The 72,089-nt window shown below is 37.2% G+C and overlaps 6 protein-coding genes across 7 annotated transcripts; 1 reads left to right on the top strand and 5 right to left on the bottom strand.

The window, feature by feature from the left end:
* Positions 1-12,025: 12,025 nt before the first annotated feature.
* LOC134792441 (cuticle protein CP14.6-like) lies at positions 12,026-13,913 on the bottom strand. The gene is made up of 3 exons (XM_063763729.1): positions 13,876-13,913; positions 12,484-12,614; positions 12,026-12,213 (listed from the first exon to the last, which is right to left on the bottom strand). The coding sequence occupies exons 1-3, from the start codon at positions 13,882-13,884 to the stop codon at positions 12,027-12,029; spliced, it is 327 nt and encodes a 108-aa protein (XP_063619799.1). The 5' UTR covers positions 13,885-13,913; the 3' UTR covers position 12,026.
* A 5,285-nt stretch (positions 13,914-19,198) lies between these two features.
* Positions 19,199-21,486, top strand: LOC134792442 (flexible cuticle protein 12-like). Its single transcript, XM_063763730.1, has 3 exons — positions 19,199-19,207; positions 20,611-20,732; positions 21,294-21,486. The coding sequence occupies exons 1-3, from the start codon at positions 19,199-19,201 to the stop codon at positions 21,484-21,486; spliced, it is 324 nt and encodes a 107-aa protein (XP_063619800.1).
* A 4,008-nt stretch (positions 21,487-25,494) lies between these two features.
* On the bottom strand, positions 25,495-26,561 carry LOC134792443 (flexible cuticle protein 12-like). The gene is made up of 2 exons (XM_063763731.1): positions 26,444-26,561; positions 25,495-25,745 (listed from the first exon to the last, which is right to left on the bottom strand). The coding sequence occupies exons 1-2, from the start codon at positions 26,545-26,547 to the stop codon at positions 25,553-25,555; spliced, it is 297 nt and encodes a 98-aa protein (XP_063619801.1). The 5' UTR covers positions 26,548-26,561; the 3' UTR covers positions 25,495-25,552.
* A 6,977-nt stretch (positions 26,562-33,538) lies between these two features.
* Positions 33,539-41,308, bottom strand: LOC134792026 (flexible cuticle protein 12-like). Of its 2 annotated transcripts, none has more exons than XM_063763147.1 (3): positions 41,209-41,308; positions 34,520-34,641; positions 33,539-33,793 (listed from the first exon to the last, which is right to left on the bottom strand). In XM_063763147.1, the coding sequence occupies exons 1-3, from the start codon at positions 41,215-41,217 to the stop codon at positions 33,601-33,603; spliced, it is 324 nt and encodes a 107-aa protein (XP_063619217.1). In that variant the 5' UTR covers positions 41,218-41,308; the 3' UTR covers positions 33,539-33,600. The 2 variants fall into 2 exon arrangements, with proteins under 2 accessions (XP_063619217.1, XP_063619218.1); XM_063763148.1 differs by lacking the exon at positions 41,209-41,308 and adding an exon at positions 35,641-35,805.
* Positions 38,767-41,270, bottom strand: LOC134792028 (flexible cuticle protein 12-like). Its single transcript, XM_063763149.1, has 3 exons — positions 41,209-41,270; positions 40,045-40,166; positions 38,767-39,021 (listed from the first exon to the last, which is right to left on the bottom strand). Exons 1-3 carry the CDS (start codon positions 41,215-41,217, stop codon positions 38,829-38,831), a joined length of 324 nt encoding a protein of 107 aa, XP_063619219.1. The 5' UTR covers positions 41,218-41,270; the 3' UTR covers positions 38,767-38,828.
* Positions 41,309-53,928: 12,620 nt separating the features above from the next.
* Positions 53,929-55,292, bottom strand: LOC134792025 (cuticle protein CP14.6-like). The gene is made up of 3 exons (XM_063763146.1): positions 55,201-55,292; positions 54,626-54,747; positions 53,929-54,197 (listed from the first exon to the last, which is right to left on the bottom strand). The coding sequence occupies exons 1-3, from the start codon at positions 55,207-55,209 to the stop codon at positions 54,005-54,007; spliced, it is 324 nt and encodes a 107-aa protein (XP_063619216.1). The 5' UTR covers positions 55,210-55,292; the 3' UTR covers positions 53,929-54,004.
* Positions 55,293-72,089: the final 16,797 nt, after the last annotated feature.

The raw sequence follows: 72,089 nt of genomic DNA on the forward strand, positions 1-72,089 counted from the left end.
TGCTATGTGGTTATACACAGCGGTAGTGAGGCCAATTGTCACCTACGCCTCCGCAGTCTGGTGTAACAAAACCAGCCAAAAGACAGCAATAGACACTCTAAACAGCCTGCAACGCACGGCTTGTTTAACAGTAACAGGCGCCTACTCCTCGATACCGGGAGCGGCCCTAGATGCACTGCTGGACATCATACCACTCCACTTTCAGGTGCAAAAGGAGGCCAAGCAGTGCGTCTACAGAATATGCACGCTAAACAGGCCAAAATGGCGCTCTCAGGCTTTAACCGATCTAAAGGCCTGGGTTTTTGCGAATAGAACTCTTAGCATACCCACTGATGACACGCACACCGAATGTCACCTCACCAAACTGTACACAGTAGAAATATCTCCTAGAGACAAATGGATCAACAACCAAATGTACGTCGAAAAGGGAAGCCACATCTGGTATACAGATGGTTCCAAGAAAGGCAATGATGTAGGATGTGGGATCTATGGTGAGAGATCTAAGCTCAGAGCGCTAGCTAGCATGGGCACAATGGCCTCAATCTTGCAGGCAGAAGTCTTCGCCATCAACAAATGTGCGGAGATCAATCTGGATAGAAACCTAAGACACCAGCATTTCTACATCAACTCAGACAGCCAGGCTGCTCCGCTGGCACTAGAATCCCTTGAGTCAAACTCAAAACTAGTCCAGAACTGTAAAACAAACCTAAATGCACTGGCTTACTCCAACAAAGTTACACTTAGATGGGTACCAGGGCACTCCGACATTAACGGAAACGAAGAAGCGGACGAACTTGCTAGAAAGGGCGCAGACACACCCCTGGTCGGCCCAGAACCGTTCTGTGGAAGCACAAAACGAGATGCATATTCTCTGCTCAGCAACTTAGAAAAAACGAGAGCAATCGATTGGTGGAAGTTCGTTAAAGGACAAGAACACTCGAAAGCTCTGATCAAAGGGTTCAACAGCAAAACTGCTAAGGAGCTTTTAGGACTCAAAAGGCACAAAACCTGCGCGGTGACCAGAATACTGACTGGACACTGCAAGTTGAACAAACATGTTTCAAATTGGCAAGAAACAAGATGCGACATGCAGGTTCTGTCAGGAGTCAGAGGAGACTGCAATGCACATTCTCTGTTCTTGTGGACCACTAATGTCAAAAAGAAGTACCTACATAGGGCGACACGTAGTGCAACCCTATGAGGTACAAAACATTACGGCCCAAAGAATCTGGAACTTTCTAAATGCAACGGGCATTAGTAATGAACTTAAAGGGCCGTCACAATAGATCAATGCTGGTCAATGCATCACTCAAAGGCCCACAACACCACAATAATAATAATAATGTCCCGCGGGGGCAGCTTGTGGCGAGCTGACGGTGAGTGGCGACACCGCGGACCCCTATTCCAGAGGGCCCTGTCATCTGGCCCTCGTCTCTGTGCTTGCCTTGATTGGCCGGCCAGAATGGAGTCGCAAGAGCGGGACCTATGCTCCAGGTTGGAAGTGTAAAATGTCATAACGCCGGCGGCCTGCTGAACGGATTACCGGGATCTGGCTACCGCAGACTCACATCTCGACAACCTCACAGCCACTCCAAAGTGTTGCCCTGTTGTCGCATTGTGCGTGCGGCCATTGCGGGGCCCACTCAAGGAGTTGGCGAGTCACCACCTGTCATTTACAATTTTGAGACTGATTGTCACGGCAGGTGTCCGCTAGTCTCTCCCATAGCCCATTATCCAGTCCATCCAACTTTCAAATCTATAGCCCATGACCTTAGTTCCCATCGCAGCACAAAATTGCTGCACTGCAATAGTTTGCAGTTTTGCACCTGGCGGGGACCATCTCCGGATGTATCACATTGTGCGTTCGGGGATAGTATTCACCACATGTATCCCTTGCTTTTAGATTAAAGTGCCTTAAAGGGCCTCTGCGCTGTTGGCTTCGGCACCACGTACGCCTCCCAAAGGTCCGGGACCCCATGGTCCCGAGATATGGAAAAGACATACAAATAATAATGTTAATTTTATCACATTTATAATACTTAACTCTGTTGGCGAAGGTTTTCCCAACATCTATATTTATATATTTAATTTATATTTGTATATATATCACGTCCAGAAGTAATTTATTAATGCAATCTACAACCAGAAGAATAACAACTTATCAGAAATCATCTAAACATACTTAAAAATCCTAAACGCTGCATACCGTTCTTACAATGCAGGTACGCCGCGCGACACAAAACATTTTTTTTTAACAGAGTTAAGAAAAAAAATGTTGGACAAGTTTACTATTCTGTATAGTAGGATAACTGGGCTATTCACAGGTATTTTTTTTTCTAGAGCAAATCCTCATAGTTTAAATTTTTTAGAGGATTTACGAAAAAAAAATTAAAAGATTTTTTTTTAATTTTGAATTTCTCGAATTTTTTGTATGGGTGAGTGAAAATTTAGTCACAGAAATGAATTCTTCATCCTCGAATTACACGAAAAAGACACCAAACTTGATATAGTTGCGAGATGTATGCAGATATAAAGCTTAGAGTGAGGCGCGCCGGAGGCACTTTTTCCCCCCCTCCCCTGCCCACCTGCTGGGGGGAACCTCTTGGCAACCGGGCTTAATCAGCTCAGATCACCCCCAGGAACACCTGTTCCAAGCGGTTTGCTTTGTCTCCAAAATGCAAGGTGGTGGACCTTAGATCTCCTGCTAAATAACTTGACAATTTTCAAGACGCTATTATAAAAAAATTGCGTCGTTAATAACACTAATCGCTGAGATCGCAGGAAGTTATGACTGCTATATTTTCATGTTTTGAGAGACTTTTCTATGGAAGCTACTTTACTGTAAAAAAATATGCCTGCAAAAAAGCTTAAAAAAACATCAAACTAAATGAACTAAAACTTCTTGCAGTTTCACGTAGCGTAAGAAATAAAGCTTAAATACGACATCGGCACTAGGGCAGTTTATTAGCAAAACATTATAACCAAATAAAAAGACCTCTAGTTTTGTAGAAAGATTAGGCCTTCGAAGGTCAGAGTAAGCTGGTCTAGGAACAAGTTGGTTGTGAATGAAGAGGCAGTAAACGCGTAGTAACGTCGGTGTGAAGCAAACGGCCAAGGTGGACAAACTCTGCGAGGAAGCGATAACGGCTAGGGATGGGGTGTGTATCGGTATTGGTACCAATAAAATGATGGTATTTATTGGTATTAATGTTGTATAACTTACAATAACCAGGCTAAACACTTCTGGCTTATTTCGGTATGTAACGAGTTTATATAGCTTTCGCTTTTCTCCTTCGACGAAGTACAGCATCATTAGTAGCTTGTCAACCTGTTATACAGTCTTAACTTAGTAGGTTTGAAACCTAAATACCTACTGGTTAATGCATGTAATGATATTTACCGTTTATTTAAGTAGGTATACACGCTGATTTTAAATCTCGTATAGGTATAAGTCACCTTATCACTTTTTTCGACTCATCAAGTTGAAGTTTGGGGTAAACCAGTTCAAGTGACTATAAGTCCTTAATGCTTAATCCAAGAAGATAACACGATTAGGGAATAAAATTCATTATTCACTTGCACTCTAGCCAATTCATTGATATCCCTGGCACAGTGTCAAAAGTAACAGTGGACCGACGCCTTTGATGCTTGCATAAAATAAATGCAGACACCGCACAAGAACACAGTAGGGTTGTCACAGAATTTTACACACCAACACAAACATACCAAACATTTCAAATAAGACCCACTAGCCCTGTTGTATGCAGCTTGGGTGCGCGCGACCCACCCCTCGCACCGCGCACAATTGTCCTGTCCGGTCGGATGACTGTATTGTTTTATAGACTGTATCTCTGGTATCAATATTGGTATAAGCACCGCACTCGCCCATCACTACCGATAAGAAGGGAAGCGAGCGAAGTGAATTTCTTTCACCTGATAGCTCAGTTATTAGCCAATTCCCGGCGTTCGATGCCCGGCCGGTGCCTAATAGACCCCTAATAAAAGGGTCCTCTCTATTTTTTCTCCTTTATTTGTTCGAGGTAAAAATTTTCTTATTCAATTTCACTTTGTACCTGTTTTTATTCGAGTTTTATTTTCGTCTTAACGTGTTTATCTATCGGAAGGAAGTTTGTCTATCTATCTATCGCTTTTCGATTACTTCGTTCTAATTCTGGCTTTCCTTTTGAAATGATCAATTTGTATTTCTGGACAATGGTTTCTATCTATGGTTACTCGCGCGCAGCATTCGCGACCGCGGGCGACGCGGCCGGCCTGGCGTCGGTCTTCTCCGGGTCCGCGGAGTGTGTTCCCATTGCCGTCAAATATAATGATGACATAGTTTATATTATTTCAATTTACAGACCACCGAATAGTAATTTATCTCAATTTTTAAATGATTTATATACGTTATTGAAGAGATTGCCGCCTGCTTCTAAAATTTTACTTTGCGGGGATATTAATATTAATATTTTAAACAGTCAGGATAACCACGCAACAGCCTATGAGAGTTTATTAGCCGAGTTTGGATTCACAAAATGTATATTTGACGTTACACGTAGGGAAATTCTTAATGGTAATTTATTGGAGTCTTGTTTAGATCATATTTACATACGTGGCCATACTAATAGTATTCATTCCTCAGTTATAAATCACAAAATTTCGGACCATTATTGTATCTCCGCGGCGGTGCAATGGAAACGCACTCCGACAGCGCCAGCGCCGGACCCGCGCGCGCCCGCCACTCCGCGCCAAGTGCTAGATAACCGACTCGTAAGGGAGAGATTACTAGAGACTAACTTTGAGCATTTATTATCCATTGAATGTCCTCAGAAATTATATGTAGCATTTAGAGACATATTTAATAACATATATAATAGCTGTTACAAGACTGTTACGAATAGTAAAGTTAATAGAAATAACAAGAGTTGGATTAATAATAATATAAAAATAATGATTGAAGAAAGGGATAGATTATTTGTGATATGGAGCAACGATCCAAAGAATATGATTAAGCGCTTAGCGTATACTAGGTATAGAAATAAATGTACAAAAGCTATAGCTAAAAAAAGGAATGACTTTGATAAGCAAAGTATTCTAGATTGCAATAATAACATAAAGAGGATGTGGGATAAAATTAATAGTTTATTAGGTAAACAGAAGACGTCTTTAGATATGCAAATTCTTAACAATATGGTAGGACAAGGTGACGTTAGTACAGTGTGTAACAATTTCGCTAATAATTTTTCTAATGAGATAAGTCATATTAAACATGTATGTAATGAAAAATGGTTATGCCGTGACGAGTATGTAAGTAACTCTGAGGTGTGTATGAGATGGCAACCTGTGACAGCTAAAGGGGTTATGAATATACTTAATAAGATTTGTACTAAAAAGGCACCAGGCTGTGATCTCATACGCATGTCAGATCTGAAACCAATTCCTGACAAAGTCAGTCCTGTATTGGCTAAGCTAATTAATCTGTCTGTATGTACTGGGAAGTTCCCAGACGGTCTTAAACAGGCCTTAATCCGTCCAATCTATAAAAAAGGATCTCTAAAACTGTTATCTAATTATAGACCTATTGCCATTCTCTCTAGTGTAGATAAGGTTATAGAGAAATGTATTGTACAGCAACTTAGTAATTACCTCAATAAAAATTTAATAATAAATAACTGCCAGCATGGGTTCCAGAAGGGCAAAAGTACTGACACGCTACTAGCGAGCTTCACAGATGAAATTAACACTTACTTGTCTAATAAAAAAGTAGTTGTGGCAGTATTTTTCGATTTCAGTAAAGCATTTGACACTTTAGAGACCTGCACGCTGTTACAGGCCATGAGTGAGTGCGGGGTGGGGGAGCCGCTGAACCAATGGTTCCGGGACTACCTCACTGGGCGCTCGTACCGTGTGCGGGTGGGTTCTGCGCTTAGCGACGAGCGACAGGTGTCTTGTGGCGTGCCGCAGGGCTCTTGTACTGGACCCGTGAGCTATCTGATGCACGTGAACAGCCTGTGCGGCGTGCTGCGGCACTGCTCGGCGCACATGTTCGCAGACGACCTGTGTATATTGTGCGCCGGCAGTGCGAGCGAGCTGCCCGACAACTGCCGCTTGGTGCAGCAAGATGTCGATGCAGTAGTCCGCTGGTCGCATGATAATGGCATTGTGCTTAATGCTGATAAAACTAAGCTATTATTCATTCGATCTCCCTACTTAGAAGTGTCTAACCTGTCAACTCCTATTATAACCCATGATTTTTCTTGTATGCATAATGATATATTAGACTGCCAATGTAACCCCATATCTCGTGTTAACTGTGTAACGTATTTAGGTCTCAAAGTTGATGAGCATTTTTCCTGGACGCACCATGTCGATTTTATTTATGGCAAACTTAAAGTATTACTAGGAAAATTTTATTATGTAAGTTTCAAAGTACCTCTGCATATTCTAAAATATTTATATGTATCTTTATTTGAATCGATAATTGTTTATGCACTTGACTGTTACGGATTAACAACTAAAACTAATTTAAACAAGTTAGAATGTATGCAAGTTAGATTCCTAAAACTGTTAGTTAATAATAAAACTAGAGATAAAAATAAAAAAGACTATAGAAATTTGTTTAAAGTATGTAATATTCTTCCGGTGAGCCTTAAGCATAAATATTTAATTTTGTACAACAATCATGGCAGTCGAGAGCATACCCAGTTATACCGTAACGATGTTTGTGGAACCAGGTCGGTGTCTGCGGGCAAGTTTGTTGTGCCGAGGGTTACTAATTACTACGGCGATAGATGTCTTCATAAAAGCCTTCCCTACATACTCAACAGCCTGCCCTCTGACATCAGACAGGAAGCCAATAAAGTAAAATTTGGTAAAAAGCTGCGTAGTTACCTCGTAAATCGCGTTTAGTAATTATTAGTAATGACAGATGTAAACTTTAATGTAATATAAGAGAGTAGAGACTGCAAGATCCCACAGTCAAACCGTGTAAACTGTTTTGTGGGACATTGTATTTGTATAAGCTGTATACTTTTATGTTAATAAATAAATAAAATAAAAAAAATTCTTGCATTAGAAATTTAAAATCTTACATAAATTTGTACTTCTGCTTTCAAAACTATGTTGTGTCATGATCATGCGTGTAGCTACTCCCAACATTGCAATATTTATATGTCTAATACCTACATACCTAATATATTATTATGTATTTGTGTCAACATATTTTGCCCTTATGAAAATTGCAGGCGTTTCTTGCTTGATTGTTTTAGGAATGAAACCTTCTAGGATATAATTAACTTCGAGATGTCTTATACTAAAATTTGCTAAAATTGACACGAAATAGATTAATTCTTTATAAATTCAATTGACAAATACAAAAAATAATAATTTTAATTTAATTTTAATCCGACTACAAGAAATAGTGGGCTAATATTCGAAACGTGACTTCAATACGTTTATTAAAATGTCTATAAATGTGCACATATAATTCAGTAATTCTCAAAAATAAGTATAATAAACAAATAGGTGATGATAATTAGGCATCACACACATTTATTTCAGTATTAGATCCCCGAAAGATAGACCTGAGTGGATATCTCAACAAAATGCCACAAAGTACCTTAGACACTTAACTAATCTTCAGATGAATATCTAACGCAGCAAATCTACACTCTTCACAAGACCACTTTATTCTCAAAAGCTACCTGCCCTAAAAACTTGAAACATTAAGCCCCACTCCAGTTTAAGGGTGGAATCACCCCTCAATCAAAGAAAACGTATTTTTGATTGTCCCCCGCATTTTTTATGAGAACTCTAATGACAGGAGAATTGAAACTTAACGCGTCGCAAAAACTTCGAGGGATCTAATGGAGGAAAAATATCGGTGTTAATGACAGCTTTTGAAGGTAGGAGATTGTCATTATCATCAGTGGTAAGGCAGTGGTATTGTGGGGTAAAAGAAACATAGTTTATTTTACTCGGGGCAAGAGAAACAGTATGTTTCCCTACAAGTGTTTGTCTTGCCCCAATGGTCTTCTTACCCCATCTAACCTTATAGCTATTGTATCAGAAGGCCTGCAAAAAGTTTGTAAAAGTTGTAACAATGGTAGGTACAGTCAGCAATGCTATTCGCTTAGCACTTTTGCATACAAACTTCTATGCAGGGGGGTGGGGTCACTTTAACCTATTTTTTATACCACATCGGTGGCAAACAAGCATATGTCCCGCCTAATGGTAAGAAGTCAACGTAGCTTATGGACGCCTGCAACTCCAGAGGTGCTACATGCGCGTTGCCGACCTTTTTTTTAAGAATACTTAAGTAATTTGCTCTCTGATGAATATGACATGAAAATTACGATACTATCTCAAAAATCTAAACCAAACATCAACTCCGAGGTGTAAACATTAGGCTCGACACGGTTATTTTGACAAATACTTTTTGTTCTGCGCCATCTGGCGGCGATGGGCGTTAATATTACAGGTGTCGGTGATCTATTGCCTAAACGTGCGTGCGCGCGAGTTACTAGCGAATAGCCGAGACAAGAGCGGAGTGTATAGCGGGAAAGTAAGCAGTGAGAGCGATAAGGGTGATAGCGTCGCGTCGGAAAATCTGATAATCTGAAATTAAACATATTTCAACGGGTCATTCGTGCATTTTAAGTCGATATTGCAATGATAATAATCCCGGAAACGAGGGTAGTTTCTCGTCTCCCTTGCCGCTACCGTCGCCCGCACCGGGCAATCGTCGGAAAAGCTGCAGCCTGCAGCGTTCCGTTGCGTTATTACGTAAAATTTGTTACATTATGATTTTTTATTTCTCTTCTACCTAAAGGTTGTCTGGAAGAGATTGCTCGTAAGCCGCCGCTTGTTATTTACTTCTGTCTTTATGTAATATGTGTATTTCCTTTTAAATTTAATTGGTTGTGCAATAAAGAGGATTTGTATTATATTGTTGTAGCTCCTCGTTAAGGAGTGAAACATATCGAGCAATCTTCGACTTAAAATATGTACGTGAGTAGCCCGTTTTTAGGGTTCCGTACCCAAAGGGTAAAACGGGACCCTATTACTAAGACTCCGCTGTCCGTCCGTCCGTCCATCCGTCCGTCTGTTACCAGGCTGTATCTCACGAACCGTGATAGCCAGACATTTGAAATTTTCACGGATGATGTATTTCTGTTGCCGCTATAACAACAAATACTAAAAAGTACGAAACCCTCGGTGGGCGAGTCCAACTCGCACTTGTCCGGTTTTTTTTAAATATTTAATGGGTATATCTGTGTCTCAATAAAGTTTTGTTATTATAAAATCAATCAGTCAATGCCTTGCACCACACACCACACACGTGTTAGAAAGAACAAGCGAAAGATTTGTAAAACAACTCGAACGCGTTATGTCGTGTTATTGCACGGCGAGTGATATACGACTTCCAATATCGTAGTGACGCTGCAGGTACATGTATTTTTAATGTGGAGTGTAAAGGGGGTAATATCTGGGGTATCGATATAATGTTTTTAATTTATTTAATGTCATGTAAGTGATTCACTTGAGATTAAAAATTAATTACTCGTATTAGTCAAAAGATAAATAGCTAATGGAAACATGAAAAGATTCATTTTGTTTTCGCATTTTCTTTATTTCATTTTTAGGGTACCGTAGCCATAGTGGCAAAAACGGAACCCTTATAGATTCTTCATGTCCGTCCTTTCGTTTGTCTGTGTGTCATATTATACATTTTACTGGGTAAATGGCTGGATATATTTAGTAAAATTTGGCCTGAGATGTATTTTGTGACCCGCTACTTAGTTTTTTCATCATTTCGACGCGTAGCTGATACATGTAGGTGTAATACTAATATTTCCTGTTGCACGCAAGAAATGTGGCCATTTTCACGTGGGTAATAAAGCAGTGCATTACCTTAGAGAGCGTCAAAGCGTCTTTGTTCGCAGATGGAATCTCTACGCTGGTTGGTGCTGCACCGACAGGGAGGATACTCAACAGGGCTCGTTATATTTTTCAAACCGGTTTCATTCTTCCACCCGGGAACGAAAATAATTTCGTTTCCGTTTGCGGTTACCGGTTAAAGAACTGTTCTATTGAGATACCAGTTTATACTAATTCGCTCGCCTTTTATTTTTGTGAAATATCGAAGCAAGATGGAACGAGTAAGTTATCCCTGGCTTTTTCACGTATGACAACAATCTTAAGCTGGCCAAGAGTAACTGGTATTGTAATGTTTCCCGCGAACCATAAAATTCCGTTCCGTCTTTTTACCGGTTAGAGTCTGTGTGGAACGAGAAGAGTCGTGGAATGTAAGGAAACCCATACATTCTACGACTCTTCTCTTGTCGAACAGACTCTAGAAGAAAGAACGTAATTTTTTATTTCGCGCTCCATCAATTAACCGGTTTTTAATAAACGAAATAATTATAACTGTTTTGGAACAATATTAATAGGTATTTCAATACCGGTTCCGAGTCCACTCAACTATCCATTTTTTGCATCTCGCAGTTGATTCGTAAGACGAAAGGGGATGAAGTCACCTGACCGCATCTCCACGCAAACGTATCCCCAATTTTCTCTCTGAATCATTGTTATTACATATTTCCTTTTCCTCGCAATATTTTCCTACATAATAATATTTTCTGACATGTACTTGAAAACAAAACGGTATACTATAACAAATATTTTGTATAACTCCATCTTGCATCCCAAGTAGAGCCACTTCCGCGACCACTGGGAGTACCTACTAGTTACCGCGATGGAACTCCTTTTCGGTCTCCCAGAGTTCCCTTTGATTAACTTTGATCTCGCCGACACCGCTAATGGATTGTGCACTACCTGTTTTTTATCTGCCCTCTTTGTCACAGCCTTTGTGATCAGGTGCTTTGAGGTAATTTCAAAAAATATATACGTGCAGAGATGGATAGGTTCTAGTTTTTTTTTTATTACAAAAAGGTAAGTATTTGACCACAATCTCACCTGATGGTAAGTGCTGATGCAGTCTAGGATGGAACATGCTTACGTACCAACGTGTTTACCTGGTTCTAGTTTTGTTTACTTTGAATTTTGTGATTGACGTTTGTTAAATTAACCCATATTACAGGAACACCTTTATTTATAATTATTAATCATAACACAATAAAAAATATACAACTTATAGTTGAGAAGGTTTTTCTTTTACTCCGGAGTAATTCTAGGTGATTGTAATCATTCTTCCAATTCTTGGTATCTTAGATAAGGATAGTCACCAACAATAAAAAATAAGAATTACAAAACCCGACGTTGAAAAATAAATAAACTGGAAATTATTGCTTCTTAAATAATCCCAATGCACCCCTGCGTGTTTGCCCGTTGCCATTGTGTTGTGTGATGTCGCTAATGCAAGTAAAAGGTTTCCTTTGACCCTATCACCTGGTTAAGTAATTGTGTTGTAATAGCCGTTCTTGCGAGACGGACTAGGTGTTCATGTGTTTTATGCTCGTTACAATAATGAAGAGTTAGAAGAAGAAAACACATTTAAAACATAGGCGTTTAGTCCATATCCGTTTACTTATAGTCGTAGTTTACTGAGGAAGATGGGCTCCCTGCGTGTGGTAACCGTTTTCGTCGGCGATCCACGAGATGGACTTAACTAGGTGACGCCATCAGGGCCGGCGTAGGCGTACTGCCCGCTGCATGCCGTTTGATGTATAAGGATGGATTGAATATAACACAGTTACTGTACAAAGCCACTGAGGACCGAAAATGCCATGGATACTACAAGTGTTTTGAAACATTGGACAGTGTGCTGTTTAGAGTCTAATTTATAAGTCCTTTAGGTGACTGTTTTTCTGAATTTTAGCTAACATGGAATTTTATCACACTAAAAACAGTCCTAATAGATGTTTCAGTAAGAAGAGCATCTTTCATTAGAAACTCTTTTTGCATTAGAGATTCTCATGAAACATAAGGGCTACGAGTAATAAGACTAAAAAAATCATCAGGTTCTCAAGTCATTTATTCTATATCCAAGTAGTTTAGCCATTATTTTACTGAGGAAGATGGGCGCCCTGCGCGTGGTAACCGTTTTCGTCGGCGGTCCACGAGACGGAGTAGGTGACGCCATCGGGGCCGGTGTAGGCGTACTGCCCTGTCCTCACGAAGGCTTCATTCTCCTTACCCTGGTTGTTCAGGGTACCGCTCTCTGCTGTCTTAATGCCGTTCGAGGTTTCAACGCTGGAATGAAATTATTATTTTAGAAGGTGGAGGCGGAGACGCCTTGGCTCTCATTTTCTATATAAAACAGTCTGCCGGTTTTTGCGGGGGAGGGGCACGTCAAATGTATGGCTATTTGTACATGATTTGTACGTAACGTACAAATAGCCATGTCCGATAAATGTCAGTCCAAACATAAGTTTGCACAATTGTGCATGGTTTTCGGCCGAGGGGTGCGGGTGAGATGCTCTAGATTGTTTTGATTATAATACTATACGAGTAGGTACTCACAGCGTATTGTAAGCGTAGACATCGACATTGTTGTCGTATTTGAGGATTGCAGCCTCCTTCTCATCGCCGCTGTAAGCTTGGCGTTGGGGAGCGGCTAGGGCCACCGCGGCGCAGAGGGCGAAGACGATGAACTGGAAAAAAACGAATACAAGTCGTCAACTATTGTTAACGAACTAGAATAACTATAGGAGTGGGACTATAAAAATGACCCCACAGGAATTGTGCCGCGAGGGACACAACTGTGCCTACTGCGCGCATGGTATTGTATTTGTATTTCTTTCATACAAAATGTCACCCCCCATATCACCCCATTAAGAATTGATTTGCTAAAATTGTTCTTAAATATAAACTTAAATTAAATTATGTATAATTCATGTTAAAAAATTCCGCTTTTTAATTATGTCCAGTAGTTTAGGAACTACATGTCAAAAATTGTCACAACTAAATTCACATAATATTTTTTTTTTGAGCAAAAGTATTTTTTAAATGGTAAAATGATCCCCAAACATGCCCTAGTTAATAAAAGCAGGCAGAAATTGGAGACATAGCACAGATTGGACCTCATTTTGGTCACGGCAAGATCTCGTAGCTACCGGGCTAGATCAACTTTGTTTCACCCAAGGGACAATTGTGCCAAGCGGTATTGCATGAGATAAAAGTGTTGCTATAATTTACAATATATTTACGCTAACATACCTGCCCACATAAACTTTACGCACCTTATTAACAAATTAAATTAATCTAAGAATCATAATTTCGCACTATGATCTTGTACAGAATACCAAGCTCAACAATTTAATCGATTTAAACCTTACTTCACTTCCATTAACGTTGAATTTAGCATGAATGTTGTCCACACGTCACTCAACCTTTTGACCTATAGTAACGCATACGAGTCTGACCAGTGACCTTATGAATAATTTACTATCATGATCTATTTGACATTTCGCTGCTAATATAATGTGCAAAATTTGTGACTGATTAATGATAATTATATACTAGAGTAAAATAGGTCTAGCCGTTAAAAAATCGGAATATAAATGCACATGATTATTATAATTATAATGATGTACCAAATCACAAGTCACGGCTAGGAGGCGAATTCAGATACGCAGTAAAGCCGTAACAGCAGTACATTAGCCGAGATTAAAATCATTGATAAAAACACGCCGATAGAAACTTAAATAATTTATTTAAATAGTTACGTGACTTCGTAGCGAGTAGCTACGAAGTCACGATATTTTTTTCTATAAGTTCGGCGTCTGTGAAAGTACGATTGTGATCTTGGCCAAACACTCTGAGGTTGGAACTAAACATTTTAGATGACCTAACACATACGAAATTTAATCCACTCATGACCTTAACTAATATGAGTAGGTAAAATATACTCACGGATTTCATTTTGCGAGGTGGGTCTGTCTAGTGATCGGGGGACACTGTGATAGGTCCTCTGAAGTAGAATCTTATATACTAAGCCGAACTTGCACATTTGCATACCATTTTTTAAATGTTAGATGATAATTATGTCGATTGTAGATTCTTTTGCATTATAATATTGGTTTGTCAGTAATGTGAGGATTTTAGGCAAAACTATTTATTAATTATTAATTAATTTATTAAACACAGTACAGACCTTAAATCTTAGACAGATCTCAGCAAAACTGTATTTACAATTGCTAGAACTTTCAGTTTGACTAAGCTGTACGGTCGCGAGCAAAGAAACGTAATCACTTTTCTTTTGTCTTCTTAGAAAACAGGTTTTTGATAGTTTAGTTTAGTTAGCGTGTGTCAAACCTGAAACAAAAAAAATGTGGAGTTTTAAAATAAGTAGGTTATATAATTTATTTCAATCGACACAATTTTCTTCATGATATTTTCTGCATGAAAAGATAGAAAATTAACTGAGCGAAGAAACTGATCATGTGAAGTATTTTAGTTTTTTTGCCCGAGAGAGTATTTGAGCAACATGCTTAGTGGCTCAATGGGACTTGTCAGTTGTCAGTCTTCTCTATTTACTAGCCTCTAGTATAAAGAAAAGACAAACTGTTTCAAGTCCACTCAGATTTTAAAGATCCTATCGATCCTGTCCCAATTGTAATTTATTGATCATGGCTTTATTTATGATGTCACCTTTCAACAAATCTTTTTGATATGTCAGGACTATAAATAATAATTGGCGTCGTTAACACATCAGCATAACTAGTGGCTCTGTGAGCTGTAGACCTCGCGAGCAGAGCTTGAAATAACATGGTGCTAAGAGCTTTAAATACACCGTGTTTTTTTTGATTTCCGTTAATTTCAAGGGTGCATTCCTGAGCTTAAATCAAGTAACTTTCTCAAAGACACCGATGTTCTAATTAAGTCCATTTCGGAGATAATCCATAATTTATTTTTTTACTATAAGGCCTCTACAAGCGTGTACACTTGCCTTAGGGCCGGCTTACATATTGATTAGTGTTTAGAATGAGTTCATACATTTGCTACTAAACTTAAGTACAATCTCGGTCGATTGATGTACGAAATGACATTGATATGTCACAGATTTCAATTGTTTGGTTGAGTTAAATGTAATGCCCGTGTTACAACAACGCTATATGCTACATTTAATTACTTTTTAAACAAAAAAAAAACAAAAAAGAAAACAAAAAAATTTTTTTTGTTTGAAAATTAACTATGCCATTTAGTTCTTATAAACGTACTTAACTATACCCCGAAGTTAACGGAATTCAATAAAAACACGGTGTATAGTAAATTAAAGAAAAACAATACGAAATTTATGTGTAAAAAAATACAAAAAGTTATAATATCCCAGCATACAATTACTGGGGATCGAACCCAGACCCTCTGTGCAAACAGAAAAAGCGAACGTTTACAAACTGAGCCAAATAGTTCTTAGATGGGTTGACGAAATTTAGCTACTCCTTCTCAAATTAAAATTAGTTAAAATTAAATATCTAAATACCGCCTAAACCAGCGATAATTTTTTTCTGCATTTTTTGCTATTAACTCTGTAAACATGTTTCAAAAAGAAAAAAGTCTTATGATATCGATACGACTATTTGTTTAGGCGCCAGGTATCACGACTCCGCCATTTTTAAAAATTTCCAAAAACCGGATTGACAAAAAAAAATTATTTAGTCATAAAATTCGGTCACAAAATTTCACGAGAATCGGTTAAGAATTGCGACCTGTAGAGGAGAACATCCGGACATACGAAAGCAAAATGCCCGAGTCAAAACGTAGACCTTCGCTTCGCTTCGGTCAATTATATTTAAATCTAATAGTATAAATTTAATAGTCATTATGTGACTATAAAATGAAATATATGTCATATATATATGCTCGTCCCTGTCTCTGTACATGTATGTCATCTTAAAGGTGACGTTCAGATGTCAACCGCAGCTGCATTACTGTAGGCCCGAGCATGAACTATAGAGGGCAGGATAGGGGCAGTCAGATTTTTGGCGCGAGGCGTAAATGTGACGTTTATGTTTCCGATGTAGCCCACAAGATTGCACAAGGAAACGTACCGACGAGAACGGTAGATGGTAGCACTTGCTTTGGCAATGTACACGTGCACATATGTTTCCGATTCAGGCCACAAGATGGCAGACCCTCCAACGCGCACGGTCCCTGTTGCAGCGTCAATGTTGCCGCCGCTGTCTCTGTCAATTTCCTTGATAAAACGCTTGACATTCGCCGCCGCATTTTTTAACATATCATCAACAAGTAAGCAGCTTTTCGAAATAAATAAATCTATTTTAAAAACCACCTGTTGAATGAATTATTTTGAACACACTTTACTTATTTGTGGGTTTATAACCCCATTCGCATGTGACTTGTGACTCCTGTCTCATAGTGGTCACGCAAGCGGTTCGCCTCGAATTAACCAGCATAAGTGTGAATCTGACACAGGTAATTGTTACAGATCTAGAGGTCAGTTATTCTGGGTAGATTAATTCGAGAGTGAGAATGATGAGAGAATTGAATCCTGACCGACCTTGACATTCACAAACACATTAGCGTTGCGTGTTGTAATCTGTAATCTGCGCGCATCACTTTTACTTAAATAATACATTTCATTATAAAGCTTGACCAGGAATATGATCACGCGCCATGTTGCGGAATTTCACTGGAACTAATTTTTTCATGCCATACTGAACTGTCACTATACATGAGAATAACAGCGCCCTCTTGACAATGATCATATATTACTGGTCAGGCGTTAAAGTCCTACAGACATCAGCAAAATCAGCTAAGCAGGCCAGGAATTCAAAATAAATAATTAAATAAATATTATAGGACAATTTTATTTTTATATTTTTACACAGATCGACCTTATCCCACAGTAAGCTTAGTACCTACGTCTTGTGTTGTGGGTAAAGATAAAGATAAATACTTATATACTTACATAGAAAACAACCATAACTTAGGAAAAAAAATTGTTATAATCACCTTCAATTATTGCGTGCTTACAGCGGTTGTGGCCGAGTGGATATGACGTCCGACTTTCAATCCGGAGGCCGCGGGTTCAAATCCTGGCTCGTAACAATGAGTTTTTCGAAACTTATGTACGAACTATCATTTGATATTTACCACTAGCTTTTCGGTGAAGGAAAACATCGTGAGGAAACCAGCATACATCTGCGAAGAAATTCAAAGGTGTATGTGAAGTCCCCAATCCGCATTGGGCTAGCGTGGGGACTATAGCCCAAGCCCTCTCGCGCATGAGGGGCCTGTGCCCAGCAGTGGGACGTATATAGGCTGAATTATTATTATTTATTTATTATATAAACACCTTATTTCAGGAGAGGTTACCTACAATAGGATATTAATATTTTTGTCGCAACATTGGTCTAAAGTACAATTCAGATTCAACAACTTGTTACCGTTTGGAAATGGTTTTGACCTTGACGATCGTCTTGGTGATTAGCGCACACGACTGTCTCATCATTTCGCATGGACCAATTAGCGTAAGCGATAGGGTGGTTCAAAAACCATTTTTTTTTTCCGACGGGGCACCCCCTTATTTTGTTACCTACACTTATTATGCTGATAAAATACACCAAGTTTCGTAACTTTATCTCAACTACAATTGTGAAAAGTAAGATTTTTTGAATTTCATCTAAATAATCATAAAAAATAGAAATAAAAATGTTTTTTTACTTAATAACTTTTAAATCACCCTTTCAAATAATGTGAAAACTACTACTGATGTAGGTACATAAAAATCTAAAAAAAAAAATTTTTTTGGATTTCATACAGCTTTGAAAAATTTCAAAGTGTTCAAGGGGGTGCCCCCTTGTATTTAGTTGAGATAAGATTACAAAACTTGGCGTATATTTTGTCAACATAATAAGTGTACTATCAAAATGAGGGGGTGCCGCTTCTTCTAGCTAGAGTTTGAATTTTTCCCATACAAACCTGAACCACCCTATCAGCGATCTTCAGAGTCATCTCCAGATAAGATTATAAAGGGCCCCGGGTATGTCCTTAAACTACGTCCAAGACCACCGGTGGACGGGCAGCAGCGTCCCTCAAATTCGGTGTACTCGACTGCGATCGCCAACCCGCCTGCCAAGCGTGGCGATTATGGCATTCACCCCCCAAAGGGGGAGGCCTATGTTCAGCAGTGGACGTCTTATGGCTGAGATGATGATGATGATGAAGATTATAAAGGGTGCCACTGATTGCCAGATCGCCGAACGATACCTACCAGCCTGTCAGTTGTTCGAAGTTGTCATCCGAACAACTGACAGGCTGATATCGTCCGACGAAATGGTAATCAGTGGGCCCCTTAACCGTAACAACTGTTCTTTCCAGTTCTTTCATATAAAAAAAACTTGAACACACTTTTATGACCTATAACATCTGATGGAGCTATATTCAGACTGTGACCTATCGATAAAAGCACTATATTATTAACACGTTTACCCAATTTTCTGTAGCCACTTTAAAATGTGTGCGTATCCTTATTAATCAGCATAACCTGTTGCCAGTTTTGTCGCATGGGCGAGGCGCTAAATGTCAGTTATGTAACTGGAACGCTGAACCCCAAGTACCTATAAATATCATATGGATGTCCATGTCGTGACCAGTAGGGCTAATATGGTCGGTTTTTTATCATCTGTCATTATGATGTATGTAAATGCGAAAGTGACGCATGACATGACAAGTGATAAAAATGCACCCACGATAGCGCCGCATATCATAGAATTTTTAATCATATCATTAAATGATCGGTTCGGTTGGCCACATCATGAAAAAGTCAAAGCTAACTTAACCATATAGAAAAGCGGTGGTCCCATTTCCAAGCTTATGTCGTTGGATCAAGTTTTTATACATAACAATTTATTCATAATTTAAATTTTTAATTTTTCACAAGCAGAAACGTCTGCGAACGATGCTAATAGCATTCTTGGGTGAGACTTGAACTCACGACCCCTGGATCGATACTCCAGTGCACTGCCATCTGAGCCACCAAGACCTCATCCATAGCCAGCAAACCATAGCATCCATCCATAGCTCACCCAAGACAGTAATTTTCCCACTTTTAAATTTATTCTAAGTTTAATTTATTCATAGTTTGCCAAATGATGTCCTTGCGATGCACCCGCCAATATAAAAGTTGTGTCCTGCCAAAAAAATGCATTAGTCGCTCGCTCGCACTTCTCAAGTCTAGACCTGAGAATACTGGAATAATTAATCCACAAAAATGAAATCGGTTTGTGATTTTTTTTTAATTCAAGTGTTTGGATTTTTTTTGTGATGGATATATACAATCATCACATTTTTTAAGAACTATTTTGTATTCTCTAGTCTGCCTAAAACGAGTGTAGTTATTTTGGTGTGATCCAAATCAATTCGTGGACACATTTTTGTAGATGTAGATGTAAAGTTAACTGCCATTTTCTGTTTCCTGGTTTAAGTTGATACACATGATTATGGCCCCAACGGAACGGAAAAGTGCCAGCTCAGCCAGGCTAACACAATGCTGAGTCGGGACCATTTCGTGGATTATATGTTAAATTGTGTTACGTATTGTTTTCTTTACTTTGCCACGAATAAACGCTCTTTATTCTATTCTTATCTATTTTACGTTAGTGTCCCATTATTAAGCAAAAAACTTTAACTTTTTTTTCTGTGTTTGATAAGGATTTTGCCAAATTTCTGTCATCTTTTTGCTTTTTAATTTAAATGATTACTCGTGACACGACTGAGTTACAAATCCGCGACTTTAGTAGATTAACAATTCAGATTGGGGCAGTGAATGTGTTAGTTCTTTTCTACCGGGTGTTTCCTGTACCATGAGCAAATAATAAACATAATAAATAAATAATACATATATTGTATTCCTCAAACGATATAACTTTTGATAAACAACTTTAAAAAAATATGAAATCTTTAGATTTTCTCTATTTCATACTAATTAAATATTCAATGTACGCTGTAATCAGTGTCCTTGACGTCACGCTTTAAACATAACAAAATTTACAATACATAAGTTTAAAAAAAATCTAATCAGAAGTTGTTTTAAAAGTCGCTGAACAAATGTTGGTCAGTTTCAGGAGTACATCCTACAGTTTAATTTATTGCTCCTGTTACAAGCAATACCCTGTACAAAATTACCTTTATGACGTTTCCTGCAATGCAGTTGGCATCATTATTGCAGAATTTGCAGCGCAACGTTACTGCTGACCGTATTACTGCCGCAAGTGTCAAAATCGATGTTGCTACCCGGATTTTTTACCGACCGCTCTGGCCTAGTGGGTAGTGACCCTGCCTGCGAAGCCGATGGTCCTGGGTTCGAATCCCAGTAAGGGCATTTATTTGTGTGATAAACACTAATATTTGTTCCTGAGTCATGGGTGTTTTCTATGTATATAAGTATGTATTTATCTATATAAGTATATATATAGTCGCCTAGCACCCATAGTACAAGCTTTGCTTAGTTTGGGGCTAGGTTGATCTGTGTAAGATGTCCCCAATTTTTTTTTTTTTTTTTTGTCCTGGATATCGGCAAAGAGTTAGTTTAGGTACTTACATAGTAACTTCAGTCTAATTGTACGTTTGTAACTAACAAGTATGGATTGAATCGCCCGAATTAAATATTTATTATTTTGACAGTTCATCGTATTCGCCCTGATCGTCGCCGCCGTGGCCGCTGCCCCCCAAAACCCGGCTGACGCAGGCGCGCAGATCCTACGCAGTGACCTGGACAACATCGGAATTGATGGATACCAATATGTGTAAGTACAAATACTATATTAGAGGTAGGCCCAAAATTAAGTCTTTCAACCTGTGGAAGTCGTGAAGAAGCGGTGATCTTCGGGTTAGCAATATTAATACCGTTCTTTAAACTTGACAGGTTTATTTTTTCTTCACACTGTATTTATAGAAATAGTTCAGAAATAAACTATTCCAGACGCACAGCGGAGCACTAACAGTATTTAAGGACAGTTTTCTTGGTGTGACAGAACTGGCCGCGTAGCTAACGTGCCAATCGCTTTCGCTCCGTAGCGATCGAAACGCAACTGTCACTGTTGCACTAATATGGAAGAGTGATAGAGAGACACAAAGCGATTCGATGGCAAAGCGCAAGCGATTGTGACCTTGGCTAGCTAGAAGCTCCGGCTTGGACACGGCCCGGTCGGCCCGGTCTAACGTGAGTCATCCTTAACTGTTCGCGTCCCCAGCGACTGCGTCCACAGTGCCTTAAGTCCACAGGAAACACCCATAACACTCATACATAGTATTTGCCTTTTCCAACCAAAATGTTTCAGTCTTAAACTAAACTTCCTCTTTCACAGCTACGAAACCTCCAACGGCATCAAGCAGGAGGAGCAAGGGAAACTTGCGAACGTCGGTACCGAGAACGAAGCCATCCAAGTCCGCGGACAGTTCTCCTACGTGGGGGCAGATGGCGTCACCTACACCGTCACATACGTCGCCGACGAGAACGGCTTCCAGCCCCAGGGCGCCCACATCCCCCAAGCTGCTTAAAACTAGATCCCCTGTATAACCTGGCTATTAATAAAGATTTTCTGTTTTAATTTTACGTTGCTATTTTATTGTTTAAACATGATCGCAGGCGTGTTATGGATCGTTTTATCCACATGATACTGATAAAATAAGCGTCACTTTATAAAGTGACGCTTATTTTGACGCGTGATGTTATACCACCACGCGATTAAGAATAACGGGCACTGTCATTATCATCATTTTTCCTTCGTATTTTCACGGAAACGGACGAACGTGTCTTGCTATTTTCAGTCAGTCACGGTACAAAAAGTACTGAGGTTAATAGAAGTAGCATGAAATACGAAGGAAAACAATTATGCACTACATCGTATCATGTACACAAGAATCACCATCATACCCGTACTGAGGCCGTAGCCAAGGAAACAATCATGACCCACATTTTTTGTTAAATAAAATGGCTTCACTAGAGCAAAGTTGTTCGATGAATTAAACATTGGCGGGTTAGTACAAGACAGTGTACGCTTATGAGCTCTTGTAAAGCGATAGCTGGACTTAACAAACAGCCACGTGGACTGCCGAGTGTTGACTACAGGATAGTTAACGCGTTTCAATATTAAAACTTCATTATCTGCACACTTTCACGTTGGTTATCGTTGTCTAAGTACTCACAACACAAGCTTGCTTGAGCTTATCGTGGGGCTTGGTCAATGTGTGTAAAAATATAATACCAATTTAAAACCTTCGCGTTTTGAACTCACATTTATAGACGGGTCAATAAAGGTAATAAAATAAATTCGCGATAGACCCGTAATAAAATATTATTTATTCATAATATCGAAAAACAGGAGTGGTGTTGTGAGTCAGTGGTGAGCAGATTCCTCATTATCGTTTTTAATTAAATAGTATACATAATATCCTTGAGATTCAATTGACATTTAACTATGATTGTTATATTCGGTGAATTATAATTTAGTCATGACCTAATGACTGCACTGGTGCTACCTAAAGGATTTTAATGATTGAAACTTGATAATTTAAAATTCAATATTGGGGCAATAAAACTAACAGCATATTTTTGAGTTTTTATTGATTATACCCTTAAGGTGCGTCCAGATACCTACCGTAAAATGGGGTGAGTAGGGACGAAATCTAAGTTCAAACCTGGATAAAAGTTTATTTTTATATGTGGCACATTGATTTATATACAAAAAAAGTGTTCTGGATGTATGAATTTTTGTTTGTCAATGATACCTAATTTGTTATTTCATTTCATAACTTTAGAGATAAACACGAAATAACACCCCGTAGTTGGGGTGACGAGGGATTTCCTACTAAGATGAGTTTTGAAAATTGTTGGATCGACACTCTGGAATTATAAACATTATAATAGCTTGATTTGTTATTAAAATATAATATATAATTTACGTAGCAGTAGCCTGTAAAAACCAACTCACCTCTCTGTCATCCCTCCTCACACCAATCATAACCCAACTGCCCTCGTAACCCCCCTACTCACTCCATTTTACGGTACTTATTTACTTATAATGAGATAAAAATACTTATAATATATACTAAACTATGTATAATTAATTTAATGAACTCCAAGAAGAAACTCGCTACGCTGTAGCATGCCTCTGCACGGATATGATGGCCGTTCATGTCTACGTGACAGCGTGAAAAAACGGCATCCGTCATTTTCCATCGCCCCTCGTTAAAAAGAGACGTTTATTTTATCACGTGGATATTTATCCACAGATTTCATCCATAATTCGCCTGCTGGTAAACTCACTGTCACTTTTCGCTGACTGCCAGGCGAAACTGAGGAAATACCTAGGTAATATAGATAAATTGTTCACTTTCTGTTCAGCATGACTTATCCAGTCTTTGTACGCTGATTAACTTAAGCTTATGATAAAGGAGCAAGTTTCAAAATACGAAAATCATAGTTCGTCTAAGTGCGTCCAGATCTAACGAATTCTAATTTGCTTCAGATTGCGCGCCCAGTCAGCATAAATAAAGCGAGCAATCTATAGAAAACTAGCGCTCGCGGCACATTCGCTAGATGGACGCACCTAAAGAATAACCAATATCGTATATTTATGCTAACATTTTCATAACCATGTTGACTCCTAAGATATCGAGTTTCAATCATTCATATTTAGTAGGTAGCACCAATGCAGTCATTATCATTAGATCATGACTAAACTGTAAATTTGCTAATATAGCTAGCTAAAAATTTTTTTTATTATTGTTAAATGCCAAATGTAATCTAATATCAAGAAAATAATTTTAATAGAAATTGAAGATTTAGCTTAACACTGAAATCTAAATACCTAAGTTTTGTCTAAATATGTACCTAATTAGAAAGTCTCGTATAATCTTTTAAGTACTGAACTAGATATTATTTCCTTCTAGTCATTGGTAATATTATTTCCAATTGGGCCATATTTAGCAAGAAATAATTGGCCAAGTACGAAGTCAAGACTACGGTGTTCAGAGCACCGTACGACACATCCCTAGGTGGTTTTAAGTTTGGATACTTATACTAATTTGAAAAAAAAAACAAGTTTGATCAAGATCGGCTTACTTTATATTTCGTCAACTTTACCTTTGTTTCCAAAACCTGTGAATTTTAACTGTCATATACAATACAGGCGGCGTAGCACGGTCGCGTTTTTATCGCTTGTCACCATGCCTGTCACGTTCTAACAAGTATGTTAGTGCAAAAGGAACGCGCATAGTGATAGTCGATAAAAATGCAACCGTGCTGCGCCCGGTCTTCCAAAATTATTTTTTCGTAACAGAACAGTGTCTAGATGCTGCTCTCACCGATCTGTTCAAAAATATACATACTGTATACAATTAATACATAAATGTAATGGTACTTAATGAGAAGGAATACTGTTTCGACGAATCAGATACTCTCAGTAAAATCTATAGGTAGATACGCCATAGCTGTTAATAAATATTAAATGACTTTATTATCTCTATACGCTTTACTAACTCTATGTGCGCTAATGTGAAAAAAAAACACAACGACAGTGAAGAACGGAATTCTTAATTTAAATTTGTACTGATAAACTCCAATAATAAATATGATTCTTACTGAGCACACTGCGATAGTCCATTGGTTGGAAAGCCCGTTCGAAATTTAAACTTATTTGCTTTAGTACAAGGTTGCATTTTGCAGATCTTTTACTCTCTCATACTTATAGTAGGCTATTCAGAAAAAAAATGAAATATCTCACAAAAGTAAGTAAGTAGAATTAAACTTTGTATTAAAGACATAAGTCATAAATTTCAATGCCAAAGTTTTAAGTAAGGATCTTTCTCACTAAAACTACTTCCTAATATGAAATGACCAGTGTAAGCATTAGTTAGCTAGCCCTAAGCAACCAAAGATCAGGCTGCAGTTTAAAAACTAATAAAGATAGAGTTAACCTGATAATTTTCCCGCCGTCTCCATACTTGTTTTAGTTGGATATTGACTGGTCAGCTGCCTGTTAGCTATAGTTTTCCCGAAAATTGACAGGACAGAGGTGAAAAATTTTGTATGAAAACTTGCAACTTTAAATGCATTTTTTATCGAAACTATTGCATTCTAAAATGAAGTCAAAATCAGTCCATCGACTCAATTTTTTGCAAGCTTTCTAATGGTACCTCACACGATTCTTACAATTGAAAATAAAATTCAACCTAACCCTCTAACCCCCTAAATTTCCCCCTAAAATCAGAAATAAGCAGTTTCGACTTATTCACAGTGTTAGTGATGGTACTTGCCATAACTATTCCAAATTTCAGGTACCTACATCAAACGGTCTTTGAGAAAAACGCATTTAACCGATTTGCAAGACCGAAGTGATCCCATAAGAGCACCGTGAACAAAGTTTTGTACGGTGCTCTATAAATTCCGAACATATTTATAAGTCCAAGCATTTATCTCGATTGCACCCTCAGCGGCTGGTGCGGAGCTCAGGGTCAGTTCCTATTTTTATTCCCCTACACTTCGCATAATAAAACAACAACGTGAAATTAAAACATAAAAACAAAAACTTTATTAACAGCCAGGTTATACAGGGGATCTAACTTAAGCAGCTTGGGGGATGTGGGCGCCCTGGGGCTGGAAGCCGTTCTCGTCGGCGACGTATGTGACGGTGTAGGTGACGCCATCTGGCCCCAAGTAGGAGAACTGTCCGCGGACTTGGATGGCCTCGTTCTCGGTGCCGACGTTCGCAAGCTGTCCTTGTTCCTCCTGCTTGATGCCGTTGGAGGTCTCCAGGCTGCGAAAGAGAAACAGTTTAACTAAAAGGGGCAAATACTTGTTTACTATATTTATTATGCGATACTCAAGGAAGAAAAAGAAGTCCTAAGAAGCGCTGGCTGGACGTCGTTATAGCGGACATGGAAGAGAACAATCTCACATCTCACGTGAGGATGCCGAAGACCGGGCAAAGTTGAGAAAATTGAGTAGGAAAGCGCTAGGCCGGGAAAATGCTAAGTCGACGAAGAAGACTGACGAAAATATGCTGCTAGTTGCTGAGAAAAAGATTATCCATAAGAAACTGATGGCCAATGTTTAACAACTGCGAAATTAATGACCTAGTGGCTGAACCTAACATCATAGAGGAGACTAAAGCCCACAGACTCTGTATTGTTGGCCAGGTCATTAAAAAAATTTGTGTTATTTTCTCACGTTTGTTGGTAGTACCTACTTTTAAGTGATGAACTTGATTATTAAATATATATCCAATGATTAATTTCGATTAGATTATAAATCTAGTGCGGTAAATATTTTTACCCGTTTGTAGGGAAAAAAATGTTATGTTTCACTTGGCAGCAAGGTTTGTTCACCTTACGTGCCTTCAAACTCTCGCACAAGATTTCACCTTTTCATATATTTCACTTAGGGTCTCAATTAACACAAGGTGTAAACAACAACTCTACTCCGTTAAAGGAACAATATTGTAATTGTACTTACGCATATTGGTAGCCCTCAACTCCGATGTTGTTCAGCTCGCTGCGCACGATCTGAGCGTCAGCGTCAGGGCTGCGCGGGGCGGCGGCCACGGCCGCGACGATCATGGCGAATACGATGAACTTCAAAAAAATAAGTAGGCAAATAGATAACTAGTAATTTTGTGGTTAAATGTTACTCGCACAATGGGTTTTAGAGAGCCTAAGGTATGTTTCCATTTTCAAGCACTTAATAGTGTTAGGCGCAGGTTCACGTTAAATATACAGTTTAAATACCATTATTCAGCTACCTATACTGATATCATTTCCAAAGAGCAAATTGATTGTATTTTGAAAATACAAATGTGTACAAGTATATTTAATAGTCTCGCGGCACACTGAAAAAGAGTAATTTTAACCCATACTAGTTAATATGCCCGATAGATGACACCCTGCTGTCAACTGAGCTTAGTTTACACTTTTGATTATTGTGTTGTTTAATATGGTAACTTAACCTAATCAGACCGCAAAAACTACTGTACCAAACTTATGTACCATTTTTTCAAAAAAAATACCACTAATATTATTTGCAAGCAAACATCTAAATAAATCCCTTTTGGTAGGCAACACTGCAAAGCAGACTAGAATATTAAAATTAAATATTTAAATAACCTTTAAACCGTTCTGTTGGGTTATTAATATCGCCGGTTCAAATCTCAGTCATGCAATATAGAGTAAAAAAAACATTTACAATAAAAATGTTAAAAGATGACTTAAAAATATGGGCAGGATCCTTATCTGAACTAATTTTTGTCACAAATATACGTCGGCGAGCGATGCTACATTATTTTATATCAAAGGAAAAAAATTTAAAATTCTCCAGTAGGAATGGAAAGATTTACACTCTTCTGGTAAGCTTCCATAGCTCAGTTGGTTAAGAGCGATCAAACCGATGTTCCGAGAGGTTGCTAGTTCGAGTGCTGCCGAAAGCGGTGATTTTTTCCATTTTTTCTTTAATATAAAAATTAGGATCCTTATCAAACACAGACAAAAAGTTAAAATTATCACAAAAGAACAATCCAAACACTTGACGCAAAAATTCACTAACCGATTTCATTTTTGCGGATCGGAGTAGTCAGGCTAGACTTGAGAAGAGACTAATAGAATATTTTGGCAGAACACGCCTTTTATACAGCCGGCTCATCGCAAGGATATCAGGTTCTGACGGAATTAGAGATTTATTCTACTAGTGCTTTTTAGATATTTAAATCAGTGCTCAAAAAAAATCTGGCCTTGGTGTCTACTGATTAGGAAAATTTTGCAAATTATTTATTTTATATTTAAAAACCGAAACGATCCGAAAGTACACTACTTTAAGGTTGACCTGTCTGTCCGTCTGTCTGTCTGTCACCAGGCTGTATGAACCGTGATAGCGAGACAGTTGAAATTTTCATAGGTGATGTATTTCTGTTGCCGCTATAACAACAAATACTAAAAACAAAATAAAATAAATATTTGAGTGAGGCTCCCATATAACAAACGTGATTTTATAGACGTTTTTTGCGTAACGGTATGGAACCCTTCGTGCGCGAAATTTACCGAACGCTTTAACGATGGCAAATGGTTTGGTGCAACCGACCCTTAATCAGAATCGGCTTATTATTAACCGGGCATCTAAAATATGCATATATTAATATAATTTGGCTGTGCATTAATATTTTAGCGCCAATAAATTTATATTAGCCTCAAATTTAAGTATCATATTATTAAAAAACTGGCCACCCAAAAAAATTATAGGGAACTTGAATTGATATAAGCTGGCGTCTGAAACAATAAGTTGGGAACTAATATTGTAAAGCGATCATAAAATTTGGTTGTTTATATATGTGCATATACAGAATATCTAAGATACCTATATACATAAGCTTTAAATACTCCATTTTTTAATAATTTAAACATATGCATACCTAGTACTTTAAATTGACAAATTTCCTAATCCACAAAACACCACAAATTTATTAACCAATGGTCAGTACCTATACTTATAGTCGAAATTCCTAATCATGAAACACCTAATGGCCATTATACCGGTAGGTCTTTAAATTTTTAATTACTAACTTCAATAGTTATCACGGTGTTCTGCAAGAGTCAAAAGATAGGTGCGACGACGAGCGAAGCGAGGAGGAGCGTGTTAGGTTGACCGTGTAGTGACCAAACAAAATATTTTAAAAGAACTTCATTTTTTAATTACTAGATAGCCGTTTTCTTTTTTTAAATGTGCTTCATAAATGGTCTCCAATATAATAATTCAGTTGCCAAATAAATACTTGGTACCTGCCTAAAAATAAACAAAAGCCGTAACGGCATTAAAATGTTGTCTCATATTGATATATTTTAAGGCTCTGTTTTTGTTGCCAATCTATTAATTTTAGTACCCATTTCTATTTTTTTTAACTACTAAAATTCGATTAATTAGTTCACCGGTTAAATACGTGCCATCAGAATCATAACCATTAAATGGATGGAGGCAATTAAAAGTGGAACAATTTTGTGTCATTGTAAATTGTATTTCCAGTGCGTCACGCACATATGACATACAGACTAAAATTATTTATTTATTTATTTTTATTTAGCCCTTGAAGTGGCAGGAACCGACTTTCGGACAATTTTCGTCATATAAATTTGAAATTTGATTAATTGAAATAAAATCGAAATCCCAACAACTCAAAAATGACGTATGCCACTTGAAAGGTTAGGTATTTATTAATTATTGTATTTACACAACTTTGGGAACAAATCAATTTTTTTATTAAATATTTTGATTTGGTGGCCCAGGGGTTAAAGGCGTTAGCCCGGATTGCTAAAGACGCCGGTTCGAATCCGGCCTTCGCCACTGGAGGGCTTCGTCACTTTTACTTTAATATATGACATCTATTTCAGTTTATAATTCTTGTATTGCATTTTATTACATTGTGTATTTTGTCATTTTGTAATTTTGGCATGTGTAATTGACTAAACAAATACAATTTATAAAGTGACAAACCGGTCATAACCTTATGTTTATTGAAAGGTAAAAAGTTAACTTAAGCATTTTTACATGTTAAGGAGAGCTCGAGCCTAAATCTCCATTTTCAAGCATTAGGTATTACAACTAAAATCAACAACAACAAGACTAAGAATTTAAATGAGACTCATTATTTTTTATTATAATTTTTTAGGGTATTTTTGAAGTGAAAACTTCTTTAGCGGCGCTGAGCACTTTTTGAGTTGGGGAAAAAATGATAAACTCGATTCAGCGTAACGCGTAATGTAACGCTGACGTCATGTGTCACGAACAATGTTATTCACCAAAGAACTTTAGTCATAACGTATCATAATCAGGTCAATCATTTAAAACTGGACTTTTATATTAAGCAATAAAGCTCAATGTTCTAATCTTGTACGGGCTGAAATACGAGGATCTCACTTTATATCACTCCAATATAATTCAATAATCCAATAAAGTCTCATCTTGATGAAATCGCTAATAAAAGTGAACTCTAGTACTGGTGAATAAAACTCAAAATATCATGACCAAATATATTTAGATGCGAGGTCTGCAAGTTAACTTTACAATTTCTATTCGAATTTTAAACAATTAACGCTACAAATTTAAGCTGGCCAGCAATTTCGGAACTAAATTTTTTGAATAGAAAGGAGGATTATTCAAGACTAATTTATTTTATTTATTTATTCTATAGTAAAATCTTACATTGAATCAAACAGAAAAGTGCCGTGAAACCCTATCGGGTTTGTACCGACACAACATTCGTGGATAGGTACATTTTACATTAAACATTGTTGTGATACATAGGATAATCAAAAGGATGGAGGAGGATGAAATAGAAATAGAAATAGAAATTTATTTGCTAGAAATGTGGTAGGTACAGAAATTTGGTGTTAACATGCAATTTTGCGAGTTCAGCATATTTCGCCAATAATCCGTCAATAATGGGTCAATTATACATAGTGCTGCAGACATTTTGGACTAGTCATTGAGTTTTCACTTCTGTCGGCACTCCCGGAGTTCAACCCGTTGTTTTTTTTTTAATAAAATGTAGTATATATTCCTATAATAATAATAAAATAAATCATTTTATTTCAAGTAACTTTTACAGACTCATAGATATTGTTAGTTATGTTAGTATGTACTTATAGCTATGTTAGTTTTTACACTTATCACTATATATACAGAATAAATATAATTAAAAATTTGATTAAATAAAATAATGTTTCTAGAAGTACAACATACCAAGTAGCGTTTAAACATAATAAGTACTTCTAGAAACATGCATATTATCACAGTGCCTCATATATGGGCAGTCAAACCTCTCGGCTATCAAACGCAGGATAGGGTTGGGGCTGGCCCGCACCCGGCGCACCAGGGATGTGCATCGCTTGCGCCCTATACACATACATTTTATTGTAGTAAAAAGGGGATCGATTTGTTTTTTTTTTTGCCAAAATAGCAATATACAAAATAATGTTCCTTACAAAATTAAATGGATGTCATTATGATTATCTTATTCTAATTCATTATGTCACAAGATGAACGGCCCTGACATTCAGAAAAGCCTAAACGTTAAAACCGGTCAAACGCTGTGAGGGAGCGTTTTTCGCGCATCATTTTTGCGAAATATTTAATAATTTAATTGAATAATTGATATTGTACCCACTTTATAATAATATTATAATTAATTTGAATGTTATTTATAACAATTCAATAATGCCTTAATATTTAAAATATTATATATAAATTACTATGACTAGCTAATAAAACGGTAAGGCGTTTTTAGAACTCTTTGTCTTTACTCCCTTTTTTATAAATCCCAATATTAGGGAACATGTAGGTACTTACCTAAGGATAAAATAAATTTGAAACCAGAGAAAAATATTTTCGGTATCACAGGATTATTTTATTAATAGTGTTCCACGCCACTTTTTTTAATGATTTATGTAGATTTTTTCACGGTGTTTCTAATCCCGAGCAGCAATGCAGTTGGCAGTAATGTCGAGCTGCAGTACTGCAGCAGTATTTCTAGTTGCTGGTGTAGTCTGGTTCCGAAGGGTACCTTAATAGGAAAAAAATACGCGCCTTATAGTTTTCGTAGGACTCATCCATTGTGTTACCGTTTGACAGTCTTCCAAAAGTAGTAACGGAATGGGAAAAAAATTGGGATATAAATTTTCTATTAGATTCGAATGCAAACATTATTCTCAATAGAAATGATTACAGTCCGACCTTTTTATTTGAAGTTAAAAAATGAACTATGCACATTTTTTAAGGTCCAATATTATCTACTTCGTTTCTTTAAGTTTTGAAAAGTCGTTCGTTATCAGTCGTGTGATTTCTGAGAGGAAGATTTGCATAACTGGCTAACATGCCTCTCCTTAAGTATTCATTGAAATATATTTTTATGATGTAGGAGGCAAACGAGCAGACGGATTGCCTGACGGTAATCAATGACCGTCGCCCATGGACACCTGCTACACCAGAGCGCGTTGCCGGCCTTTAATATGGGAGTACGCTTTATTCTTGAACGTTTGAAAGTCTTATCGGTCCGGAAATACTGCTACAGTTTTCGTTACCATAGCTTTGCTGAGCGAAGCAAGAATTTCTGGAGGAACACGCAGTCATGACGGGACCCACTGCTGCACACGGTCGAGCTGCGCACATAGATAAAAAAACACTTCGAATCAAAATGTAGGCTGATACCCACTTCCAGCAGTACACGCGTATTTACGTACCTTCACCCACACTTTACTGTACATCGGTGGACCTTATTCCACTGATGTACAGTGAGGAGTGTTGCTGTTTGTACGCTATGCACGGAATGACGTCACTTATACCGCCGAACCGAAGTGAATGAGTGGGGAATGTGGATACAAGCTGACCAATGTGGAAGACGTGTTTAGCGTGTGCTTTACTTGCATTGGTTGCTATGGAAATGTTGACACACGCAACTAGATCAATGGGCCCACGTGGATGATGTGTCGTGTCAGTCGAGTGCGTGAGTAGCGGGCGCGCTTACGAAGCAAAATGCACGGGTCGTGTCATTTGGTATCTCGCTTGTGCCTTCTGGTGCGTGCAAGATGCACAATTAATCATGGCGATCGTGCAAATCATGACAATATCAAAATTTTATAGAATTATAAAATCTGCAATCAGCAAGAGTCTTTCGCTCGTTACAGTAGGTTTGCTCCTCCCACACCTTATAAAAACAAACTGCCCTATTCGAACTTTAAGATACGTCAATTAATAGATCTAGAAACGATATGGATGAGATGTGTCAGTGTCAAAAGTCTATCAATCAATCTTTGGGTAATATGGCTCCATCGATACTGTCGATGATTTCGCCAACGTCAAAGTGGATCCCACGTGGGATCGAATTAATATTATTTGTACTAAATAAACTTCAGCCAGTGTACGATATAAAACTATCAAATTATGGCCTCTAGGGCTCTAGCCAGCCACGGTTAGAGGTAGAAATACCAAATGCTCGTAGAGCACGACGTTGTTCGGTAGTTGGGTTATGTGTTCTTGTAAGGTGATAGCTGGACTTTACAAGGACCCGCGTGGGCTACCCGGCGTTGACGCCAGAATGGTGGTTAAATGCGTTTTATGATGAATTTTTCATTATCTGCACACTTCCACATTAATTTACCGCATAATACGCTATCAATATTACACTTTAAACAACATTAATGAGCAAAAACAAAGAAATTAATCACGAGGCGATGTTACCAATATGGCGGTCGACGAATAACCCAGTGTCAAAAGTGACGTTTTTGTATGAAGAAACGTCACATTTGACACTGACATGTCTAATCCATATCGTTTCTAGATCTATTAATTGACGTATCTTAAAGTTCGAATTGGGCCGAAAGTCCCCCGGCGCGTCTGGCTGTCTGTATGTTAGCGATAAACTCAAAAACTACTGAACGGATTTTCATGCGGTATTTACCTATCAATAGAGTCATTTTTGAGGAAGGTTCAAGTGTATAATTTCTTAAAGCTTTGTGTAGCCCGTGCGAAGCCGGGGCATGTCGCTAGTAAACAATGAAACTACAACTTAAAATTAAAACAAACGAACTAAAACTTTATTCATAACAGGACTAGACTGGTTCAGGTCATTGGCTAATTTAAGGGGCTACTGGAAGATGGGCGCCCTGGGGCTGGAAGCCGTTCTCGTCAGCGATGTATGTGACGGTGTAGACGACGCCATCGGGGCCGGTGTAGGAGAAGGAGCCGCGGACGGCGATGGCCTCGTTTTCGGCGCCGGGGTTTGTGAGCTGGCCTTGCTCCTCTGACTTGATGCCGTTGGACGTCTCGTAACTGTAAAAAAGGGTGAATCATTAGAATTTCATTAGTAATCGGAAACGTCATAGATTTTCTTTTTCTTCCAGTGCCATCGCCTACCAGAGGTTGGCTATCATGATGGCTATACGGACTTTAGACACAACCGCGCGCACAGCTGTTTGAATCATGTTCGGAAATTTTTGAACCATGAGTTACGTCTTCGTCCGGATGATCTTTTCCCTTGAATCTTTCCTTGGAGAATAGGTTGAAAGAGTTCATGGATTTAAAGAAATTTTAATTTGAATCTTAATTTAATTCTGATCATTATGAGATGTTACTTGATTATTTGACATGTTCTATTGGTTCCTAGTTTTACTGCTCAGCATAGGAGGCCTTACTTCAAGTGTGCCACCTGTCCCGGTCCTGAGCTTATCTCATCCAGAAGTGACCCGCAATCTTCCGAAGTTTGTATAATTATTTCGTAGTGTTCATTATTTTTGATATTATACTTGTTTATGTGCAAAATTATTTAATTCTCTACAAAATGTGCGACATAAAATAGTAGAAATAGTACGAAGTGCGACATCAAATAGTATAAATTAAATTAAATGGAACTAAAAAAATTCCATGCTATTGTTGCCATGTTTTTTAAGCATTTTACGTCAAAAATTTAACAGTTACGTAGGAAGTGGAGCCCTCAATAATTTTCTACAATTTCTTGTCGGACTTATATGTGATGTAATGTAATGAATGTGTACTAACGCAAATCGGTAGCCATCAACGCCGATGTTTTCAGCGTCGTATTTGAGGACCTGAGCGTCAGCGTCAGGGCTGCGCTGCGGGGCAGCGGCGACGGCCGCGACGATCAGGGCGAATACGACGAACTGTAAACAAGAACATTGTTAAATGTGTTGCAAATGCGGTCAAAATGTGTACCTCGAAAATTGAAATTTCATTGTGCCTCTCTATCACTCTTGCAAAGAGTGATTAATTTCTCGGTAGGCGCTCAGAGAAGAGGAACACGAATATGCCGATGCCGAAAGGCGATAGAGAATTACTTTTGTAAGCTTGTTACCAACGCTTAAATGATGACAACACCGCTTTGTCAAGAGTAAAGTGAAAGAGAAGATTGAATTAAACTACAGTTTCTTTTACTGAGGCAAGATCAGTATGTTACTTCCATACACTTGCCCCGATATTCCTTTTACCCCATCTGATCTTTTATTTTAAAGTTTTGTAGTGTTCGACAACAGGTAAGAGTTCAGAGGAGGTTAACGTCATATTTTCGTCACTGTTTTTTTTAAATAAATGGAAATAATCAAGCCACTACAATTATTCAAATGTCAATCCGTAGGAAGGACACACATTTACATATTTCATAAAGGAACGTGTAAATTATGAACATACTAGACTGACTTGACGGATTTAGTGTGTAATAATACCTATTTATTGTTTAAATAATATCACTGTCACCAATTGAAATTATAGCAACCAGCGGGCTTACCGCGAACCTCGTTAGACGTGTTGCCTCTCTGTCGCACTTGTAAGTTTGTACGTAAGTGTGACAGCGAGGTAACACGTCAAACGTGGTTCACGGTAGGCCATCTGGAGGGCTACCGCGAAAACCGAAATTCGCAAATTGCGGGGATCTTTCTCTTTTACTCCAGAGAAGGCGTAATTAGAGTGACAGAGAAAGATGCCCGCAATTTGCGAACTTCGATTTTCGCGGTTATAACCCTGTTCCTATTTCCCTTACAATTACTCCGCACGCCATGTAATTCAATGGAAAAAGTCATGTTATTTGAAAAATTACACTATGAATTTGAATATACAAAAATAAAGTCAAAGTCACTGTAACTTAAAAAAAAAGTTAAGTCACTAACCGATTTCATTTTTGCTAATTGAAGTATTTGGGTGGTCCTAACTCGGGAAGTGCTAGCCAACGACTGATGCCATCTGTCGGCAGGACGCGGCTTTTATATGCGTATGCGCACCGCAAGGACGCGTGGTGTGACCTTGGTAATGTATCTATGTAGGGGGAAAGATTGCAAAAAATGCTTGTCATTTTTGGAATATATATCCATATTATCATTTAATCATAAGTAGAAAAAATGTCTTAAATATTTTTTATTCGATTTGTATAAGATGCATACAATTCCTTTTGCTTTTTTTATATTTAAAGTACGAAATATAAAACGCAGTGTTTTAATAAAATGTACCTATACCTGTTTAATACAAGGATTTAGGGCATATTACCGGGAATACTGACAACTTACTTACAGATGTTTAAAAGTGGAACTTAAGTTACACTTTTCACTTGAAATTTAATGGTAACGGTGGATGGGCCACACTACATACATAATTACATACATTATAGTCAGGTACTACAATATAAGCTACATACACAGTTAAGCGACTTCAACGAAACGCGTTAGTTTCTAAGCAAAGCAATACCTAATGACAGATGTAGTGCATCTGATGAGTACCATCGAGCTGATCTGATGAAGGACACAAGAAAAGGGCATAGGAACTGAAAAAGATGGAATGGGCGATGGACTGTATTTAAATGATAAGAGGATTTTACCTTCGATTTCACCTAAGAATTAGAAAAACAACATTTGACACGACCAATCAATGAAATCTGAAGATCTATAATGTCAGTTTCTTTTTAAAGACAATTTTGAATTTATAATAAGAAAGAAGAATAAAGCCTCCAAAGAGTCTGCAACAGGAACTCTGTGATAAAACTACGCACTCTAATTGTGTTTGACTTTGTTAGAATTGTTTCGATGAGTATTAATTGCCTGTTGAATAAAAGCTTGTATCATAAATGAAATTTTTGTCAAAAAAACTTGTTACATACAGCCCAAGCCTTATGAAAAAATCTTATTTTAATTCTAATCGTCAGTGTCACCTGACCTGACCGACCTTGGCATTCGAGTAGCGACGTAGCCGGCTGCGCGGGAATATTCGGCGGCGCATCACTTTTACTTTGCGGACATTTTTTTTTTCTTATTAAACCAATATTTCAAATATTTTTATTATATTTTATCTGAAACGAGTAGTTATTAAAAAGTATAAAATAATGTTTATAGGCCATATTGTTTTCTCCAAAAGTAGGTAGTAAACTCTGGGTAGACTGCAAAATTTTAGTACAATGTTATTCAATTTAAATAATTACTCAGCTGCTTAAATACTAAGCTGCTTGCCACTTTCCACAAATGTGGAATTTTCTGGGAGTTTAATGTTATTTCGATTCAGAATCACGAGCTCTTTTGGGTCTAATAAAGAAAAATCCAAAGTTTTTCCTTTTGTCTCACTACAATTCCAAATACTTAATACGAAAAAACCATTTTTTTGGTCGATTTTTCTAAATAAACTTAAAGAAACGAAGTAGACATCTTTAAGTTTTTTAGACAAGTTTATATAGAAAAATCGTTCATTATACCTACCGAATCCTACACCAGAGCAAGTGACGCCGCAACAGAAAACTGCGTCACGAAAATGATTTTTTAGTATTTAAGATTTTTATTATTGTATGTATATGTTAGTTTGTAAGGTATGTATCTATGGGCCTTAGTAGCCTGAAAATAAATGCTTTTCATTTCATTTCATTCATTATCAGTTGTGCGATGTCTAGGAAATCTTTAGATCTAACTTATTGCCTCTAATCTCCTTAAATATCAATTGTTTTTTTAAGATATACGGGGCAAACTAGTAGACGGATCGCCTTATGGTAGCAACCGTGCCTATGGACCTGCTACACTGAGCGCGTTGCCGGCCTCTAATATGGGAATAGGTACGCTTTTTTTTAACGTTTGAAGGTCTTATCGGTCCGGAAATCTGCGGGCTACAGTTCATTCTACATTTTATCTGTGCAAGGCAGTTAGTTTCTGCACACGGTCGAGGTACTCTTGACACACTCAGCTGCTACTAGACCAATGGCCCCACGTGGGTGACGTGTATAGCATGTGCGTGAGTAGCGTGCGCAGCACTGGGGTTCCGGCTTTATGGACTGCCATCTACGTTTACGAAAAGCATTAATGCATTAAGGGTCGTGTCATCTGGTATCTCGCTTGTGCCTTCTGGAGCATGAGAGATAAACAGTAACGAATCATGTCGATCGTGCAAATCGTAACAATATCAACATTTTAACGAATTATAAAATCTGCAATCAGCAAGTGTCTCTCGCTCGTTATAGTAGTTTTCTCAGAACTTTTTTATTTTTTTATTAGTCTACTTTGGTGTCCCACTGCTGGGCAAAGGCCTCCCCACGTTTTCTCCACTCGACCCTGTCATCGGCATTTTCCCACCATTTGGGGTAAAATGCGTCCAAGCCGTCCCGCCATCTCCTTTTCGGTCTGCCTGAACCCCGGCCTGCACCGTCTATTGTGTTCCGAGGGTCCGAGGGTCGAGGGGGAGGGAAAGGGTAGGGTATTGTGTTTGCTCAGATTATGAAAAATAAAAACCTATCACTACACCTACTGCCGTATTCGAACTTCAAGATATTCACAAGAGACGACACGTACTAGATCCATTCTAGATACGTTATAGTTTAGATATCAACTAGTTCTCTTTTGCAGCGCAATTCGGGCAACCAATGTTACTTTTACGTTAGATAGCGTAAGATATTTAGATGTGAATTGGATCTCTAAGTCATATCGTTCAAGAGTATCTCCAGAATCGCGCAAATGTCATATTTGACAGGTTAGATCTTAAACATATCGTTATCGTATCTTGGTGATGTCTAAAAGATATCTAATAGATGTCTATTTCAAAATCCGAATCGGGCCCCTAATAACACAATTAAAGTCCCCCGGCGCATCTGGCTGTCTACATGTATATTCGCGATGAACTCAAAAACTACTAAACGGATTTTCACGCGACTTTTACCCCTCAATAGAGTCATTTTTGAGGAAGGTTCAAGTGTATAAATTCTTAAAGTTTTGTGTAGCCCGTGCAAAGCCGGTGCATGTTGCTAGTAAACAATAAAACTACAACTTAAAATTAAAACAAACGAACTAAAACTTTATTCATAACAGGACTAGACTGGTTCAGGTCATTGGCTAATTTAAGGGGCTACTGGAAGATGGGCGCCCTGGGGCTGGAAGCCGTTCTCGTCAGCGATGTAGGTGACGGTGTAGACGACGCCATCGGGGCCGGTGTAGGAGAAGGAGCCGCGGACGGCGATGGCCTCGTTGTCGGTGCCAGCGTTGTTCAGCTGCGCTTGTTCTTCTGACTTGATGCCGTTGGAAGTCTCGTAACTGTAAAAAAATAAGAGAATTTCATTATTAATAATACTGTCATGGATTTTAAGAAACTTAAATTTTAATCTATGTAATTTAATATTAACCATTATGATTGTTACTTGATTATTTGACATTTATCCCACCACTGACAACACGGGACAGATTGTCCTGGCGCAGACGCACAAGAAGGCCCGACCCCAAATGAAGTTGGGAATAGGGCAGGATGTTGATGATGATGATGATGTTGACTTGATTATTTGACATGTTCTATTGGTTCCTAGTTTTCATCATTATAATATCAGCCTTTAATCGCTCACTGCTGAGCATAGGCCTCTCTTCGAGCACGCCACTGGTCCTTAGCTTATCTCATCCAGAAGTCTCCCGCAATTTTCCAATGTTTTTATTATTTTATATTGTTTATTATTTTTGATATTATACCTATTTTTAGAAGTATTTATTAGAACAAATTAAATTATTTTCAGAAATATTTTAATTTGTTTTTATTTCAAGTAGAAACACTACTATATAAATTATAAACTTAATTAAATGTCATATATAAAAAAAAAAAAAACTATGCCGCTGTGGCCCGGTGGCCAAATGGCACAGGCACCTGCCGCGATAGCAGAGGACGCTGGTTCGATTCCAGCCTGGGGCACTGGAGGCCTTGGTCACTTTTTCTTAGTATATGACATTTATTTCAGTTTATTACCTACTTGTTTATCCGCCAAATTTTCAATATTGTACAAGACATTGACGAATTAAATGTACATATTATCAACAAGTTTTCGTTTAGGGACCTAGAGTTAGACCAAGATAAGTCTGCAACAATTTTGTTAGCACACGCAGTGCAAGGTTATTTTAAACGTCAAACTTCTATGAAATTATGACGTATAAATACACACACTGCCTGTACGTAACACTGCCTGTGCTATCAAAATCTTTGCAGATGTGTCTTGGTCTAACTCTACCTATTTGGAAAACTTTTTTTAGTCAACGGAATAAAATAAGCATAATGTGATTTAATGAATGTGTACTAACGCAAATCGGTAGCCATCAACGCCGATGTTCTCAGCGTCGTATTTGAGGACCTGAGCGTCAGCGTCAGGGCTGCGCTGCGGGGCGGCGGCGACGGCCGTGACGATCAGGGCGAATACGACGAACTGGAAACAAGAACATTGTTAAACGTGTTCAAATGGTCAAAATGTCTACATCGGAAATTGAAATGTTATTGTGCCTCTCTATCACTCTTGCAAAGAGTGTTTAATTTCTCGGTATCTCGGCGCTCAGATAAGAGGAACACGAATATGCTGGTAAGGCGATAGAAAATAACTTGTGTAAGCTTGTTGATGATGACAAAAACCGCTTTGTAAAGGGTCAGTGAATAAGAAGATTGAATAAAAATACAGTTTCTTTTACCGAGGCAAGATCGGTATGTTACTTCCATACACTTGATTTACTTCCATACACTTGATTTACTTCCATACACTTGATTACACTTGCCCCGATGTTCCTTTTACCCCATCTGATCTTTTATTTTAAAGTTTTGTAGTGTTTGACATTAAGTAAGAGTTCAGAGGAGGTTAACGTCATATTTTCATCCCTGTTTTTTTAGATAAATGGAAATAATCAAGCCACTACAATTATTCAAATGTCAACCCGTAAGAAGGACACATATTTACATATGTCATAAAGGCACGTGTAAATTATGAATATAGGTACTAGACTGACTTGACGGATTTAGTGTATAATAATACCTATTTATTGTTCAAATAATATCACTATCACCAATTGAAATTATAGCAACCAGCGGGCTTACCGCGAACCTCGTTAGACGTGTTGCCTCTCTGTCGCACTTGTAAGTTTGTACGTAAGTGTGACAGCGAGGTAACACGTCAAACGTGGTTCACGGTAGGCCATCTGGAGGGCTACCGCGAAAACCGAAATTCGCAAATTGCGGGGATCTTTCTCTTTTACTCCAAAGAAGGCTTAATTAGAGTGACAGAGAAAGATGCCCGCAATTTGCGAACTTCGATTTTCGCGGTTATACTCGTAACCCTGTTCCTATTTCTCTTACAATTACTCCGCACACCATGTAATTCAATGGAAAAAAGTCATGTTATTTGAAAAATTACACTATGAATTTGAATATACGTGAATAAAGTCAAAGTCACTGTAACTTAAAAAAAAAGTTATTTCACTAACCGATTTCATTTTTGCTAATTGATGTGTTTGGGTGGTCCTAACTCGGGAAGTGCTAGCCAACGACTGATGCCATCTGTCGGCATGACGCGGCTTTTATATGCGCCTGCGCATCGCAAGGACGCGTGATGTGACCTTGGTAATGTATCTATGTAGGGGGAAAGATTGTAAAAAGTGTTTGTCACTTTTGGAATATGAATCATTTAATTAAGTACCTAGAAAAAAAACGCAATTTCTTTTGCTTTTTTTATATTTAAACTAACGAAACACATAACGAAGTGTTTTTAATAAAATATAATTATATATATATATATATATGTCGGGAATCGTGGGCGTATCATACTATAGGATGCACATCTGAACCTTCAATCGTGGATGACGAGGGCTTTCAATGAAATACGATATTCAACTCACAGTCTTTACTGCACAAGACTCATTACAAATCATACCACACGTGACACATCTTAACCAAAGCAAACCAGTCTCCGACATATATTTAATACAAGGATTTTGGACATACATATTACTGGGACCACTGACAACTTACTTACAGATGTTTAAAAGTGGAAATTAAGTTACACTTTTCAATTGAAATTTAATGGTCAACGGTGGTTACCCACACAACATACATAATTACATACATATAGTCATGTACTACGATATCAGCTACATACACAGCTAAGCGACTCCAACGAAACGCGTTTGTTTCTAAGCAAAGCAATACCTAATGACAGATGTAGTGCATATTATGGTACCATCGAACTGATCTGATGAAGGAGGGTGTCATTCTGAATCCCTAACAACGTTTGTCCTAAAGTCACTTGCCCTAACTGGTTTGTCCTAATGGGCACATGCCCTAACGATCAATTGTTATAACGATTATTTTCCATAATGTAAGGTTCTGAAAAATGGTTAGGTTTTAGAACTTGCTGCCACAAAAGTGGGTTAGGTTAGGGTTAGGTTAGGTTAGAACTGCGACCCTCGCAAAAAAGAAAATATGCTTAATAACATTAGGATAAGTAATCAATAATTAGGGAAACCAAAATTAGGGTTTTTAGTGTTAGGACAACTGATCATTATGACAAACAATATTAGGGAATGCAAAGATAGGAGAAAAGACTTTAGGGATTCAGATATAGATCCGATGAAGGACACAAGAAAAAGCCATAGGAACTCTGTGATAAAACTACGCAATCTAATTGTGTTTGGACTGTTTGGGTTTGTTAGAATTTTCTCGATGAGTATTGATTGCCTGTTGAATAAATGTGCCTGTTAATCAAAAATGAAATATATGACAAAAAACCGGCCAAGTGCGCGTCGGACTCGCGTTTCAAGGCTTCCGTGCATTAAGTCTGACTCACACTTGACTGCACATTTCTAATAGGTTTTCCTGTCATCTATAAGTAAAGAACTATTTTGTGTATTTATTTAAAAATTTTAGGCCAAGTAGTTTAGGAGATAAACGGGGGGAATGGTAATTTTTTGGCTATTTTCTTAAATAACTTCTAACTAATATATTTTAAAATAAAAAATATATATATTTGAAACTCTCAAGATGAGCTCTTTCATTTGATATATAACACTAAAGAGTTTTAAAAACTTTATTTTTTTATTGTCGCATTTACCTCCAAAAGTGGCCCCCATGTTTAAAATTCATTTGTTTACGTTACATGTCCATCTTTGGGTCACTAATTTACATATGTGTACCAAATCTCAACTTAATTGGTCCAGTAGTTTCCACGAAAATAGGCTGTGACAGACGGACAGACAGACAGACGCACGAGTGATCCTTTTTTCCTTTTGAGGTACGGAACCCTAAAAACTTATTGATTTTTGATTGAACAGTGTTAAGTCTGATTATTCATTATAACTGTATCCATACTAAAAATAAGCCTTGCTTACAACATACAAAATCTAGCCTCTGCCTTAGGTATCAGTCAAGCTTAATAATAATTAATTCGTCTATATATACAATAAACATAATAAAAAATAGGTCAATTTTACGGCTTTCAGGTTATTATTGTTATTGCAATAGTATTACTATATGTAAATGCTCACCAATGAACTTATATCGTGTCATATGCAATGCATGCTCGGCCAACACTATCCTTTTTACTGCTGATAATAAAGGTCTTTACTCGCTTAATGAATAGTGTACATATGGCAGACGATCTTGACTCAGTTTGCAACGTAACTTGTCGTGAAGTACTTTCCCCCGAATGTTTTAGTACCGTTTTTGACCAAAAAGTTAATTTTAAAATCTTAACTTATAATATTCGCAGCATAAACAAAAACTTGAATATGTTTCTACTAAACTTGCACCGTACACAAGTCGAGTTCGATGTGTTGGTCCTAACGGAGTGCAGGTTACAAGACACGGCTTTGATGGACCAGATCCCAGGATATTCCTCATACTTCTCAACCCATAACATTAATCAAAACGGCGGTGTCGTAATTTTCATTAGAGATCGCTGGATGGTAAACGTATCAGAACCCCGTTTTGACGAAGCATGCTGTTTGTTGGTGGAAATTCCGAATAAAGTTACTATTCTAGGTATCTACAGATCCCCTTCCTTTAATTGTCCCACCAGCTTCTTCCGAGACCTAGATTGTGTCCTTAACTCACTTAGCCATGTCAATCAGGTAGTCCTGGCTGGCGATATAAACATTGATATTCTAGCCCAACGAGCCTATGCAACAGACTATCTTTGCTTACTTGCTGAACATGGTCTGTCACCCGCAATTACCTTACCTACGCGCCAAGAAGCCTGTTTGGATCACATATTTGTTAAGACTAACGCACTAGTTACTGGTTTAATCTGTGACTTCAACGTAACTGACCATAAAGCTGCAGCCATCGAAATAGCAATGCGTTCTTTTAGTTCTTTTAAGCCGAGCAGATTAAAAACCGTAATCGATTATGAAAGTGTCGCTCAGGAGCTCTCGGCAACAAATTGGCAAAATGTGTTGAATGAAGCGGATGTTAACGTGGCAACTAATTCCTTTGTGACCATAACTCGGAACGCCATCGATAATCACTCAAAACAAGTCAGGATTCCTAGATCCAAATTCACCTTGAAGCCGTGGATGACACCTAGTCTGTTCCGTTGTGTTCGGCAACGCGACAAATTGCATGCAAAAGCAAAACGATTTCCGAATGATGCAGTCCTTCAACTCTCTTACAGCAGGTACAAAAATTTCTGCAACGATCTATTGAAAAAACTTAAGGAACAACATGAAAAATACGAACTCTCGACAAACTCCACCAATACAAGAAAGCTCTGGCAAACCGTTAAAAACATATGCAACATGAACAAGTCAAACACTCAACCCCACGCACTCATCTCCACGCCAAACCCTGAGGAATCTTTAAGCAATTGTAACAGATTCTTTTCATCTGTGGGTCAAAATTTAGCTGAACAAATAATCACTCAAATAGAGGAAAGTGAGGAAAGTCTTGCCAATAAAGTTAAACCACTCGATGCCTCTAATATATCCTTCTTTATGCAGCCTACCGACTTCAGAGAAATTGAAATTATTATTATGCACCTAAAGGACCACAGTGCACCAGGCTTAGACGGGATTAGTAATAGACTCCTAAAATATATTATATATACCATCAGTGAGCCACTTACTCATATCTATAATCTTAGCCTTAGCTCAGGCTACTTCCCTGATCAATGGAAGACAGCTTCCGTTACCCCAATTCACAAAGCCGGAGCTAAAGACATTCCCGGAAACTACAGGCCCATATCCCTCCTCAGTGCATTTTCCAAAATTCTAGAAAAGCTCGTAAATTCAAGACTCGTTAAATACCTGGAAAACTTTGGTCTCCTATCTGATAGACAATTCGGTTTCCGACAGAACCGATCCACAGAAGACGCCACCTCCCTTCTAGTCAACCTTGTTTCTTCTTACTTAGATAGCAATTTAAAATGCATTGGCGTCTTCCTGGATCTTGCTAAGGCATTTGATTCGGTATCAATCCCGATTCTCCTCCGGAAACTGCAAAATATTGGTATACGTGGTGTCCCGCTGTCATGGTTTGAAAGCTATCTTTCTGGAAGGAGTCAGCAAGTTAAAATAGACTCACACAAAAGTCCAGAAGAGCCTATTAAATTCGGCGTTCCTCAAGGCAGCATTCTCGGCCCCACCCTTTTCACAATTTATATCAACGATATTTTAAAACTCCATATTCCAAATTCTGAAGTAATCTGTTATGCTGACGACACCGTAATACTTTTCAATGACAAAAACTGGGAAAGAGTTATCGCTGCAGCAGAGCAAGGCATGAAAATTGCAGCGCATTGGTTTCGTACTAATCTCCTAACTCTAAACAGTGACAAAACCAAATTCATATGTTTCCATAAAACTGCATTATCGAAACCATCTTTTGACCCCAAGATAAAGATTCACCTATGTAATGACTCTTCCACTAACCATTGTGACTGCGATCATATCCAGCGTACACACGTCATTAAGTACCTGGGCTTATTAATAGATGAAAAACTAGATTTTAAACATCATATTCATAATCTCGCCGATAAAATCAGGAAATCCATTTTCATTTTTAAAAAGCTTCGCAGTTCGGCTTGCAAGCCTTTGATAAAAATGGTCTACACTGCGCTATGCCAACCAGTGATCAGTTACTGCATCACAGTGTGGGGTGGAGCACCCAAGACCACGATGCTGGAACTTGAAAGAGCCCAACGCTCCGTTTTAAAAGTAATGTTTAAGAAACCCTTTCGCTTTCCAACATCGGATCTCTATGCTGAAGCGAAGGTTCTTACCGTTCGTCAACTGTTTCTGCATAAAATAGTTGTGATCACCCATATATCATCTAAACACTTGGCTTGTTACAATTCGCTCCTTAAAAAGCGCATATTTAATCTACCGGTACCTAAAGTATCATCTGCATTTGCTAAACGTTTCGGGGACTACATAAAGGCAGCAACTTACAACGCCATTCTCAAGCACTGTGATTTAAAAGATAGCACTGCAAATGAGGCCAAAAACACTACCTATAAGCTACTTCAATCACTGAGTTACACAGAGACAGAAGCTATTTTGCAAAGTGTCACTTCACTGTAATTTTTACCTTAGACTTAGACTAAGTTAATTGTTAATTTTTAGTTTTAAGTATATAATGTAAGTTTTAATGTTACTATGTTATGTGATATTAATAGTATGACCTGCACACGATAACGAAACTCTGTTATACAACTGTAATTGGTTCCCCGCGATACAGGTGTAACCTAGTGCGGGGGCCCCTGGTAACTATGTTTGTAACAGTTTTTAGAAATAAATTATTCTTATTCTTATTCTTATTCTTATTACAATATTTTTTCATAAGGCTTGGGCTGTCCCAAGCCTTATGAAAAAATCTCATTTTAATTCTAATCGTCACTGTCACCTGACCTGACCGACCTTGGCATTCGAGTAGCGACGTAACCGGCTGCGCGGGAGTTTTCGGCGGCGCATCACTTTTACTTTGCGGACATTTTATTTCTTATTAAACCAATATTTCAAAAAGGGGATTCAATAATCTTTTTTTTTTATCTGAATCGATTAGTTATCAAGTGTAAAATTATGTTTATAGGGCATATTTATTTCTCCAAAAGTAGGTAGTAAACTCTGGTTAGACTGCAAATTTATAGTATAATGATATTAAATTTAAATCATTACTAAGCTGCTTAAATACTAAGCTGCTTGCCACTTTCCTCGAATGTGGAATTTTCTGGGAGTTTAATGTTATTTCGATTCAGAATCACGAGCTCTTTTGGTTCTAATAAAGAAAAGTCCACCAAAAGTTCTTTTGTCTCACTACAATTCCAAATACTTTATACGACAAATGTATGGAATTTTTGAGAACCTTTTTTGCTATTGATTCTGAGTAGAACAAACGTAAAAACCCACAAGAATTTTCACATTTTAGAAATGTGGCTTTTACTTTAAGAAATTCTTTACATAATAATTTTATGAATCTGCCAGCTCACTAAAAGTTTAGTAATGATAACGTTCAGAATACGTCTTTATTAAGTGACCTCTCAGAATAAGACCGTTATTCACTCTATGCTCTGTCCACGCATGGGTCAAAGTGAGATTCTTTAATTTTAGATCGTAAATTTGCAGTCGCTGTCGCGAGTTTGGATTTTACTCGGACCAAGATTGATATTGATCTCTTTACCTAGTTATTTGGTATTTTGTAGTTGCCTATGAAATAAAACCTGGACCTGAAAAAAACCCAGAATTTAAAGATAGAATTTTTTAAAGACCTAATGTGATCCGAATAATATTATAAAATTGTGATAGAAGTCGCTCGACTACAGGTACTTATAAAAAAAATCTGCGTCGATGTTACGAATTTAAATTCCTGTAGACTATGTGAAAATATGTTATTTAGCGATCAACGTTTACTTTTTTGTTTTTTTTATCATGCAGATACATCTGGAAGCGATATTATATTTTTTTTAGTTAAAAATAAAAATTCACCACTTAGGGCAAGACTTAAACTTGCGTGTGAATTTATCCATTCCTTCCTTTACTTTACCAACATTTAAATTCACATTCTAAATTGTTAAATATTTCTTTAATTTTAGTATTAAATAGGTTGTATAATTCATTATTTTATCTCAATGTCACAAAATTAGAATATGAGGATGAAACCATTTACGGCCCACGGAATTCGTTATAACAGGTTCTGTTTGGGGGACATAAAACACTACTTTAGATTCGATGTCTACTAAAATGCCTACGCTGTTTGACTTTTGACTTATTTTTAATTGTTGTATTTTTTCTTTATACCAAAAACTTGGATAAAAATATTATTGAATATATGCTAGTAAATCATTTAGAAGAGTGCATGATCGTCATACATACGTGAAATTTTGTTATAAATTATAATACACTAGATAAGTTTTGCATTAGACAAAATATGAAACAAAGAGGTCACGATCACGTATACATTTTAAAACCATGTTTCCATTGACAATGATTGGCCGGAAAATATTTACTTTCTTTTTAAATCTACTTATTTTATTATAAAATCTAAACTTTGTATGAAATGAAAAAGTAGTATAAAATATTCGTAAATCGTCTTGAAAACGTTGACGCCGACGTTTTTACAGTTTAAATCTATTTTATTATATATTTGTTTAGTCCCTCGAAAACAATATTTAACAACATATAACTAAAACACCTCTTTTTAACTAAATTATACTATTAACGTAGTTATCAAATCATATACAAGTATAACCATGGTTATAAATATAATGGCTCTTTAAATTATAGTTACAACTTAAAATGGGTCGCTCCTTAACTCGTCCTTAATCAACATAACCAGTTGTTAATCGGGCGCGTCTTCGCAAAATGTCAGTTACGCAACTATAACGTAACTGGGGAGGACAATGTGGAAAACAAATGAATTTGTAAGATTCCAATAAACAGAAAATGTCACTTACGTAACTGGACACAGATAATATTATGTTAAAAATAAAGTTATGACAAAGAACGTACAAAAAGCCGCATTATTTCTTTATCCCGATTAATTTCAGAAATCTATATAACTAAATCTTAAATATATTTGTACGCATTAGTAAATAAGAAAATGTGTCACAAAATAAAAGCACTTTCGTGGAAATAGGAAAAGGTATTTTCAAGAACTAGACTTTGGAGTTTTACGCCTCATATATTACCTACCTAGGTAAACCTAAAAATGAATACTGGCCATAACTTCTACATAGTGCAATTACTTACATACGAACCAATAAAAAAGTAACAATTTGACACAAACAAGTGCTACATATTTCAATTACATAATAACTAAACTTGTATAATGAAAACCCCAAAAATAATGATTACCAAAAAAATGTTTCATACACAAAAATTGTTAATGCAAATTTTTTGCAAATTCTAATTTGCATCTCACAACCATATTGACTGTGAGAAATGAACTTTCGATCTGTCAATTCCATAAAACATTAACAATCAGTAACTTATGGTCAACCCAACACTATTTGTTTAAAATTGAACCCTAAGTCTTAACTCATATGATTGAAAATTAATGCTCAAACGGGCGAGAGTTAATACATTCTTCTTCTGAGCAGTGTCATAAGTTGCGTACGCGTTGCTTATTCAAAATTGATTCTTATCCCACACATATAAAATTGAAAATTAATCGATAAAAGACGTGAGTTATGACATTTTTATGCAGAATGGGTCGTTAAAGATGCGCACACTTACGTAACAAGGTGAATGTCATTGGGTTAGTTCGGTAAAGGTTAACTTGTGAATGAAGATGGATTCGATCGAATACTTGTGGATGCAATTCAGTAGCGAATATCGGGTGATATTATATTCAAATTGTAAAATATAAGTTGCTTTGTAATTCGAAGCATTTATAATTTCATTTAATAGAAAAAAAATCTTAAAAATACTTTTTTCGACCTAAAATTACTTATCTTGAAAAACACTTTCGTTTGAGCGCTTGTTTAGGCGCTCTAAACTAAAAATCAAGTTTTAAATTCCAAATTGAAGATTTATTTTGTCCCGATGTCCAGTTTTAGTTTAAATTTGAAAGTTTGGTTATTAAGGAAAAGAATAATAACTATTTAATTAAAGAATGTCCCAAACATTCCTCAGGTAAAACCCTTCCGGTGTTGCGGGTGTCCAAAAAGTGTGTAATCGCTTACCATCAGGGTGATCTATCTGCTCATTTGCCTCCTATATCACAAAAAAGGTACATCGCTTTGGAAAAGAGCTAATACTCTTCAAACTGCTGGTTCGATTTTTATCAAAAACATAGCTAAGAACCACCGCAAAGAACCTCGCTTTCACGTAAAAAAACCGTATCGAAATCGGTGAAATGGCGTCAAACGTACCGTATTCCCCTCTATTTGCTTCGGGGTTTAAAAAGTATAAGTTTAACAGTCAAAAAGATCCTAACCCCTTGGTGATTGGGCTAAAATAATTGTAAATTCGCTTTCGTTAAATATAAGACTGATGTTCCGTCGCAAATGTTCCAAAATGGTGATATTTACCAACTATGCTTCTCTGTTTGGCCTAAAGGTTGACTGGTAGAGAATGCCGTGTAGCATTAAGTGCGCCTTTTGTCACTGTATATTTTTTACTGTGCAATAAAGTTTAAAACAAGTAACTTTCTCAAAGACACCGATGTTCTAATTAAGTCCATTTCGGAGATAATCCATAATTTATTTTTTTACTATAAGGCCTCTACAAGCGTGTACACTTGCCTTAGGGCCGGCTTACATATTGATTAGTGTTTAGAATGAGTTCATACATTTGCTACTAAACTTAAGTACAATCTCGGTCGATTGATGTACGAAATGACATTGATATGTCACAGATTTCAATTGTTTGGTTAAGTTAAATGTAATGCCCGTGTTACAACAACGCTATATGCTACATTTAATTACTTTTTAAACAAAAAGAAAAACAAAAAAGAAAACAAAAAAAAATTTTTTTTTTGAAAATTAACTATGCCATTTAGTTCTTATAAACGTACTTAACTATACCCCGAAGTTAACGGAATTCAATAAAAACACGGTGTATAGTAAATTAAAGAAAAACAATACGAAATTTATGTGTAAAAAAATACAAAAAGTTATAATATCCCAGCATACAATTACTGGGGATCGAACCCAGACCCTCTGTGCAAACAGAAAAAGCGAACGTTTACAAACTGAGCCAAATAGTTCTTAGATGGGTTGACGAAATTTAGCTACTCCTTCTCAAATTAAAATTAGTTAAAATTAAATATCTAAATACCGCCTAAACCAGCGATAATTTTTTTCTGCATTTTTTGCTATTAACTCTGTAAACATGTTTCAAAAAGAAAAAAGTCTTATGATATCGATACGACTATTTGTTTAGGCGCCAGGTATCACGACTCCGCCATTTTTAAAAATTTCCAAAAACCGGATTGACAAAAAAATTTTATTTAGTCATAAAATTCGGTCACAAAATTTCACGAGAATCGGTTAAGAATTGCGACCTGTAGAGGAGAACATCCGGACATACGAAAGCAAAATGCCCGAGTCAAAACGTAGACCTTCGCTTCGCTTCGGTCAATAAATAAATAAATATTTCCACTATAGTAAAATTTCGGGAACTTCTCATTGATTTGTACGGGAATCGAATTTTTCCATTTTGAAAATTTCCTGTGTCCTTGAATAATTTTACACTTTAGACTCACTTGTTTTTAGTCACTCGCGCGACATGTTTCGGAGAGCCTAGGTCTCCTTTCTCAAGCACTGACAGTGCACGGTGCAGTACGCGATACACGGCCGTCGTGAACGCTGCTCGCACTGTCAGTGCTTGAGAAAAGAGACCTAGGCTCTCCGAAACATGTCGCGCGAGTGACTAAAAACAAGTGAGTCTAAACCGTAAAATTATTCAATGTTAGTATGTCTCACAACAGTTAAAATTCGATTCCTGTGTCCTGTTAAGTTTCCGAAAAAATATTTTTGAGACTTTCCGCAAATTGCACATATGCTAGTATATTTATTTCAAGGAAAATCTCGAATAACACGTCACTTTATAGCACTTAACTCTAAAAAGGGGGAAAACGATGAGTTTAATTTCAAACTTGTTTTTATGGTAATTCTACAAAGTCCTCGTAAAGTACTACAGTTGTTACTTATATTTCAACTTCTTTCCCGAATATTTCAATTAATCAAAATCATCCCTCACTCTTTTGGGCTCACCAATCTTTGCACCGGGGACCGTAGGGCTGGCGCCTACCTCTCTCAGCGTATCGCCCTAGTGCAGCGGTCGGCAACCAGCGGCCCGCGGGCCGCATGCGGCCCACGAACCTCTCACTTACGGCCCGCGAGCCTCCCTGGCTATACTGTATGTAATATTGACAAATTACAATGTCTGATAAAGTCATAAATATTAACAAAGTGCGGCCCGCGTCCACTTCGTTAACTGCTATGTGGCCCTTGGCTGCTAAAAGGTTGCCGACCGCTGCCCTAGTGGTACAGAGAGGTAACGCCGCCAGTGTTATGGGGTCCATGCCGCAGGCCGAGCTGTTGGACGGGGCATTTCTTTTATGATTGGGCTTTATAGGTTTTTTTTATACTGTATTTATAGGTAGGTAGTAATTTATTTAATTTTTAATTCTAATATTCTTTAATGTAATTTAATTTGAATAAATAATTTAAAAGAGAAGAGTCGTGGAATGTATTGGGCCCCATACATTCCACGACTCTTCTCTTTCCGCACAGACTCTACCTGAGGAGCTTAACAAAAACACAATATTTAATAAATAAACACACAAGCGTAATGACACCGTTACAAAGATTTACAATGTTTTGTCACGTGTAAAAAGTTGTGTCTAATAAATACCTACATTTAATAAACTTGTACACACTTCAATAACATTATGAATAAAATAATCATTATCGCTAACCCTATTTGATGACAATTTAATGAATACTAAACACAAAAACATCCCATTAAACTAATCCGACCATGACTAAACTTAACTTTGTAATAATATAACGATTTTGTGTGTCTTAAAATAGTCAAATGTCAAATTCAAATTTCAAGGATGAAATTATAAATGATAATGTAACGTCTGCCCACCACAAGAAGGTTAATACATATTTACATCTTTATGACTACGAAGTTAGCCTGATTTTCTGAATCTGGAATCCTGTTTTGGCTTTTATTGGTCATCAATTTAAAAAATTACATCATCGTCTTTAAGGTCTTCTGCCCTTTTAATTCTGTCATTTTCAGAAATGAATACATCTTCAAAATTATTGGTGGTTTTGACAAAGGTAATTAGTATGATTGTATTGGTAATTTGCAAAAAACATAGCTCTAAATTAAAAATAAACGTATTGACGCGATCGCTTATACTATTAATGCAATTGTCTAGCCTGCCTGCGTAACATTGTTTTTTACATTTCAAATATGTGTATTCTATAGGTATGTTGTAAATTTCTAGAGACGCTTTTGCCATCCTCATTAATATTTAAATAGTTTAGTTTGTTAATAAGATCATATCTATCGATGATGCTTTTAAGATGCTTTTAAGTTTTTGAAATAACTTTATTTTAATTTGACGAAAAGTACAGTAACTTTTTTGCTATTTCTTACGTTTTTCTTCCAGACAAAAAGTTTTTGAACTGTATAAATTAACTTTACGTTTAGGGGTCATCCATTAATTACGTCACACGTTTAGGGGGAGGGAGGGCGTCAAGAAAATGTGACATATTGTGACACGGGGGAGGGGGGAGACACAAACTTTGTGACGTCACTTTAACTTCATCAGTAACCGAATTTTTTTTTTAATTATTTTATTCGCTGTACATTTAAATAACAAGTTTTTAAAACGATAGTCGTTTTTATTCTTTTAATTTTTTTTCCTAAGCAGTTTTAAGTTGTAAAATTACTAATATTTATATAGTCAAAAACATTTTGATAAAATATTAATAATACTTAGGTACTTACTTAATTCGATTTGGCGATTTCGTAGAAAAAATGTGACGTCACACTAGGGGGGAGGGGTTTGCCTGTTGTTTGGTTTGTGTGACGTAATTAATGGATGACCCCTTATGTATCGGTTACAACACAAATGACACGCTAAATTCTGCTTTCATTGGTTAAAACAGGACTAAAAAGGAAGACGACGCTCTCACGTGCTCTCTATTGATTGTGCACATAAAAAACAATAAAACAACAGCATTAAATTAAAACAAAAAAACTAAAACTTTATTAACAACCGGGCTCTTATCACAGCATTGCTACAGAAGGGTGGGGATTGACTAGTTTAAGGGGCTACTGGAAGATGGGCGCCCTGGGGCTGGAAGCCGTTCTCGTCAGCGATGTAGGTGACGGTGTAGACGACGCCATCGGGGCCGGTGTAGGAGAAGGAGCCGCGGACGGAGATAGCCTCGTTTTCGGAGCCGGCGTTCTGGAGCTGGCCTTGTTCCTGTTGTGAAATGCCGTTGGAGGTCTCAACTCTGTGGAGGGAATTACATATTAGAAGAGGTGTTAATGGATAAAAAAGTGAGGAGGTGGGTGAGTGAATGTTCTACGTTTTACAGCGTTTATTAGTTACTTAGCTTGCTTTTTTAGTTGGATCGTATGTCATCTATAGGGGTAGGTACCTACCTAATAACGTGCGACTTTCAATCCGGAGGTTGCGGATTGAAATCATTTGTACCAATAAGTTTTCAGGAACTTATGTACGATATCATATTTTGATATTTCCCAGTCACTTTTCGGTGAAGAAAAGCATCGTGGGAAAACTGGACTAATCACAACAAGGCCTATTTTCCCTTCTAAATTGGAAGTTCTGATGGCAGTCACTTTAAAAAGTTGCCAAGCGAACCCTAGGCTCCCAAAAGCAAAAAGCCGGGACAACATGAGAATCTAATGGATGACTTACGCGTATTGGTAGCTATCGATGCCGTTGTTCTCAGCGTCGTACCGGAGGACCTGAGCGTCAGCGTCAGGGCTGCGTTGGGGGGCGGCGGCCACGGCCGCGACGATCAGGGCGAATACGATGAACTGCAAATAAGCGTACTTATAAATAAAATATAAAGTTGAATTTGAAAAATAATGCATGGAATGGAGATCGAGATAGTGTTCTTTTTTTTTCAATTTTCGTTTGTCCACACGTTTGTTCGCATAAAGAATAAAGACTAAGATGCACTTAACAGGTAATAGGTATTGCTTTATTTTATTGTGCTAAGTACAAGAGAAGTTAAGAGTAAGTACTCTAATTAGAAATAAATTTGATCGATAAACACTGAACTAATACAAATAAGTTCAAAGATTTATAAGTTTAATTTTAGCTATAAACTGTTTACAAAAACTTTGTAATGTTTAACAAAAGTAGGTAATTGTAAATTTAAATAGGTATCCATCATATGATTTTTTTTTTCTGTTGAGAAAGAATTTTTAATCGATCACAAAAGACAAGCAACATCTGTCAATCAGAACACAGGAAAAACCACTAACCGATTTCATTTTGGCGAGTTTTTTGGTGGTCCCGGCTTGAGAGCTAGTGAGCGACTGATGCCATCTCTCGGCGGGATGCGCTATTTATATGCGCGAGCGCATCGCAAGGACGCTAGTTGACATTTGAACTTAGAACTTCGGCGGTTTAAAGGTTCTGTGACATGTCCGGTTGTGGACGTGGAAAATACCTTTGGTTTAGATTTATTTATAATCTGATCTTAATGGTTGCTGTCTCGAGGGCTTAATAAATCACAAAATCAGACAAATTATATGTTCTTACGTGCTCGTGTGAAATTTGGTCTCAAGCCCTTACTAGGTTTTGATATGGGGCAGCCACCCTGTCCCTTAACTTGACAGCTAGGGCGCAATTCATAGCTGTAGGTACAGTCGACGTCAAAGGTATGTTTACATTTTTTGCCTTATTACAAAGGAGTAAGTTGCAAAAGTGTAAACATGTTTTTGACATCGACTGTACCGTCGAAGCCCAGTTCAAATGGATATCAGAAATTGGAGGCCAATTCAAACTCACATTGTAACATCAAAATGATATTTAAATAATGTCAGTCGCCCTTGCGTCTCGCTCGCGCCAATACGTAAGGATAAGTACGAGCTAAATGCATCATATATAATTTTGATGTCACAATGTAATTTAGAATTGGCCTCCATGTCTTTACATGTTTAAAAATTGGAAGTTTAGTAAAAGTGTATATAAATTTATCTTAACATTTTGAAGGATGTCAAGTTCCAATAACAGCAAATTTATCAGAATATGTTATATGTGGAAGGTCCATCTTGTTGCAATAGATAGTTAGTTCCATGAATTTTAATTAGGGCCTCGGGCATTTTATGAGTTCGTTAATATATTGTTTAACATATCGGTTTTGCATTTTGTTAATGAACAGTGATAAATGAAAGGTTACTTTTGACAAGCTTTAATTTGATTTAGCAATCATTTTACATGTCATATTACAATTTATGACACTAACTTGCCTTCAAAAATAGATAAGTAATTTTTGAGTTTTTAAATTTGTATCTAAACTAGACTGAGAATCTTAATAGATACTAAGATTTAGATTCAACAGACTTACACACATGGTGGCCTAGCCAAAATTAGGGCCGTTAGGTTATTTGGAATGTTTACTTTAATTTATTTTCACGCAGCTCTACTTATGAATTCAATATGTAGATACCTAAAAAATATTACTTTTATATTTTACTGGGGCAAAGTTGGGCACCAAAGGTAAAGTTACGGTAGATAGTTTTACCAGCCCTGATTTTCAATTAATTACAACATTGATAACTGATAGGGTGGATTAACTGGGTTTGTATATCTCAGTATTACTACTGCAGTTAGCAGCAGAAGTTGCTAAGCGGGCGAGGTGTTCAGAATTACCTTGACACGCTCTTATTCTCTTAACAATAAAGTCGCGTCAAGATAATTTTGAACACCTCGCCCGCTTAGCAACTTCTGCTGCTGGCTGTAGGTACTGCTCATAGGAGTGCCTATTAGCTAACTTTCGTAACACAGTTGAACCTGACACTCCGCTGTCACGCCAAAATGATTCATTTGGCGTCATCGGCGTCATCATTGCGTCACACGGGAGTGGGTGTCTGGGTCTGGCCCACTTGGGGGTCCGACCCTTGCGAAAGGGACACGAGCTTCGTGTCAAGGTTCGCAACCCATACATTTTTGGAATAATCGTATTAAAAATGGTAAAAAAGATACATCATTTTATGATAATAAATAAAACATTGTTATAAGTTGAAAATAAATTCAATTTATTTATTACAATTCTTCATACAATAGCAGGGTACCGCTGCAGTGGTATTGGAACTCTAATAATCAGATGTTGTTATGACATTACATTAAAAAAAAACAGTTGAGGAATACGACCAGGTGGGACACACGAAAGCATTTTTTCCCAAGCTGAAACGGAGACCTCGCTTCGCTCGGTCAATAATATACACTTATTATATGTAAGATCGTGAATGGAATACGCACAATCTGATCACTATCACAGAGATGAACTGAAGGATGTGCAACCTTTAAGTAACCTATAAAACTTCTCATAACACCACAAGTGAACTATCAGGTCTATGTTTGACACGTGTAGTCATTGGCATTTCAAGATCCCCACCGTGACATCTATCACATTTATATTTAAGGTCCATTAATTGGACATACTAGTATTTATCTTAGACTCTACATATGTACTGTAGGTATGTACAGTCAAAGAATTTGATTTCCGTACCATTTTCCTGTTTATCGTCAAAGTTATGAAATGGAACTACCCAAAATAAAATAAAAACTAAAATACAAACGTCCGGAACACTTATTATATAGGGTGGAAAGATAAGTCGGGCCCTGGAGGGAAACTACCTTAAATCCTTAAGCTGGCTCATTTTACTTAAAGAAGACATTCCTTTATTTTTAAAAAGAAACAAAACTGCATTCAAAGTATTTTACTTTTTTTCTTCAATTTGGCTTGTCTAAAAAAATCTAAAGTACTAAATATTAGATTTTATGGATATTTTCTACGACAGACGAGTGTAAGACCTAATGTTTCTTGGAGAAATGTTATCATTAACATTAACTGTATCGACTAGTAGAATAAAATTGCGAGTTTTATTTTTTGGAATTTTTAGTCCGTTCGAGTCCCGGGCGAGGCACGCGAGTTTTAGAAAATCTTTGAATGCAGTTTTGTTTTGTTTTTAAAAATAAAGGAATGTCTCCTTTAAGTAAAATGAGCAGGATTTAAGGTAGTTTCCCTCCAGGGCCCGACTTATCTTTCCACCCTGTATACACCATTCAGTTTGCATATGTAAAAATAAAATGTTATCGAGGTTTGAATGTCAGTTTTGCGCCTACTCGCCCCATTTTACGGGACCTTGTCACAGTGACAATCAATATGAAAAACTGACAAGGTACGAAATGGTACGTACCTACTGAAAATACTGTTAAATTCCTGTAACGGCCTAAATTGTATAGGTATTTAACATAACCTTACTCTTGCAGACAATGAAAACTATGAACTTAATTTTAAAACGTAGGCCCGAAATTAAATTGCTTATACGTATAAATATTGATTAACGAAAACAATGAGAACCTTTATCGCGGGGAATTTCGTCTCATTATCGCATGCCTTTGCGCAACGCATTCTTGACAAGGCTGCGCGCGCATAATTACCTGCGGAAGCATTCGAACTTTCAATATTATAACTTGATATAATATTGATTCAAAATAAATATCGTATGATATTATTACACAAAATAAACTTGGGTGGTTTTACAGAATTTATTTTTCGCTCCTAACTCAACAATCCAAAAATCTAAAAAAGTTTAACCCCTTCGTTAAACTTTTTTAGATTTTTGGATTATTGAGTTAGGAGCTAATATAATTAATATACAATAAATTCTGTATAAAATATTTTCCACAATGTCAATATCCAGGGATAAAATGGGGACTACGTTTGTATGGAGAAACGATCGTCCACTATCGTCTATAGTTCGTTTTTTTAGCATTAGAAATAAGGTAAACAATCTTGATGTGTCTTTTAATTGAAAAACACATTTTAAAAATAAGTTACTGCAAATATGTAACAATTATGAATCTAATACGATGATTTATATTCTTCCGCTTTCATAAGTAATAGTTATTGATTTTTAAAAAGCGTTTTTCAATTAAAAGACATGTCAAGATCGCTTACCTTCTTTCAAGTTCTTTCTAATGCTAAAATAAACGAACTTTAGTACCTTTACCGATTTGGTTAGACAACATAGACAGCGATCCACTGTTAGGATTCTATATGTCGACGCGGAATCGGCAAAATCCGATAGGAAAAAGCTTTATGTCTGCGCAATAAGAGCGAAAAAGTCGTTGTTCGGCTCAGCTCGCATCGGTCGGCGCCTGACGACGCGTGGACGGCTTTATCGCTCTTATTGCGCGGACATAAAGCTTTTTCCTATCGGATTTTGCCGAATGCGCGTCGATATATCTGGGGAGACTTAGCCGTTGAGGGCAAAGGTCTAAAGGTTCGACACCCGGCAGCGGCTAAATTATGTACCATATAAGCTCCCTTACAGTCACAACCATTGGTCCGTCTAGAAATAGATGCCAATACACATTTTCAAACGCTTATCTGAATATTGTACTTGTCCATGTCGTGGCCAGGGGGGGCAGCCAAGATGACAATCGTCGGTAGAATTTGCATTTGGAATTAATTCCACCCTTTGTACAGTTGTATATATTTTGTGCAATAAAATTTAAATAAATAAATAGAACGAAGTCCTTCGTTCTGTTCCACCCTATATTATTATGTGCAAATTTATAGCAAAGGATCGACATTCTTATGGCCTTATGGATATCTTCTTCTTCTACCTAGCGTTATCCCAGCCTTTGCCAGGGTCCGCTTTCCTACCTGTTTTCCTCCACTTTGCGCAATCCTGGGCGTCGTTTCGTGTGAGCCCGTTCACGCTCATGAATATCTGCTTTCACGACATCGAGCCATCGCTTTTTTGGTCTGCCTTGGGGTCGGGGGCTAACTGACCCAAATGCAACTCGATACAATAAGAAATTTAACACTCGTTCATCTGATGGTTATTGCTGTTAATCACATTACCTTCATATTCAGATATTTTATGACATTAATAAAGAAAATAATTAAAGATCAATCAACGAAAAAGGTCAAAAGACTAATAAACATCTGTTGCAACTGCAGTATTTTATGAATAGGTACAAATAACTAAGGATATGATGGTTGCACTATTTTTGTCGATCGTGTCATGGATCGCAGTTACAATACTTATTAGAAAGTAACAGTGTCAATGATAGACGATAACAGCGCGACCATCTTAGGCCTACGTTTGTTTATGATGAGTATTGCATGACATTAGGAATCTTGAACGAAATATAATTATTACATACCTACTAATATTTCCTTTACAGGTTGCCGCACAATGCATCATTATGCCCTTATGACCATGTTCAAAGGCATCATTGAACGCTCATTGATAAAATGTTACGTATACCCATTGAGTTAATATTATTACTAGTTAATATCTAGGAGACCGAACTTTGCTCGGAAAACATATAAAAACTCAAATTGCGCGTTTTCCCAGAGATAAGACTAGTTCGAATAGCTAAATCGATTTATCTCCCCCGAAAACCCCCATATAGCAAATTTCATCGAAATCGTTAGAGCCGTTTGAGATCCCCGAAATATATATATTTATATAAATATGCATATAAATAAATAAACAAGAATTGCTCGTTTAAAGGTATTATTAGATAGATAGATATAGATAGAAGACGCCATACCAAAAATTAAATTGCCGCAATCACAACCTGTACCACGCGACCAAAACATCGTAAACGCCGTAAAATGCATGGCGCTTACGCGTTTAGGTCGCGAGATTCACGCTCGACTTCTATATTTCGTTGTCAAAACAACATCAACTCATGGCGCAAAATTAGTTCCCTGTGCCGGTTCTATCCATTAGTAACATTAGTTCAATGCGTATACCACGGCGAATAGTAATAGTAAGTATGTAATAGTAATGAAAATGAAAGCATATTATTCAAAGAACTTATTTATAAGCTTGTAAATAAATTCACTTGCATGTTGCTTGTTGCTACCAATGTATTTACATCATAAATAAAGCTGTATATTCTCATTTAAGTGAATAATGTATTATATCCTTATGGGAATAAATATTTTTAAACTGAAACTGAACAGTAGGTAAGTAGCCCAGTATACGAGTAGATACGGTTGCGCAAGACATTAAGTAATAGCCTATTTTTTCATATTTAAAGATAATATATGCAGGATTTGGTTATCGCGGGGAATTAATAAATATAACAAATCACCACCAAAAGTACAAAACTCGACCCGTGTTTACTCTACGTGGCAACATCAAATACTGATGACGACGATCTGGCGTCCGGCAATTTCCAGTTCCATTGACAGCGTCATAGAGAAATATAGTAAGACAAGAGTGCTTACTCCACACATCAGTTTTGGTACCAAAAATATTAGTATTTTCATAGTCGACATCTAGGATCGAGTAGCGGAATTATCAGTACTTTAAGTAGTAGTACTGTCAAGTGACAATAGATGTAGCACCGACCGGAATGTCTTATGTTCTTGAGATTAGAGTTTCCGGTCGGTGCTACATCTATTGTCACTTGACAGTACTACTACTACTACTACTTAAAGTACTGATAATTCCGCTACTCGATACTAGATGTCGACTATGAAAAATGATAATATTTTTGGTACCAAAACTGATGTATGGAGTGAGCACTCTTGTCTTAATATATTTCTCTACGACAGCGTTAATATTATTTCGCGGATTATTATATTTTTGTTTTAATTAACAGATTCAAACCATTATCTACATTAGCCAATCAAAATTATACCCTATGTTCCTGTTTTAAGTATATTATGGTGTACAGGTTATATGACTTGAAGATGCATCAGCCTTTATGCAATAGTTATCGTAAAAGGCAGATTGGCCATTAATACAGTTCTTAATCGGATGCCTCCTGCATTCGTCATATTGTCACGATTGTGGTAATAAATTAGGTGTTTTATTTAATTGTAGATCATACACGAGATAAATAAAGATGACAGATGACACAAGATATATTATCATAAATTAAATATATTTATGCAGGCTCAGATTTTACGTAAGTCGGGTGACAATGCAATACTACATATGGTACCATCGAGCTGATCTGATGATGGAGACAGCAGGTGGCCATATGAACTCTGTGATAAAACAACGCAACCTAATTGTTAGAACTGTCTCGATGAGTATTTAGTTGCCTGTGGAAAGAAAAGTACAGCCAGTGAGAAAATCTTGTACCGAAAATGAAAATTTTGCCTAAAACTTATTTAAATCGTGATTTAGTTGAAACATACAAAGCCAGAACTTAGCTGAGTAAAATCCGATTTTGTATTACGTACCTAGGCGTTTAAAGATATCAGATAGATTGCGATGTCTGTCGAACTTTAAGCTTTATCCGTGTTTTGCAAGAAGACTCTTTGACACCGCCGCATCGCTATGTTTGGTGCATAGGTCGATTACTACTACTTAGGCCACGGATGGACGCAAACGGCGATCAGCAAATCAAGGCCATTCATATATTGCCCTCGACCAAATGTGATCAAATGAACATCCAAATGTTCATACAAGATAACTGCTCGTAATTGAAAATATCCAAAATAAAAAACTACGTGAGCAAATAGTCTAAAGCCTCTCTCATCTTAATGCAAAAACATATGGGTAAAGTTTTGAAATAAACTTGCGAAAACTGCTTATTAAGCCATAATTACACGTTGGATGACGAAGAATATTGCCGCAGTCGTACTTATTGATTTAAATTATTTAATTACTATATCCATCTTTATTTACACGGCTATATCTGTAATTTTATAATGTGGTAAATGGTTTTTGACTTTCTCATTACTTATTGCTTTATAGGTGCGTGACCTATGTTCTACTAATTTCTAAGTGAGAATTAAAATTTTAGGGCAAGAATAAAAAGCAGGGAGGTCATTATCTAAAGATCTAAACGATCCACAGCTCGGGCTTTTTGGATGAAAAATAGCGGCTTTTCCGTTCACCCTAAATTTAAATAGTATTTAACTTAGTATTAGTAAACTCTTTTTTGTACAAAAACACACATTAACAGTAACATACAATTAGGAAAAGCGAAACACATTTAGATCATTAAAACCAACATTTGTGGCTCTTAACGAAATTTGGATGGCTCTTAAAAGTGCAGACCCCTGACCTAGGTACTGAAAATCTATTAGGTAGGTACAATAGGTACATAGTACTTTTGGGTTTAAAACAAGACTTTGCGAGACTCTTTGTTAAAAATATCATATCATATCCAGTAGCTGTTAGGTAAAGAAATGCATCGTTCGCAGTATATAGAATAGAATAGAATAGAATAGAAATCATTTATTCAGACAACACATCAATACAAATAACACATGTATATACAAGTACAGGGCAAAGATAAACAAAACAGTGGAAATAGAGATGTGAAGCCGAAATGGTCTCCACTCAGCAATGCAGCTGGCACGACTAGCGTGGTCAACGGCGCTGGTTTTCAGTGGAGCTAGCGGAGTGTGCGGGACAGCATAGTGCGGGACTCGTGGACGACGTGAATAAATATAGGTAGGTATAGGTAGTGACCTGAAGAAACCCCAACTATTTCAATGACTCAACGACCCAGAACCGATGTGTATGGCGAAAAAGGACGAGGAGAGCCGACGCCAAGTGAAATGGGATAAGGCTAGGCAGAGAGAGGGAGGTACGTACACCTACCAAAAAAATTGAAACAGTAGAGTCCGGCTAAGCTAACTCTGCGATGACTTGAACAGAATAAAGTGTAATTATAAACGTCATATTTTCATTAAAATTTAACATTAGGTATTGATGTCATTGCCGCACCTTGGTCCGACTCTAGTTTACGCTGTTTTACTACAACTTTATAATGAACAATAGCAAATAGTTGATGATTGAAAGTATTACTTAATTATGAAATTTTAACCTACAACAAATGTCAAATGTTGCTGTGTTGATGACCCCATGCATGATTCAATCTAATTGCTATAAACTATAGTGCATTTAGACACCTTTCACTTGTCTGTCATGTCAAGTTAGGCCATTCATACATATTACAGAATACCAGCTTTGCTAGAACATTACAAAAGATTGTATAATAATCGATTCAGCGAAATGTCGAAAGAGTTGCACTTGCATTTTTCCCACCGATACGTCACGTTTCACAACGAAGATCCTGATGGTAAGATCAGCTGCATCGTATAGCTATGGTATGCGCGAGCATCCGGTTTTCGAGAAGATAGAGAATCGAACATTTATGTTAACCAGTACAGGTTGGGTATTCATCGGGCACATTAATATACCTCGTTTTATTATACCAGCAGTATATGAACGCTTGAAATATAATGGTGCGTCTAGATTTAGTGAATTCGCAGCGATAACACATTAATTTTTGCTGTAGATTCCGCGATTTATGCGAGCCGTGCATGAGTTTTAGAAACAAAATATGTGCGCATGCGTGTGTATCTTAAGCTGTGTCAAAAGCTTTTATACTTAAATATAAAATGTATCAGTGTATTGAAGGCTTTCACAGGTAGTCAATGCATCCTCGGAAGCTCTTACACTATAATACAGGTACCTACTATTAGAGCTCTGGTTTTCTCTAAAATGAAGTGAAGTCATCAATGAGACCCAAACGTGCATCAAAAGTATATATATATAATTTACAGTTCCTTTTTAAAAAGGCATACCTACGTCTCTGAATTCAAAACATTACATTATAACCAGACCCCATATTCAAAGAGTAGAGATATATGACTGTTTATACAGCTTTTAGAGGGTGGCAGATACTTTTGGCACGTTTTTATCATACACCAGTGTGTCTCGCTTCCAGCAATACATGTACGAATAAGTACGAGTGAAATTAACGTGCAAATGGTACCTCAATCACATTATTTAGATATCAAAATCTACATTCGAATAAGCTTCCTTGTTGTTTTGAATGATTCACGGTTAATTTCACTAGACTTACCTATACCGGTCCATATTCCGGTCGATATAAGTCTAGTGAAGCATCCTTGTTGTTCACTGGTTCAATTTGAGCGTCGGACTCGTACACATGATATCGGAACGAGCTGCGCGTGCGACGCTGAGAAAGTGGTGCGTCATCGCGGGGTCAAGGCCGACGAAAACGAAACTCATCTTCGAGCTGGTGTGTCAAGATCGTGTTTAAGGGTGAATCAACTTTTTTTGTTAACGTTACCATGTATAGGTCACTCTTAAACTATGTTTCGAAATGTTATTAATACTTTAACTTCTGCATATAATGATTTTGGTCATAAAAATTGTGCTATGCTCTTCCCTGGGACTCAAACTATCTCTGTGCCAAATTTCATCTAAACCGGTTAAACGGTTGAAACGTAAAGCTCTTTACAGACAGACAGAGTTAAGTATGACTCACGCTAGACCGGGCCGTGCCCGGGCCGAGGCGTCCGACACGTGGTGCTTTGGAAGCTCTAGACTGACCCCGGCCCGGTCTAGCGTGAGTCATCCTTTACTTTCCCATTTTATAACATTAGAAGAAATAGGAAAGCAGGAATAGCGGGTACTCTACGAGTATTAATATTGGTCGGTAATAAGCAAATGTTTGATCATCACTGTCTGCGTGTTTCTTGCCCTTGCAAGAATGCCAACATGTATGTTTGGCCCTGGGTCACTGGCAACCTGACCCATAACCCTTTGTAACCGGCAACCAGCACAGCAAGATGTCTGAATATAGAAATAAGAGTCGGACCAAGATAACTCTGCATGGAATATGCAATGACAAAGTGTGACAACGTCGCCATTATTGTCGAATTTCTATAATTATTATGTCGTTCATCCTCCCTCATTTTTCTTTTCCTTTTCAAGTCGACGCAAAGTGTGTTTACAAGGATTCTAATATTCTAAACAATACCGAGTGTGGCCTGTAATGCAAGCAAAAAATTAAACTGTAGGCTGTACTCCTCATACTGACCGACATTTGTTCAGCGACTTTTAAAAATAACTTGTGTTTTGAATCTTAATACACTTTAATAGGAAAACACGGCATATTTATCTAAAGTAGGTAGGTATGCAGAATAAAATTTAGACAAAGTTTTGAATGTGTGCCGTTCCTTACAGCATTACTGTCACGATTAGAATGTTCATTACGTCCCTCACTTTATAAAGGAACTAGCGACCCGCCCCGGCTTCGCACGGCTTCGCTTTACACAAAACCTTTAAAAAATATACATCTAAACCTTCCTCAAGAATCACTCTATTGATAGGTGAAACCTCATGAAAATCCATTCCGCTGTTTTTAAGTTTATCGCGATCATACATACACACAATCAGACAGACGCGACGTGATTTGACAGTGACAGCAGCATGTCGTAGCAGTAATGCTGCTGATGTGGTCATCCCAATTTAACTTAACCGTACCGTTCATTGGACGTTTAGTATGTTGTTTTTTTAAAAAATCGTTCTTTGCATTTTCTTCAAAAAAGACGCTGTAAAAAAAATACTCGACTATAATAGGAACTGCCAGCCTCGTCTTGATTGCATTTTCATTACTTTTAACTATTTACCCCTTAGAGCATTTAGTAACTGGAGACGCCTTGGCTGTCATTTTCTGTACAAAATAGTCTGCTGATTTTTGTGGGGGAGGGGCACGTCAAATGTATGGCTATTTGTACATGATTTGTACGTAACGTACAAAAAGCCAGTCAGATAAACGTCAGTCCATACAAAGGTTTTCGGCAGAGGGGTAAGCTCTTAAAAGGCGACTCCGGTTATTAAATGTTCTAAGATTTACCCATATAATAAATTAGTTAACATTGAAATGCAACCGGCAATGAATTTAAAAATTAAATTCACCCATCATTACATACAAAGTAGTCATTCCCCAACGTCGGCAAAACGATTTTGCATAAGGCCCAACGTGAAGAGGAGCCATAAGACATCACTGCGGTACGATACCGATCTGTCAATGTCAAAGGTGACATTTCTTCAACCAAAAACTTCGACTTCCGGTTCGAGCGCCATATTGAGTCACGATTCGTGATTAATTCCTTTGTTTTCTGCTCATTAATATTGTTTAAAGTGTAATATCGATAGCTTATTATACAGTAAACTAATGTGGTAGTGTGCAGTGAATGGAGAATTCATTTTGAAACGCGTTTAACCACCATTTTGGAGTCAACGGCCGGTAGTCCACGTGCTACTTGTAAAGTCCAACTAACACTTTACAAGAGCTAATAAAATCACCGTACACTCTCTTGTACTAACCGTACAATTTTAGTCGTAGTATTTACGGCCCAATTCGTTTCTAGATCTATTAATTAACGTATCTTAAATTTCGAATAGGGCAGTGAGCTCCTAATACCTTGATTCTGGCGAAATAGTCCCACTGGACTGAAGCCATGATTTTAAAAGAATGAACCAAAAACGTCATTTTTGATACTAACTGATTGGTATCGTACCGCATTGATCTCTTAGAAGCATTGTTCGAATCGAGCAGTATGAGTCAAAAGTGTAGATACTTTTCACATTCTCCAGATTAACACAAAAATGTGACGTTCCACGGGAAAAGGTAACTAATGAAACACATAAATAATCAAAACAGTTTAATTTACACAGGTAATTGCAATGTCAAAACATTAAGCTGGCACAAATTAATACACGAAAACAGCATTTAAGTAATAAATCAAGCGATGCAATAAAATGCCGCTGACGGGTGTCCATACATCATACAATTATAATAATCAGATAGCTTTGGACCAAATAAACCAGTTAAGGTGAACGAGATTCCGAGACCCATCGCTTCTTGCTAGGGTTGGCGCATACTTGGAAATCGCTTATTTATTTTAATTTGTCATACTCTGAAAGTGGCTCATTGTTTTTCTATTAAGCGGGCTGAAAGTGATAGGTACCTACCTACCTACGTTTCTGCCCCATGGCGTTTTATTTTTTTTCTACGATAAGCAATAAAAACTTGGTTGTAAATGATTTTGACAACAAAATGAACCGACTTTTAACTCCCGATTCCATAATTAACCGTCCTTTTACTTAAGATATTAACTAAACGTAGGTATATATGTATAACTAACCTTCAAAAATACCATATAAACAAATGACGGACTTTAAGACATATCTTATTTCTATTAAGTAGTTGTGGTAGTAAAACACTTTATTGTACAAAAACCAAAACAAAACATGAAAAATAAGATTCTTTCTATTTATTAAATTTAAGCCATCGTGATACAACTACGGCTACACAGTCTACACACGGACGGATAGACGGACAGACGGATAGTGGAGTCTTAGTAATAGGCTCCCGTTTTTACCCTTTGGGTACGGAACCCTAAAAAGACTAATATAAATTAAATGACAACTTGCACCAACCCTAACAAAACTAGATAAAATAAGTCAGGTCAATTAGGAGCGTATAAATTTGACAAAAGGTTATTTCCTCCATACATTTGTTTAATCGAGTGTCAAGGCCGCGCCGGTCGCACGCTCCGGCACGCCATTTTGATTAGGATGGTAAAACTAGAATCTATTGGAATAGTAACTATTAACTAAGATGTATTCGTTACTAGCGACCCGGGCCGTCCCGGCTTCGCACAGGTAGTGCGACCAATTTACACAAAACCGTAACAAATTATACATCTAAACCTTCCTCAAGAATCACTCTATTGATTCGTGAAAACCGCATGAAAATCTGTTCAGCAGTTTTTGAGTTTATCGCGAACATACAAACAGACAGACGCGGCGGGGGACTTTGTTTTATAATATGTAGTGATTTATATATAACGAAGTATGTAAGCTCTGTTTCAGATTCCAAAATAGTGCGATGGGCGTCATTACTACCAGTGCCCTGTTTGTCAAAATAGTGCGATGGGCGTCATTACTACCAGTGCCCTGTTTGTCAAAATAGTGCGATGGGCGTCATTACTACCAGTGCCCTGTTTGTCAAAATAGTGCGATGGGCGTCTTTACTACCAGTGCCCTGTTTGTCAAAATAGTGCGATGGGCGTCATTACTACCAGTGCCCTGTTTGTCAAAATAGTGCGATGGGCGTCATTACTACCAGTGCCCTGTTTGTCAAAAGCTTGTAACTTGTAATACAAGCGGATGTCACTTTTTGACAGCTTTTGTTAGAAAGGGGCTTCTACTTGTATTACAAGTTACAGGCTTTTGATAAACAGGGTACAATCATTAATTTGTACCAATTTTATACTAGAGTGACAGATCAGTCGGATATAAAATTGGAGCTTCCAGAAATTATTTTTTAAGATACGGATGACGCCTGCAGTAGCGTCGATAAAGGTTTTAAAAAAACTAGTTTGGTCCGACCGAGTAAAACAATGTAAAAAAACCGGCCAAATGCAAGTCGGACTCGCGCACGAAGGGTTCCGTACATACCATTACGCAAATAACGGCAAAAATCACGTTTGTTGTATGGGAGCCCCACTTGAATATTTATTTTGTCTTGTTTTTAGTATTTGTTGTTATAGCGGCAACAGAAATACATCATCTGTGAAAATTTCAACTGTCTAGCTATCGGGGTTCTCGAGTTACAGCCTGGTGACAGACAGACGGACAGACAGACGGACGGAAAGCGGAGTCTTAGTAATAGGGTCCCGTTTTTACCCTATGGGTACGTAACCCTAAAAACACATTCAAATCTATTTTACGCAAACGTTCAGTAACATGATTCCACTTTTTGTAACTTGTTATCCAATAAAGACCAATATGGTAAGTATTGGTAACGGACTACAAGAGATATTTATATCCGATGTTATCTCTCGTGATCGTTAACAATTTAAATAAACATGCGCAACGACTGTTTAACGACTTTTAGAGTCCGATTCGCGCGTCCAATGATGATCCTTTTGACAGTTCATTTTTATATTGAACAGTTGTCACGTTAAATGATTGTAGAATTTTTTTGGAAGTATAATTCATTTAATTAGAAATTTAACATTAAAGTAATAAAAATACAGTAAAAACATATTACTTCAATTTTTTTTATTAAGCCTATTAGGCATTTAAAGTGCCAGTGAAAGTATTAAAGCATCCTTTAACTTAAGGTAACGTTCGGATGTCAACTGCAGTTGCATTACTGTTATGGCATCGTGGTTGCCGCTCTCTGTCAATTTCCTTGATAAAATGAGTGACGTTCGCCGCAGCATTAGTGCCGCGATTATCACGTTCATCTAGTCACTCATTTTGCAAATAAATTAACAGATACAGCGTGCAACGGCGACGTCACCGCCGCAGAGTAATGTCGCAACAGTAATGTAGCTGCAATTTCCATCCAAAAATCACCTTTATGAGAGACGACCGGTCTGGCCTAGTGGGTAGTGACCCTGCCTGTGAAGCCGATGGTCCTGGGTTCGAATCCCAGCAAGGGCATTTATTTGTGTGATGACACAGATATTTGTTCCTGAGTCATGGTTGTTTTCTATGTATTTAAGTATTTAAATATATTATATATATCGTTGTTTGAGTACCCACAACACAAGCCTTCTTAAGCTTACTGTGGGACTTAGTCAATCTGTGTAAGAATGTCCTATAATATTTATTATTTATTTATTTATTTATGAGATGACTGTGATTGCATTTCTCACAAACTTATAATTGCTTGTACTTATTGGTGCGCGTGGTCTCATGATACGACTCGAGGTATCAAAATAAGATGGAAACCTTATCAAATTCTGAAAACAGAATTGGCCTAAAGAGTAGGAGGTCCTCGATTTATTGTATTGTTTTATTTCGTATTCTTTGTAATATCTCAGCCATTTCTAACTAATTGCAACATTGGGACGAATACAACTGATTTGGACATACATGCAGCAAACTCAGTTTTCAATGTTGCAAGTAATTTAAAATTCGCTTTGCATGCTTTTCCAAAACCCGGGCATCAACATCGATTTTGTCATTTGTGGCAGCAATGCTGTCGGCATTAATATCGCGCTGCAATCCTTCATCAGTAATGCTGGTGTGGTCTGAATCCAAACAGCACTTTAAGAAACAATGTAAATTATGAATAAATACCGCATTATAAAAACTAAACTGCTAAAATTTGACGTATCAATTCAGGAATCTCCTGAATCCGACATGCGCGTGAAAGCTTGACATTTAGCTGCGCGTGCGATTAAATGTCACATTACAACAGTATCAGTAACACGTGGACACGACCCGCACGCTAATACCAACCTTAAGCAGTCTAACAAAGGTACAGAATTGCTTAAACGGTTGCAGTTATGAAGCTATAATCGTTTTAAATTACCTAAACACTCAAATTCCAGTCATATTTAGTAACAAATTAAGTTGGATATTGCTTGATAAGTATTTTGAAGATGCGCATGAATATTGTAAAAGTGATTTTTAAGTCTATCGCTTTGTATTAAAGTGCATTTTGCTTTAAATAGGTTGTGATTAATGATGGAATCCATCATATTACAATATCGTAAAGCACCTGTTAATATTACTTTTCAAATAGGCTTGGTATGTAGGTAAGTACTTAGATTAATGAAGAGAAAAGACTGTTAGTTGATTTAAAAAAATCATATATGTAGCGTATAGGTAATACAGTAATATATTATTATTTTCATGATATTCTTAAATTTTTTGAGATTTTTCTTCTTCTTCCTCGGTCCCTCATTGCTGAGGATCGCGAGAATTGAGATTTTTAAGAATAAATATATAACTTTATAATGCATAAGTAATGAAATAGTACACTACTAGTTTTTACACATTTGTTTTAAAGTTTATCCCTCAATAATGAATATTATTCGTCCATAAATTACTGAAAACATTTAAATACCTTATACTTAATTTATAATCCCATCTAATTAACCTTTTACGTTGATTCGAATCCGATATTTCTGAATAATCACGAACAAGCAATAAACTGAGTTAAACGACCTTATTTTACACATAATTGATCAAGGCCACGTGTTTCGATATTATAATGTATGTTTTATGACTTTACGAACATACTTATAGTTAGATAACAAAGCTTTTCGTGTTGAAAATGCATAAACATCATTTCAAAGACACTTGGCAAGGTAAACATTTCAGCCTTGCACAAATAGTTTTGTAATTTGTTTTTAACTTAGGGTATTTATTAGACATAGTTAATGATTATGTGGTTCTAAGACATTGGTTACACGCTAATTCTGACGTCAGTTCAGTGCATCATTCTGGTCAGAATGAGGGGAGAATTATCGTGTAACACGCGGACTGATGGACTGATGGTCTGGACTGATGAAAATTTAAAT

Source organism: Cydia splendana, chromosome 7 (assembly GCF_910591565.1).
Source record: "Cydia splendana chromosome 7, ilCydSple1.2, whole genome shotgun sequence".
Taxonomy (NCBI): Eukaryota; Metazoa; Arthropoda; class Insecta; order Lepidoptera; family Tortricidae; genus Cydia; species Cydia splendana.

What these genes read in the sequence shown, in the direction of transcription:
- LOC134792441 (XM_063763729.1), bottom strand. An exon ending in GTCTACGCTTACAATACGCT is followed by an intron (nt 12,214 to 12,483) that starts GTGAGTACCTAC and finishes ATTTCATTCCAG; the next exon opens with CGTTGAAACCTCGAACGGCA.
- LOC134792442 (XM_063763730.1), top strand. An exon ending in ATTGATGGATACCAATATGT is followed by an intron (nt 20,733 to 21,293) that starts GTAAGTACAAAT and finishes CCTCTTTCACAG; the next exon opens with CTACGAAACCTCCAACGGCA.
- LOC134792443 (XM_063763731.1), bottom strand. Translation starts at nt 26,547, where the DNA reads ATGATCGTCGCGGCCGTGGCCGCCGCCCCGCGCAGCCCTGACGCTGAC. An exon ending in GTTGAGGGCTACCAATATGC is followed by an intron (nt 25,746 to 26,443) that starts GTAAGTACAATT and finishes TCTCTTTCGCAG; the next exon opens with CCTGGAGACCTCCAACGGCA.
- LOC134792026 (XM_063763147.1), bottom strand. An exon ending in GTTGATGGCTACCGATTTGC is followed by an intron (nt 33,794 to 34,519) that starts GTTAGTACACAT and finishes CCTTTTTTACAG; the next exon opens with TTACGAGACGTCCAACGGCA.
- LOC134792028 (XM_063763149.1), bottom strand. An exon ending in GTTGATGGCTACCGATTTGC is followed by an intron (nt 39,022 to 40,044) that starts GTTAGTACACAT and finishes ATTTTTTTACAG; the next exon opens with TTACGAGACTTCCAACGGCA.
- LOC134792025 (XM_063763146.1), bottom strand. An exon ending in ATCGATAGCTACCAATACGC is followed by an intron (nt 54,198 to 54,625) that starts GTAAGTCATCCA and finishes TTCCCTCCACAG; the next exon opens with AGTTGAGACCTCCAACGGCA.